The sequence below is a fragment of the Cupressus sempervirens genome, chromosome 1 (assembly GCF_028749045.1).
Source record: "Cupressus sempervirens isolate cs-2001-9-10 chromosome 1, ASM2874904v1, whole genome shotgun sequence".
NCBI classification, from domain to species: domain Eukaryota; kingdom Viridiplantae; phylum Streptophyta; class Pinopsida; order Cupressales; family Cupressaceae; genus Cupressus; species Cupressus sempervirens.
In genome coordinates this window covers 453,369,919-453,442,007 of record NC_143118.1, presented here as the reverse complement: position 1 = coordinate 453,442,007, position 72,089 = coordinate 453,369,919, and the positions used below count along the sequence as shown (strand labels likewise).

Here is a 72,089-nt window from a genome sequence, read left to right as displayed (position 1 = left end):
AAGAATTTGATACAACAATAGTAGAACTGATGGAGAAAAATAGAGCTCAAGTAGAAAAGATAAGACCTCTTAAGATAGAGCATGAATCACAGGCCATGATGCTATGTGAAATCAGTGAACAAAAGAAAAGAGCAATTGAGGATAGAGTTATGATGGAAGATGACAAAAGAAATCTTGCAAACAGACTTGAAGAAAAGTGTACTGAATTAACAAGGACCTCAAACATGCAGATGGAAACACTTGCCCAAATGATGAACCTTCATCATGAACTCAATATGAAAGATATTGAGATCTCTACTTTGAGGATGCAGAATGAACAACTGCAGAATGAATTGAATAGAGAAAAAGAAATAGTAGGGAATCTCAACAAGTCAAGTGAAGCCATCAAGTACTTTGAACAGTTGATGAAATCTCCAAGATCAGCCCATGATACATCAGAACTTGGATACAAAAACACTAAAGTTGGTGAATCATCAAAGAGTACTGAGCAAAGAAGTGACAAGGATAAAGATTCTAAACCCACTTGTCATTACTATAATAAAAAGGGGCATACTGCTAATGTTTGTAGGAGTAGAAGGATCAATCAACCTAACACACCCAAAAGCAAGGGTTACTGTCACAAGTGCAACATGCAAGGACATATGACAGAAGATTGCAGGTCCAAAGTCACAAGGACACAAAGATTTGATGGACATTGCCATAATTGCAAGAAGTATGGACATAGAGTCTTTGAATGTAGATCAAAGCCTATGTGGACACCAAATCAGCATGTAAGAAGGGACAACTATGAACACCATTACAATTGGGACTACAATACAAGGAAAAGTTGTCACTATTGTCAAGAGTATGGACATATACCCCAGAATTGCATAAGGACACATTTCAAGGGGAACTATAAAAGATGGTTGAACCAAACTACTTGCTTCAGTTGCTTGAAAACTAGACATGTCAGCAGGAATTGTCCAACAAAAGCCAAGGCACCAAAGACTAAAGTAAATAAGGGCAAAGAAAAGATTGATGTGGAACACATCAGAGCAAACATGAAGAAGACATGACAGAAAAAGGATGGATCATGTACATCCAATGAAAGGGTCACTTCACCCATAAGGTCAAGTGATCATTTATAATCTAACTAATCACAAGATAAGCCTATAGGGCTGATACATATAAGGAAATATCATATATCAGCCCTAAACCATGAAGAAGCACTGCAAAGTATAAATCTGCATGAGATAAGATATTAAGACTAAACTTGAATAATGATGTCGAGTTGTCTTTGGATGCCGAGTGAAACTGCTTTGGATGTCGAGTTAAGAAGTCAAGAGGAGGCCGAGTTATTAACAAAGTAAGTAGATGTCAAGTAAGTATAGCTATCGAGTGGATGTCGAGTTGAAAAACCTTTGGAAGCTGAGTGATAGGTGTAGGTACAAAAATGCATTAAATGCAAGGTTTTTGTGTCACTTAAAGGTGAAAATTGATTCATTTTTGAGCCATTCAAACGAAGAGCGATTACCAGGAGCACGACTAGGCAATTTTCAAGCTTTCAACTAGTGTTTTGCAGTGATTCAGCATCTAATCAAGCGATCTAAGCATTTATCCAGGTATTTCCTTCAAGTGCCAAGTTTTATAGTTTGTGAAGTTTGCTTTAATCGTTAAACCCTAGTTCAGTTATAAATGGCATCTAGTTCAAAGATGACCCAAGGGAAAATGAGCCATGAGATTCAAATTTTCAGCAATGAGGTTAAGCAACCTAAGTTTAGACCTATACCAGAAGTTGCATATAAAAGCGATCCCGCTGGTGCCCTATCCGTCATCCCTAAAAAAGTTGTTATGGTTCAAGATGTGTGAAAGTGTTATAACTGTAAAATAGGAGCCATAGGAGACTTGGAAATCTTCAATGTCTTTGACAAACTTTGTGATAATGGTATCTTGAAAGATGAGTTTTCTATCATAGAGAAGAAGGGTTTAACCAAATCCCTAGTTTTTCCAATCGTATTCAAAACTGAGTGGATACGCATTATACTTAGCAGAATCCATGATGGAGCATTCTAGTTAGAACAAGGACCAGTCAAGATTACCAAGAAAATGGTTCATAGGGTTATAGGATTTCCAACCCTAGATCAGCCCAAGACATTGAGAAGTGAAAAGAAGGAAACAATAGAGAAGAACATAGGAGCAAAGTGGAACAATAGAGGCATGACCATAGACACCATAACTGATCCCCTTCTAGACTTTTTTGTAAGGATCATATCACATAAGTTTTATCAATCCTGGAGGTTGAATAGTGTACCCTGCATAGCAATGGATGTGGCATATAAGCTTGTAAAGAAAGACCACACCTATGACCTTGCAAAGCTCATGTTGCAACAGATCAATGAAAATCTTGGAGCTATTAGAAAGTCCAAGGGAGCACAGTGTAAATTTGGTTCAGTGTTGGTTTGTATGTTCTTTTATGTGATGAAGGAATTCCCTTCACGTGGAAAAGTCAATTGGAGTCAGAATAAAACTATTGTTGATCAAATAAATGATTTCATTGCACAAATGAGAGATAGCTTTGATGATCAAATGACTATCTATTTTGATGATTTCAAAAATGCAATGAAGAAAAGAATGAGGATACTAGTTTCACTAGTAGAAAAGCATGTAAATGACATATGCTTTCTTATTAACATTGATTATACTTACATTCAAGCAGTCCTTCCAAGAGCAAGATGGATTAGACCATTGGGATATGAGCTTGATGTTGACCAAGCTTCTGTAGCCATCACAACATTACTTGCCGAGGAAATGGACAAATCTGCAAAGGCATTTGGAACATTTGACACTATCAAATCAAGAGTTGTTACAGAACTCAAGACAGCCTCAATAGTAAAGAAGAAGGACAAGCTGGTGAGGAAGATAAAGAAGAAATTTGGTGTTAAAGAAACAAGTGTAGCAGGTGAAGCAGAGGAGATTAGTGAAGGAGAAGAAGAAGATGATGAAGAGAAAGATGACAATGAGACAGAACAAGGGCCATTTGAATTGTCACAAGGCCACGGTGAAGACAAAGATGAGAGTACCGAGGAAGAAGAAACCGAGGAAGAAGAAACCAAGGAAGCACCCATCAAAGGTAGAGTCATCAAAAGGAAGGGAAAGACACGTCCTGCTTCGCAGCCTTCACCAAAGAAAGTTGTCATGCAAACACCCAAGAAGCCAACAACCAACGCTACAACAAGGGCCTCTACACAAAAGGCCAAAGAGGAAGTGAAAAAGAAAAAGAAGTTAGTCAAGAAGGCACAAGAAGAGCTGAGGAAAAGGAAAAGATATGTGGCTCAACCTGATACTGATGAAGAAGATCAAACTGAAAAGGTAAGTCATCTTCCTAAGTCTTTAGTTGATATATTATGTGAGAAGATTAGGAATGGAGACTTAAGTGAAATAAAAGGGATTGATTTCAATAAGTTCAGTAGAGAGGAACAATATAGCATTGAAGAATCAGTCTATGCATTAATGGCACAGTTCAAGTATACATCTCTTGAACTAGATGGACAATTGCCAAAGGAATTGTCTAAAATTATAGAAGACAGGTGGCATTTCTATCTAATGATGGAGAAAGAGATGAGGGAATCAACCCTAGCAAACATACTACCTAATTTGACAAAGGAACATGAAACTCAAGCAGTCAAATAGCATAATAAAATTTTTACACCTAAATATATGGCATTCTCCATCTTACAAAACAAAATTGAAGAACTTGTACAAAGAACTACAAGAGCATGGAAGAATTTATATAAGAAGATCGAAGATGTCCTTGAAGAGGAGTACAAAGAAGAAGCTACTACTAAACCTGAGGAAAGAAGGAAGAGGAGAGAAGAGAAGACAGAAGAAGAGAAAAAGGTTGAAGAAGAGGAAAACAAGAAAGAAAGAGAGGAGGAAGGAAAAGATGAAAACAAAGGTACTGATGAGCAGCAAAGTGTGCAAGACACACAACTTTCACCTCCTAGTCCTCCTCACTCTACTACCACACCTGTAGAAACCATAAAGATTAAGGATGTTGTTGACACCTCATGTCAAAACATCAATCCATTAACTGCAGAGGATCTTACTAAGATCCTTGACCAAACAACTCTACAAGCACAATTATGTACAAGTCCCATATTGGTCAATGTGGATGATCTCCAAAAGTCAGTAGACAAACTCAAAGAAGCCAAGGTGTCACCACAAGAACCACCTCAAATCATTCAAACTACTGGGCTTACATTTCTACCACCTCCATCACCACCAAGAATAGCCATTCAAGCTCATCAGGAGCCAAGTGCAACAATAAAGGAAGTCATAGGTATAACAATACAGACATCAAGTACACCTCCAGCAGCAGTGACACAAGAAGAGGATAAGGAAGAAACACAGGATAAGGAGGAGTCTGCAATACAAAATTTAGTTGAATTTCCAAAAATAGGAACTCCTACCAAACCTATTCAGAAGTCGAGTACTGAACCTTACATGTCAGTACACCAAGCTCAAGTTCTACTAGAGTAGCCAAGACCATTCATTATGGCATTCCTGAGCTTGATGAAGAAATTAAAATACCCTATTATGATTCAAGCACTCTAAATTATGAAAAGATGAATGAAATATAGAGTGCATTGGATAAGAGAAGGAGGCAATAGGCAATGAGAAAAGACTACAAATACAAGCAGGAAATGAATGAGATCAAAGATATATTCATGGATGCCTTCAGCCTACAACCTCAAGATGCAAACAGGCCAATTCTTGAGCAACTATTTGATATAGTTGACCAAGTGAATAATGAAGACCATGATACTAATGTAAAACTAATGGAATGGTTAGAAAAGAAGTTTATAGGTAAGGTCAACCAGAAGATAGCTAATAACATAATTTTGGGATAGGTTGCCCTAGCTAAGAAATTGGATAATGTAAAGATTGTATTAGGGAACATCTTTTCCCTTTATAGAAAATTGTGTGATTTTTCTAGGTTCGCACAAGAAATAAATCCAAAAATTTTGAACCTTAAGAGTAAATTAAAGCTCTCCATCATACAACTACCCTCAGATCCTGCACAGAGTGAAAAGCAATTTGCTCAAACACTTCACACTCAGAGGGAATTAGTTGCATTATCAGCAGAAGAGGCCACTATTAAAGTAAAGCTAATGCAAATACAAGCCTCTATCACTCCTCACTTGGAAGTATTACACAAGGAGCAAATGTATGCAGAAATAGTCCTAAAGAAGGATCCAAATATTTCTACACATGAAGGACTTATTGATCTAGCAGCAGAGCTTGCAATCCAACAAAAATCATTGGATATTGCCTTGAATAATTGGGATGTAGCTCTCAAAATACTCCTTGAGGTAAATAAGACATTTTTGGCCAAGCATGGCATTACCATTTAGGACCCTTTGACATCAGTGTCAAAAAGGGGGAGATAATATTCTAAGGGGGAGATCATATTGGAGAGATATATTAAAGAGAACATTAGGCACAATGGCACAAGACATCAGAATTCATGACATGACAAGGCATAATCAACTTAGGGGGAATCATAAGGTATAATATCTTTTTTGACATTTTGTAAGTGAAGAATGTACATATAAGGTTTAGATCATGAATGATCAATTAACTATTTTTTTTTTTACTCATGTGAAAGGGGGAGATTGTTGATCCAATAAATAAGATTGACAAATGAGTGTCAACACACTTAACCATTTTCACCATACATGTCAGGTACACAATGGGAGCCGAGCCAAAATTTCTTTATGTGCCAAGTCAAAAATAGTGCGGAGCAAACTATGGTTGATGCTAAGCAGAACATATTTCAGTATATGTTGAGATATATAGAATTCAACATGTGCCGAGTAGATCAGAAGAAAGTGTGTGCTCAGCATTGTGAAGTTAATAGGAGCCGAGTGATTGAGGAATCAGTAGGAGCCGAGTAATGCAGGAATTCTATAGGAGCCAAGTAACATAGGAAACACAGTGGATGTCAAGCAATCCAGAATAGATGGTGCCAAGCATCAGTATTACTTTATGAGCTGAGCAACGCAGGATTAGCATAAGAGTTTGTGCCAATAAAAACCAAGATGTAAAATGATTATGCATGACTCATGATAGGATAAGGAGATAAGATCGAATCCTTTCATTTAGCTATGTGATCCTCATGCAGCCAATTAGAAAATTGGAATTGCATGCAACCAATGGGTGAATTTCTAGGGTTTGAGCGGGAACATTTTATCCAAGGATGCATAATGATCCACTTATCTTTATAAGGAAGTTCTGATGCCATTGAAAGTGATTTGAAGAGAAGAAGAAATAGCAAAGCCTTTTATTAAGGTTATTGCAGAGCTTTGGTGTTAAAAAGATTAAGTGGAAAGGACAGCAATTAGACATTCAGTTGATCAGAACAAAGCAAGGGATATGAACGAATATCAGATCTCAAGAGATCAAGATTAGGGAAAGTAGATCAAGCACCTATATTCAGCAATCAAAGATTGTAAGCTATCAGGTTTATTATACCTAATACTCTTTAGCCATTGTATTAGAAAGGAAACCCTATGTTGATAGGTTAGCTTAACAGCTATCTTGTAGATCCTTAAAAAAGGTGATTAAATCCTTTGACAAGGTAACACTTCATGTAAAGTGTTTGTAAATCCTTTAACCAGGTCACTATTGACACAGTGTAAAGCTTTTAACAGGGTAGGTCTTTAACAGAGCCAACCATCAGAAGTGGTTGAAATTAATTGCTGCAGTAATTTCGTGGGTATCATCCCCACCCCAGTTTTACCTTCTTATTCTTGGAGGGTTTCTGGGTCACCAAAATCTTAAGTGTTATGTGGTGATGCATGATTGTTTAATTTTTATATGCATGCATGTAAATTTTAGTTATATGTTATTGAGGGTATAAAAAGTGGATAAAAGGCCAATACTTCTAATTCCCCCCCCCCCCCCCCCCCCCTTTCAGAAGATCTCTTCCCATTAAGACATTCTAATAGATGGTTGCCATAACTATCTGAACCTCTTGGGAAGCATATAAAACCATGAAATACACTCATTCTAGGGGTTGGAGGTTGTAAGAAAGAAGTTTTGATATTGAAAGCTACAAATTTTGCCCAGTTTTGATAATTTTTACATGTTTTAGTTGGCTTATTTACAATAATGATTGAAGTTTGAGTTTTTGTTTCGGATTAGTGTAGCTAATGTTTGTATAGTCCTTTTTTTTTAGGTTTATTGATTGTGGAAGTTCATTTAGTGAGGTTTTTAAAATCTTTTGTGACCAGGTTGTGTGTTGGTCAAGTTTTGAACATTTTTGCAAGAATGGCTCCCCCGTGAGTTCCTATCATGAGTTCTTCATGGTTTTAAGGTAAATGGGAGTGGAGCTAGTGTACACAATGTACATATTTTTTGGGGCCTTGGAGATTTTATCAAGCAATTTAAATTTGATGCCCTAGGCGAGTCTTGAGCACCCAACTAGGAAAAATCAATGTCTACAAGTGGCTAAAGGTGGTTTGAATGTGATAGATACTTTAAACCAGGAAAGGTATAATGGAGAGGGGTGAGTGAGGTTCCTATATGCTAGAGGAGATAGTTTCAAAACATGTCTTTTTAAGGAAGTGATGAGACCCTAGTTAGCCCTATCATTCATATTGTAAAACCCTTGATTTTAGGCTTAAATGTTGCTTTCAGGTGTATGAATAGCTTGGAGAGTTGAGACCCGCATAATCTTTTAAGTTTTCCAAAAGAGAATTTGGATCCATGATTGGTTTGCCACCATGTTCAAAGAAATATGAAATTAAAATCCAAAAACCCAATTAGGAGGGCTAATTCAATGAGGCCTATCTAGAGCAATTGTGACAGTTTTGCAAGAATCAGTAAGAAGACTTGTTGGAGGTGAATCCAAGATTTTGGATGGTGTTTAAAACCTCATAAGGGAACCTATCACTCCTTACAGTGGCATGAATGTTCAAGGAGGATCCAAAACTAGAGTTGACAAGTCAACTTGTAAAGGTAATTGGTAAAGGAAGAGACAACCAACATTGGTGTAACTAGGTAGTGAGTAGTTAGGGGATAGGATAGGGATCCTCTAGAGGTTAGGGTGCTGGAGAGAACCCTAATAGGCTAAGAGAAAGCCTGAGCTAGTGTTAGGGAAGAGTAGTGCTAAGAAAGCAAACTACCTAACATTACATCAATTTGTTGTGAATGTCCTCATGTGTAATGATAAAGAAGAAAGCATTCCCTTTATAAAACTACTAATGTCTCTTCTCTCCTTGACATTCTTAACAGTCTTCTCTAGTATGAATTGAATTTAAACTATTCTACAAAACACCCATTTGTTGGATTTTTAAAATTCATCCTTATTTTCTGACAAATTACAAGAGAATATGATTGTGCTATTATTATTTTTTCTAAAAATTCTGCAAATATGTCCAAACAATATTGCTTACTCCTTTCATTATTTAAATAGTGGTTTTTAATCATTCTGGTTCTAAATTTATTTATTAGAGTCCACATTAAAGTTGCTAGATCCTTGTTCTTAGTACCGTGACATCTTTTCCTATCACGTTTATAATGCTAATTGTCTTTGTATTACTTCATAATTTGGTTTAAGTGGAAGGTGTTTTACCATTCTATATATTTTGCAAATATGTCATCTTAGATTTGATTTCTAATAATTCTTATGACAAATCATATGAGTATAAATAAAACTCATCGCAATAAGATCTATTAGATCTCCACATTCCATGTAAATGAGAATTATAATTACTAGATTTGATTGTGTGAAGGTTTTTTTATCATCAACATTTTGGATCATACTACATGATCCATCATTAGGATAGAAGAATTTATTCTTGCTCTCTTGCATCCTAATGATGGATCATGTAGTATGATTTGAAACGTTGATAATAATAAAAACTTCACACAATCAAATCCAGAAATTATAATTCTCACTCATCACAATATTCTTGCACTTGTCTATGTAGCATTTCTTTTTATTTAAAGATAAATATCTATGAGGTAGTACATATGTGTTACAATTGAATAAAGTTGTTGATGATCTCAAATTTGGTTTTGGTTTAGTACCATTTCAATCACTTATTAGACACATTACTACCACGGCTCCACCCTTTTTTCTCTCCTTTGTATTTTTTCTATTGCAGTTATATAGTAGTATTGTGCTCTTATTTCATGATTTTTATGAAAAAGAACAAAGTTGGAGGATTTATTTACTTTTTGTTTAGGAACAATAACTAGCTACCTTCTCAAATTAATTGCCCGCATATATGTTGACCCCTTCCTTTTTGTTTTATTTTCTAGCATTATACTAAAGCAACTTGGCACTTTGCTAATATGAAATCTACAATTGATTCATAAAACCCGCAACTTGATATTGGGAAGATGACATTTTACAATTAATTCTCTTCTTGTTTAATTCTAGAACCCACCATTTATGTGCTATAATGTGGCATTGAAATTTTTGAGTTGTGTAGTAATTTGTTGTTCTCTTTCTCCTATAGTGCCTATGTAGTATTCATTGTCATTTTGTCTTTTCTTGCAACACAGTTCTCTCCTATAATCAAAGTCTTGTCACTTTAGCTGAGTATATGCTTATCTATCATATATCATTATGATTATTGTGTAGCATTACTTCCATATAGTTAAATTCACATATAGTTATTACATTGCAACATACATTCTCTTTAAGACATATTTTTTACCATTGTACCATACTTGACTGCTACTACATTCCTTAAAGACCACTTGCATCTTTCAAGACCAAGATATCCATACTAGTATCTTCCTATTATTCAATTGATTGAACAATGAATAGATGAACACTTATCAATTATTCAACTTTATTTAAATTGAAACTATATGTACCCTTATGATGGCAATCAACATTACCTCTTTCATATCTCATTGCTCATATATATTATAGACACCTAAATCTGATCACATAGTAACATAATCATATTTAGTCATCTTCTAGAGTATTTTTTTAAATTGATAAAAGGTTAAAGTCATTAATTTATATATTAATTAATAAAAAATCTCTTACAACATCCTTCATTCAAACAGGCACTGGTAGGAAAGAACAGAGAAGAAAACCTCTAGTCTTGCCCAGGACCGAAGTCCTATATTATTACAAAAACAAAAGGGGCATACCCTAGTTTACAAAATCTCAAATTTAAAAATAATTAATATTTTTTAGTTATATTTCACATATTACAACCTTCCCCTTTTGGTATTACAAAGTGGAGAATTCAAAGGAGGGATCAAGAAGCAAATCGACCAACTTGCACCTAAGAAATTTGTCAATGTCATGTTGTTATTGAACCACTCCTTTACAGTATAAATAGATTAGATCTAATGATTTAGCTCACTGGTCAAATAGTGATATCCTCTCCTTCCACACCCTTTTTTTCCAGGAGATCTACTTTGTTATTTCCTTCTCTATAAATATGTTGAATTTAGTGTCTTCTAGTAAATCTAACAATTTTAATACCTATTCTAGTTTTGAATGAAGAACCCAACTAGGAGTTTCCCTTTTCCTTAAAGCATTAAGAACAATTCAGGAGTCTCCCTCTATAATAAGTTTCTTGATCCCTAAATTTAAGCTTAGTTGAAGCCCTTCTTGGAGGGCTTCTAACTCTGCTAAATTGTTAGTGATGATACCCATCGGTTTGGCCCTTTTAATGACCCATTTACCAGAGTCTAAATTGATTATGCATCCTATTCCAACTTTTTTGGGGTTTCCCCTAGAAGCTCCATCAAAATTTAATTTATACTAGCCTTTTGGAGGAGGCTCCAATTTGCACTCTATTCTTGCTCTAGGGTTCTGATTCTTATAAATTCATGGGGGATTACTTAGTTTGTTAAAAGAATTATTCATTTCACCATCCCAATTAGTAAAAGTTCCTTCCTTTATCTCTATTCTTCACAAATAATTATTCATGACTTCAATAATACTTGCTTCAATTTTGTTGAGAAGAGAAGATGAATCAAGTTCTTGATCACATAATATTCATCTATTCCTTTCTTTCTAAATCTCCCACATAAGGATAGAAAGGGAAATATTCCAAAGTTTACCATATGTCTAAAAAGATCTACCTTTAGGCCAACCTAACAGTAAACTTTATAGATTCCTAGGAAGAGGAGATGTCCAATTCAATTTTTTTTACAGCCAATGCCAACATCCTTTTGTATATAGACACTAGAATAACATATGCTTTGTGTTCTCATTTTCTCATTTACATAGATAGCACCTGGAAGGGCCTTCAATTCATATCTTTCTAAGTTTGTATATTGTTAGAATCCTTTTTTGAATTGCTTCCCAGAGAAATATTCCTTCTTTTGGTAGGCATAATGGATCCCAATATAATTTGGTAGGCATATTTATAGCTTCCCATCTTTGAGAGTGAATTATTAGGCTATATCTAGATTTAACACTATATCTACCATCTTTAGAGGCTCCCCCATATGAGTTTGTCTCTCCTTTCTTTATGATTTACCTTTCTAAGTTTAAGAATTTGGTTTAACATCTCTTTACCTTCTGGATCTCATCCTAAATTCTAATGATTTCCATTCCCAAATCTTTGTTCCATATTATTCCCTAATTTGTTTGTAGTTGCTTACATTGTTACCCCATAAACTTATTAGTGTATTTTTAACATTTACTGGGATGTTTAAGCTATCTATTGATGGAAGACCATTCCATGAATCTTCCCAAAATAGTGCTTCCTCTCCTAATCCAATATCCCAAGTAACATATCTACTAATTAGTGATTGACACTTGACTATAAAATTCCAACTTTTAGATCCTTTAGTAATTTTGTGCATCCTAAAGATGGATGTGGGATCCTCTTCATTAAGGTACTTCTTATATAATATTTTAGCCCACTTTTTCTCCCACTCTTGATAGATACGCCATACCAATATTTCTCCTAATGCTTCATTTTGCCAGTTGAGGTTTTGAATCCCTAGTCCCCCCAACTCTTTTGGTTTATATATATTTTCCTATTTAATTAGGGCCATTTTCTTTTTTTCGTCTATATCATTCCAGAAGAAGCTTCTCAACTTTTCTTCTAGATTTTTATTAACTTTTTTAGATAAAGGAAGACAAGACATTTGATAAGTAGGAATCGCTGATAGAATGGCTTTAATTTTTGTTGCTTTACCAGCCTTAGTTAACCACTTACCTTTTCAACATCCTATTTTCCTATCAATTCTTTCTAAAATATTATTCTGCCCTTTATTATTACTAGATCCTTTCTCTAATTCTATTCCTAAATATTTACATGAAAATGTTCCTTTTTTTATATCCCATAATGTTGCATTGCTGATATTATATATCAAGTTTAGTGTTTAAAAAGAATATCTCAGACTTTTTTGCATTCACTTTTTGACCTGATGCCTCTATATATTGGTGGATATATCTTTTTAAAATTTTGAGCTTCTACCATAGAGCTCTCTCTAGGTAATATTGTGTCATCAATAAACTATTGGTGAGTGGCATTTGGGATCTCTCTACAATGGTTATACCTTTAATGTTCCCTTCTAGCTGAGCTTTTTAACTAATCTCCCAAACACTTCTACCATAATGATAAATATAAATGGTAATATTTGGTCTTCTTGTCTAATACCCCTAGATGTATTGAAAAAACCTTCTGGGGTTCCATTTATGAGAAGTGATATTTTAGGAATTGATATGCAATTAAAGATAGATGGGAGAAACCAAAGGCTTCTAATGCTTTGCATAAGAATCGCTAGTCTACCATATCATATGCTTTTTATGTCCAATTTCATGAACACACTAGCCTCTTTGTTCTTAGTGGTTGAATGAATAGTTTCTTGAATGATGATAATTCCATCTAGAATAGATCTATCTAGAACAAATCCAGTTTGTTTCTCCAAGATAAGTTTGGGAAGGAATAATTTGAGACGATTAGCTAAAAATTTTGAGTAAATTTTATATATGGTGTTGCATAATGCTATAGGTCTATAATCCCCTAGTACTTCAATAGACGCTATTTTAGGGATAAGTGTTAAAAATTTATGATTGATTTCTACAAATAACAATCCATTGTTTCTTGTTGCTTCTATTGCTTTCCATAAGTTTGTTCCTATTATATCCCATTACTTTTAATAAAAGAAAGTTTGAAAACCATCATGCCCTAGTGGTTTGTCAGGATTCATCCTAAATAGTGTTGTTTTGACCTCCTTTGGAGTTATAGGTCTGTTAAGTATTTTGTTATCTTCCACAGTGACTAACTTTAGTATGCTTTCTAAAATATTATCTTCTAGAATATTATTGATTAAATATTAATTATTAAATTAATTTATGTTATCTTCTAATTAATTAATTAAATTTATTTATTTATAGTTTGAGTAATAATCAAATGACAACCAAAATATATTAACATAAAGAGAATTTCTATGCAACTATGTGATAGGAAGAGCAAACATTTGTAGAGCAATTTCATTCCTATGATATAAAGAAGGTAGGAAAAAATTTGTGGCAAATCCAACATTAGTTTTGGGGGAAAAAATTAATTTCTATTGTGATGCAGGCAAAAGGGATGAATAACTAGGGCCAAAGGCTCAAGTAGCTATCCAAACCACCATGCAAGAGTAAACACAACAGAAGCAAACACAAGTGGACAGCAACCAAGGAGGAGAAGAGGGAAAATACTTCTATTGATTCATCAAAATATCTTCATACATGCCCAGCTGTGAGGCCTTCTAGGTTACGGACAATTACAATACATTCACATTCAAAGATCTAATAGCAAATTTGCACTTTCAGTTCTGCTCCCTCAAAGCTTTTCTTCTTCTAAAAACTTCTTCTCTACTAAAAACTTACCTAGCTCTAAGCCTAAACTCTCTATTTATACTTGCCAAAACGGCTTATAGAACATTCTAGAACATTACATAAGAGGAGGGCCAACCCAACAATGGTCTGGACTCATCCCAAGAAAAGATCTTAAATTAAATGTCACAAATGAAATAATTTTTGCAAGTCGGCTCACAGAAATCACGTCCAAATACTGGCACTCAGCATACGTCTGACAGATCACATAAGTAATTATGATAAGTATTTCATTCAAGAAGGTATGTTGTTCAAAGGCATTTAGTTGTGTATTCCTAGAAGTCCTATGAGGTTGAATTTGATTAAGAAAAATCATAGTGGTGGATTAGCTGGACATTTTGGAATTGATAAGACATTGATTTTGCTGAAAGAGAAATATTATTGGCCACAAATGTATAAGGATTTTTAGAAATTTGTAAAGAGCTATGGAGTTTGTCAAGTTGCAAAGGGAGTAAGTCAAAATACTGGTTTGTATACACCTATTACTGTTCTTGAGAAACCTTAGACTGATATTAGTATGGATTTTGTTCTTGGATTTCCTAAAACGGTGAAGGGGTATGATTCCATATTTGTTGTAGTGGATAGATTTTCTAAGATGGCTCTTTTTATACCATGTAAGAAGACATCAGATGCTGAGCATGTTGCTGAACTTTTCTTTAAAGAGATTGTGAGATTGCATGGATTACCAAGAAGCATTATTTCAGATAGAGACAGTAAGTTTGTTGGTTATTTTTGGAAGACTTTGTGGAATAAGATGGGTACTGAATTGAAGTTTAGTTCTACATTCCATCCACAAACAGATGGACAGACAGAGGTTGTGAATAGAAGCTTGGGTAATTTGTTGAGACGTTTAGTTGGGAATAAGCCAAGTAATTGGGAGATGGTATTGGCACAAGTTGAATTTGCATATAACAATTCTGTGAATAGGAGTACAGGGAAGACACCTTTTGAGATTGTTACTAGAATGCATCCTAGAGGTATATCAGATTTGAGAGATGTTTTTGGTGAAGAAAAGAAAAGCGCTGTAGGAGAAGAATTTTCTGACTTTATGGAGTCCTTGCATAAAGAAGTGAAGTTGAGGTTGGAACAAAGCAATTAGAAGTATAAGGAGAATGCTGATCAGTCTAGAAGACACCATGAATTTCAAGTTGGCGATGAGGTGATGGTTCATCTAAAGAAAGGAAGATTCCCTGTTGGAACATATAGCAAGCTGAAGATGAAGAAATTTGGACCTTGTAAGATTGTGAAGAAGTTTGACAATGGTAATGCTTATGAAGTTGAGTTACCTGAAGACATGGATATATCTCCTATATTTAACATTTCTGATTTGTATAAGTATCATGAGTCAGAGGATGAAGTTGTTATACCAGATGATTATCCTAAGAAACAGATTGAGGAAGTTGAACAGATATTGGATCAGAGAGTTGGCAAGAGTACAAGAGGAAAAGATTACTATGAATATTTGGTGAAGTGGAAGAACAGACCTATTGAAGATGCTACATGGATTTCTCAATTTGAGTTGGATTCAGCTCAGGTTGGGACATCTCAATGATTCAGGAGAATCATTTCTTCCAACCCCGATTGTCTGATACAGGAGCATCCTGGGTTGCCTTGTTATCCTGGTTTGGATAGCTAGGTGAGCCTTTGGCCCTAGTTATTCATCCCTTTTTCCTGTATCAATTGGCATCAGAGCTTGAGGTTCATCCTTGTGGAAATTGGATCTTGTAGAACCCTAATTTGGATTTGGTTGTAGGGTGGCAGATCTGTGGATTTGACCTATAACTTGCAGAGGGTTACGATCTTGCAGGAACCTGATTTGTAAAGATGGTTCATGGTTGAGAAAATAATGTTGATAATGCTATATTGGATCAGTTGAGACAAATCGCAGCCAGATTAGATTGTGTGGAGATAGCCCAGACGAGAGGAGCACATCTTGATGATGTAAGTGATGATGAAGCAGTAGCACCAAACCATAATCCAGAACCTGAAGAAGACCAAGATGAAACAAGATTGTTGAGAGTATTGTCTAGAGCGAATTCAAAGCTTGCTGTAGAAGTTGTTCCTTATGATGAAAAATTGGATACCAATGCTATGTTATATTGGATCTCTAATATGGAGAAGTTCTTTGAGTATGAAAACACTCCTGATAATAGAAAGGTGAAGATTTCAGTCACTAGGTTGAAAGGTCATGCATCATTATGGTGGGAACACTTACAAACTGATAGACAAAGGAGAGGAAAGGAGAAGATCAGAATTTGGCCAAAGATGGTGAATAAGGTAAAGAACAAATTCCTTCCTGCTGATTACCAAGTTAGCTTGTTGAGAAAGATGCAAAATTTGAAGCAAAAAGACATGACTGTGAAAGAGTATACTGAGGAATTCTATAGACTGGATATCAGATCTGGACATGTGGATGATGATGTTGATAAAATTGCAAGGTACATTAATGGATTGAGATTTGGAATACAAGACGAAATAAGTTTTGTGAAGCTGGAAAGTGTAGAAGAAGCATATCAATATGCCTTGAAAGCTGAGGAGATCTTGACAAAGAAGCATGAACAAAGACAAAGAGGTAGAGGTGGTAGATTCCAGAGAGGCAGAGGTAGATCTTATGGAGAAAGTGGTAGATCTGAAAGTTCTGTGCAGGATAAAAGCAGATCTGAATGGAAGAATGATGACAAAGGCAAGACTGAATGGAAAAGTGGTAATTCTTACCGAGGAGGCACTAATTCTTATTGAGGAAGAGGTAATTCTTATTCTAGAGGTGGATTTCATGGTAATTGTTTTAGATGTGGCAAAGGAGGGCATAGATCCTTTGAATGTAGATCTTTTGAAGGTGGGCAGAATAATAGAAATGATGTGATTCAAGAAGATGATGAGGGTTCACCAAGTGGACCTGAGGCTGGAGAAAATTTGATGGTGAGAAGAACCTTATGTAATAAGGGAGGTAATGAGGAACCTGTTCTAAGGAGAAGTCTTTTCAAGACAAGATGTAAGATGGCTGGAAAATGTTGTAAAGTGATCATTGATAGTGGAAGTTCTACAAATATGGCATCAAAAGAGCTAGTTACAAAGTTGCAGTTGGAGAGGCTCAAACATCCCAAACCTTATCATGTTTCATGGATCAAAGATGAGCATAAGATATTGGTAAGTGAGCAATGCCTTGTGAAATTCAAAATTGGATATTATGTTGATGAAGTTTTGTGTGATATTATGCCCATGGATTGTTGTCATATTTTGTTGGGTAGACCTTGGCAATATGATAGATATGTTCTACATGATGGAAGATTGAATCAATGTACTCTTTGGGTAAATGGGAAGAAACAAACATTGTTGCCTTTGATTGAAGTTCCAGATGAGGTTAATTGTACTGCTATAAAATTTTGCATGGTTAATGGAAAACAATATGAAAAAGAAGTGAAAAAGAATCAAGTTTGTTTTGCTATAATTCCAAGAAAACTGAGTTTTGTCAATGCAGACCGAGTGCCAGAAAACAATGTTAACCGAGTGCCAATCAGTGGTGACCAAATGACAGATGGCAGTATTGACCAAGTGCCAGGAGAAATTGCAGAGTTGTTGAATGAGTATAAAGTCATTATTGCTGAAGATATTCCTAATGATTTACCTCCAGTAAGAAGTATAAGTCATTTTATGGACCTGATCCCTAGAGCTACTTTGCCAAACAAAGCACCATATAAATTGACACCTGCAGAGAATGAAGAACTTGATAGACAAGTGCATGAACTATTGCAGAAAGGTTTGATCAGAGAAAGCTTGAGTCCATGTGTTGTACCTGCTGTATTAGCACCTAAAAAGAATGGTGAATGGAGAATGTGTACTAATTCCAGAGCCATTAACAAGATAACAGTGAAATATAGGTTTCCTATGCTAAGAATGGATGACATAATGGATTGTTTGAGTGGAGCAAAGTATTTTACCAAGATTGATTTGAAGAGTGGCTATCATCATATCCGAATCAGAGAAGGTGATGAATGGAAGACTGCTTTCAAGACAAAAGATGGTTTGTATGAATGGTTGATTATGCCTTTTGGTTTGACTAATGCACCTAGTACTTTCATGAGATTGATGAATGAAGTTCTGAAAAGATTTTTGGGTAAATTTGTGATTGTTTATTTGGATGATATTCTGATATTCAGCAAGACTAAGGAAGAACATCTTGAGCATATTAGGCAAGTATTGCAGAGGTTGAAAGAGGAAAAGTTGATGATTAATCTGAAAAAGTGTTCTTTTATGCAAGAGGAGATTGTGTATTTGGGATTTGTGATTTCAGTTGATGGTTTGAAGATGGATCCTGAAAAGGTTAAAGCAATTTTGGAATGGCCTACACCTAAGAATGTAAGTGAGGTAAGATGATTTCAAGGTTTGGCTAGTTTTTATAAAAAGTTTATAAAGAATTTCAGTGCTATTTGTAATGCTATGACTGAAACAATGAGGGGAGATAAAAAGGAATTCAAGTGGATGCATGGAGCTGATAAGAGTTTTGAGACTTTGAAACAAAAGGTTGTTGAATTACCTATATTGGCTTTACCTAATTTCAACAAAGTATTTCAAATTGAATGTGATGCAAGTGGTAATGCAATAGGAGCTGTATTAAGTCAAGAAGGTAAGCCTATTGTTTTCTTTAGTGAAAAGTTGAATGATGCTAAAAGGAAATATTTTGTGTATGATCAAGAATTCTATGCCATTGTTCAAGCATTGAAGAAATGGAGACATTATTTGATGCCTAAGGAGTTTGTGTTGTATACTGATCATAAAGCTTTACAATACTTGGGAAGTCAACATAAATTGAATCAAAGACATATGAAGTGGGTTGAGTATTTGCAGAGTTTTACATTTGTGATCAAGCATAAGAGTGGAGTTACTAACAAAGTTGTTGATGCATTGAGTAGAAGACGTTCTTTGTTGACTGAAATGAAGGTTGAAGTTCTTGGTTTTGATGAGATGAAAGAATTATATGATGTTGATCCTGATTTTTCTGAGGCGTGGAGAGAGTGCAGAGCACCAAATATGACAGATCACATAAGTAAGTATGATGAGTATTTCATTCAAGAAGGTATGTTGTTCAAAGGCATTCAGTTGTGTATTCCTAGAAGTCCTATGAGGTTGAATTTGATTAAGGAAAAGCATAGTGGTGGATTAGCTGGACATTTTGGAATTGATAAGACATTGAGTTTGCTGAAAGAGAAATAATATTGGCCACAAATGTATAAGGATATTCAGAAATTTGTAAAGAGCTGTGGAGTTTGTCAAGTTGCAAAGGGAGTGAGTCAAAATATTGGTTTGTATACACCTATTACTGTTCCTGAGAACCTTGGACTGATATCAATATGGATTTTGTTCTTGGATTGCCTAAAACGGTGAAGGGGTATGATTCCATATTTGTTGTAGTGGATAGATTTTCTAAGATGGCTCATTTTATACCATGTAAGAAGACATCAGATGCTGAGCATGTTGCTGAACTTTTCTTTAAAGAGATTGTGAGATTGCATGGATTACCAAAAAGCATTATTTCAGATAGAGACAGTAAGTTTGTTGGTTATTTTTGGAAGACTTCGTGGAACAAGATGGGTATTGAATTGAAGTTTAGTTCTACATTCCATCCACAAATAGATGGACAGACAGAGGTTGTGAATAGAAGCTTGGGTAATTTGCTGAGATGTTTAGTTGGAAATAAGTCAAGTAATTGGGAGATGGTATTGGCACAAGCTGAATTTGCATATAACAATCGTGTGAATAGGAGTACAGGGAAGACACTTTCTGAGATTGTTACTGGAATGCATCCTAGAGGTATATCAGATTTGAGAGATGTTGTTGGTGAAGAAAAGAAAAGAAAAGAAAAGCACTGCAGGAGAAGAACTTGCTGACTTTATGGAGTCCTTGCATAAAGAAGTGAAGTTGAGGTTGGAACAAAGCAATCAGAAGTATAAGGAGAATGCTGATCAGTCTAGAAGACACCATGAATTTCAAGTTGGTGATGAGGTGATGGTTCATCTAAAGAAAGGAAGATTCCCCGTTGGAACATATAGCAAGCTGAAGATGAAGAAATTTGGACCTTGTAAGATCATGAAGAAGTTTGACAGTGGTAATGCTTACGAAGTTGAGTTACCTGATGACATGGATATATCTCCTATATTTAACATTGTTAATTTGTATAAGTATCATGAGTCAGAGGATGAAGTTGTTATACCAGATGATTATCCTAAGAAACAGATTGAGGAAGTTGAACAGATATTGGATTAGAGAGTTGGCAAGAGTACAAGAGGAAAAGATTACTATGAATATTTGGTGAAGTGGAAGAACAAACCTATTGAAGATGCTTCATGGATTTCTCAATTTGAGTTGGATTCATCTCAGGTTGGGACATCTCAATGATTCAGAAGAATCATTTCTTCCAACCCCGTTTGTCTGATGCAGGAGCATCTTGGGTTGCCTTGTTATCCTGCTCAATTTTTGTTCTTTTTGCAGTTAGTGTCGAGCTCATGTCGCACTCTTCAGGTGTCGAGTTCCTATCGCACTCTTCAGGTGTTGAGCTCCTGTCGCACCCTTCAGGTGTCGAGTTCCTGTCGCACTCTTCAGGTGCCGAGTTACTATAGCATTCCTTCAGGTGCCGAGTTACTATAGCATTCCTTCAGGTGTCGAGTTACCCAGTGTATGCCGAGTGGTAATATTTGGACGTGACTTCTATAAGCCAACTTGTGGGAATTATTTCATTTGCGACATTTAATTTAAGATCTTTTCTTGGGATGAGTCTAGACCGTTATTGGGTCGGCCCTCCTCTTATGTAATGTTTTAGAATGTTCTATAAGCTGTTTTGGCAAGTATAAATAGAGAGTTTAGGCCTAGAGCTAGGTAAGTTTTTAGTAGTGAAGAAGTTTTTAGAAGAAGAAAAGCTTTGAGGGAGCAGAACTAAAAGTGCAAATTTGTTGTTAGATCTTTGAATGTGAATGTATTGTAATTGGCTGTAACCCAGAAGGCCTCACAGCTGGGCATGTGTGAAGATATTTTGATGAATCAATAGAAGTATTTCCCTCTTCTCCTCCTTTGGTTGCTGTCCATTTGTGTTTGCTTCCATTGTGTTTACTCTTGCAGGGTGGTTTGGATAGCTGGGTGAGCCTTTGGCCCTAGTTATTCATCCCTTTGCCTATGTCATATTGGCTATAAAAAAATTCGATTTTAGGAAAAGTTTAATTTTAGATGCGATTTTTCTCTGACCATTACAAAATTTTATAAAATCGAGGCAATTTTGTCCCTTCTAATAGAAAAAATATATATCATATAAGGCAAAAAAAATTGTTAATTGCAAAAAAAATAATATCGTATTAGGTGATTTCTCCCATTTATTGGAAAAAAATTTGTATTAGGCAATTTTTCCTATTTATTGTAAAAATATATATATTTGGTTGGACGATTTTTCCCATCTAGTGAAAAAACATATATAATGTGTTGGTGAATGCGCTAGAAAATGAAATGATCACTCAATTAATCAACGACTAGAAATTAATCATATTTTTCAAATCAATTGTTCAATTATCAAAAGATTGCGTTCAGTATTAAATCAAAGAGTGATAAGAAAGTGAGGTTTACAGAGGATGACACGTATGTGAAATGTCCTATTGCATTTATGCAAGAGTGGGATTTGGTTGAAAAATATTATTTAAATTATAGACATCCTGTTCAGTGGTTGTCATTATCAAAAACATAGTTGGTTGCCAAAAATGGGATTGCTTGTGTGCTAAATTTTTAGTCAATTTAGATGTCTTTATCCTTTATATATGTGTGTTCATCATATATGATGTGTTTGTGTGTGTGTATGTATCTATATGTAGATATATATATACATATATATATACATACATATATATATATATACATATACATATATACATACATATATATATACATACATATATATATATATATATATATGTATGTATGTATGTATGTATGTATGTACACACACACACACACACACACACACACACACACACACACACACACACACACACACATATATATATATATATATATATATATATATATATATGTATGTATGTATGTATGTATGTATTATGTGTATATACATACATACATACATATATGAATAAAGTTTATATTCTATATTTGATGAAGTGACATGTCTCTTCATAACTTATTCTCATTATATATATATATATATATATATATATATATATATATAATATTAATATTAGGATCGTTTACAAATTGGGTGCACCTTAAGAGCAACAATTACAACTTATTTAAGCTCCTTATGAGCAATCACACTAGAAACAACAATTGGAAGACCAAGAGTCACAACTTAGAATCCACTTTTTACAATGAGACAAATACAACCTATTGGCTCCTAAATTAACAGTTTCTAAATAACTCAGTGATAGGAACATATACATCTAGGGGAAACTAATTCCCATCTGCAACATACATATTCAAAAACTAGGGCCAACTATGAGGCTATACTCCTTCAAGCTCTGTAAGACCTAAGCGAGTGAACCTCAAATTCTTTCATATGGTACTAGTTTCAAAGCATACAACTGAATCTAGACAAAGTAGATAAAAACTCTTATTTCTCCTATACTCATACAATGACAAAGATATGTAGTATAAAATTGTAAAACTTATGAATTCCATAAGCTAGGTGAGGGCATCCTTTCAACTCTTAAATGAAAAGGGAAATGGATAATTGATTTAAGTTTGATTTTAGCACATACCAAATATGTAGCAACAAGAACATGTTGATCATGTAGCTGATCAATGTCTTATCTATTGAGCAGTTCCATAAATTACAAACATACATCCATGATATCAGTGGCATATTCCATACAATAGGATATCAAATCTAGCCTATCACTTTGTAAATCAGACATAATTGTTCATAAAGACCTCATACCCATGATACATCCTTCTCATGTAACCAACAACCCTTTTAAATATATTAAGCATTTACTTAGCTCAACAAAACACATAAGACATGCAACCTTAAGGGGTTGTAAACGAGTTTAGGTTCTTTGTTTCTAAACCACAAAATATTGCAGATAACAAACATAGGAGACAAGAATCAGAATGAAACTAAGAAGTTTGTTGTTCATTGTATTCATTTATTTGAATCTATACATTCAAGATGCATGTAAATAACTCATAAAACCACTGAATAGACCATAACTTTCTATATTAACTTTATTACTATTGTTCATACAAGAGAGAATGTTGAAGAATGGTGGAAACCTAGTTGAGCTTGCTCAAAGAACTTGGGAACCTACCCTAGAGAAAGAAAGAAGAGAGAAAGATATAGGAAAGGAAAAAAATCATGGATCTGATCTAGAAGTGACACATATCCACTTGAATCTCTATCACCTGCTGCTACAAAGCCTCACTCTTCTCTCTACAACTGAAATCTGAAAGGAATCTCATCATTAAGCTTCAACAAACTCAAAATATCTCCTCCAACTGATGAGAAATGTTATTTTGATAAAAACATCAAAGATGCATCCAAAATGTTGATAAAACCTTCACTAAATTGATTTAGAGGTTTAAAAAATCACCAACTATGGCACATGCTTACTAACTTTGGTGCACACCCAAATCACCGTTTTACGAAAAACTGAGTCTAAATTGCCCTACTAGAATATAGTTGAAAAATAGGTACCTCAAAAGGTATTAAAAAAGAAATTTAAAAAAAAAAAAAAAAAAAAAAAAAAAAAAAAAAAAAAAACCCTGAATATCTCACATAGACTACTTCCTATGCAAAAATAAATAGAAAATATGGAAATCTCATTTCGAGACCTTTCCATTGATATATGATAGTCATATGTTTGCTTAGCAGAAATGCCTAGAATGTCCATTTGAAGATCAAGTTCCTGGCATGATTCTCAAGGCTGCCTTTTACTAAAATTTATCTTTCCCCTAAGATTAAAACTTTATGTTATAACCCTATGTTTATATAAAAGACCTTGCATGTACTTCTAGAGGAAAATATTTTAAAAATTAAAACTTATGCACTTTATATTTTTCTCTCATCTTTGAATTCAGGTCAAACTACTTTGACTACCTGTGGCACGTGTCAGCACGTGATTGGTTTGCCCTATGCTCTATCACCACCACCTAGATGCCATGTGGCACCCTCTGATTGGGTCTCTAAATCCTCTGATTGGGTCTCTAAATTGCTACTTGGCACCTGACACACTACCATGTGGAAACCTCCTATTGGACCTCCAAGCATAGTCATCTTGGCACATCATCGCTTGCTAGGCACCCGCCACATCACTACCACATGGCATCGCCTGATTGGTTGCTCCTGCTCAATGCCACGTCATTGCCTCATGGCACCTTGTGGCTTCCCCACATTTGTTAACTTCCTTGCATCTTCATATTGCGAGGAAGTGTCAGCCATTAGATCTACCACATGGCGCAATTTGGTGAAGTGTTCCTATTCTCTGCCACGTCACTATCGATTGCCACATGTCAGCACAATGCAGGGTTAGATCTACCACATGGCACAATTTGGTCACTGTCGATTGCCACATGTCAGCACAATGCGGGGTCAAATTTACCACATGGCACAATTTGGTGAAGTGCTCCTGTTCTCTACCACATAACTGTCAATGGCACATGTTAGCTTGCTAGGCACCCGCCACATCACTACCACATGGCGTCGCCTGATTGGTTGCTCCTGCTCAATGCCACGTCATTGCCTCATGGCACCTTGTGGCTTCCCCACATTTGTTAACTTCCTTGCATCTTCATATTGCGAGGAAGTGTCAGCCATTAGATCTACCACATGGCGCAATTTGGTGAAGTGTTCCTATTCTCTGCCACGTCACTATCGATTGCCACATGTCAGCACAATGCAGGGTTAGATCTACCACATGGCACAATTTGGTCACTGTCGATTGCCACATGTCAGCACAATGCAGGGTCAAATTTACCACATGGCACAATTTGGTGAAGTGCTCCTATTCTCTACCACATAACTGTCAATTGCCACATGTTAGCATGATGCTTCCCCGCATTCGTTAACGACCTTGCATCTTCATTTTGTGGGGAAGCGCAAACGTTGATTACAACACGTGTCAACATCCTATACGTTGATTTTGAAATTGCCACATCACTGCTCCTTGATTTTTGCATCACATGCCATGCTGCTACTGCTCCACCTAGGTGCCACATGTCCACTTCTAGTTGGTCGAATTGGTCCAGTAAAACCAACTGGTCCAGTAATCAGTGCCACATCATCATGCACGTTGTTCAAAATTTAACTCCATATACCCTCCAACTGGCTTAGGTCGGCGCATGATTTTGTGGCTTCCAAAAGACCACAAGTCTTTAAGACACTTAGTGAGATTTGGTCCTTAAACACAGAAAATATCCCCCACTTTGTGAATGTGGGAATAAGTCCCTGAGTTATCCTTCATGCAAAATCCCCTTCTCTCAACTGATGATGATATTGATGAAGCCTCTGCCTCTGCGACTACTGGCAGTGATTGTAAATTATCTCATTCCCCACTAATATTGCTAGTTGGACCAATTCTTTCCAGCATCCTTCTTCATGATTAGGCGTCCTACCTACACTAGTCTAGGCACATGCATCTTGATGGGATGCTCCTTTCACCCAATAATCACCTGCGTGCATTGGATCCTATGCTTAACTCAGTCTAATGTTTCTACAGACTTTGATGTCTCTACTCAGTGCAAATCTCTAAGACGCCATCTTTGGATTGAGATCATCTGCAACTACCTCAATCACTCCCCTCAAAGCTCCAACGCGGACCAAGGGCGAGAAATCCACTGCGTCTTGTATACGTGAACTGGGCACGATTCAATGGTGACATTCCATAGGAGTGAACTTGAAATATGTTACTCCTTCAAAACGCTGGGTGGTATGTCTGTTGGTCTAGAAAATCACAGCAACTATATTCACATGCCACCTTTAAATTACATGTGGGATCTTTCTTGCCCATGCACGCACAAAGGGAAATCATCTTCAAATTGGCAATTAAAATTTTCTCAGGTCTCCACCTTTATAAGCAATCTCGATAGGAAGAAGAAGATGATCCTCTTTATTCTTCACTTCTGGATTTCTCCTTCTCCCTCACATTCTCTAAAACTATCTTTTCGATCATCAGAAGTAGTAGCCACCAATAATATGATATTAGAGAAAGAAGACAGTTGGGAGAGACGAAGATGAAGACACACGAAGATCCAAAAGGACAAATATTGTGAGTATGATAGCATATCAGATGATAATATATTTCTAACAAATACATGAGACAAGGAGGTGAAGATCAATGTGCAGAAATTGACAATGAAGAACAATTAAAACTCTAGTGCTTTGAAGAAAAGATACTGAGTCTAAGTATTAATATTCTTGTTTGACGCAACTAATAACTGCTTCTTGGCAACTCTCAGATGGTGCAAATGATAGTGTAATGAGGCAAACAGTTAATGGAGACCTTCCATCAATTACTACAGTTGAGAGTGTTATTGTGTATACATATCGGATGAAGGAAGTTTTACATGAAAACTAATTAAACGCATACTGGAACGGTGCTTTAACGCAGATATAGAAGCCATCCATTGATATAGTGCTTCACTGGTGTCTTACGAAGGTCTTCACATAACCCAAATGCTCAAGCTACAAGTTTTGTTAAGATTTGGCCCAAGCACCCTGTGCTATGTTTGCCTTAGAGAGAGGTCCTTTAGAGCTTCGCTATCAAATTGCTTTCCAGATCCAAGTATCTACACGTGGGACAATCTATATTAGCTTTGACTCATCTCCCCTTACAAGCAGATTGTTTAAGAGGAAGCAAACACTTAAGTTGTTCGGGATCTACTCTTGTTGGAGGTATACTTGGGGTATCTGAAGTTATCCTTAAAACTTATCCATATCTCCACCCTTAAAACCTCTTTGGTATGTTCAATTCTATCTTTTATTTCCACCCTCCGAACTCTAGTCTGCCTGATGGAATCGGCAGACCCATCCAAAGTGGGTCTACCTAAAAAAAAAAAAATTCAAACTGAAACCCCTGATATCTCAAACTGTTCCAATGAACTTACCTTACTGACTGAAATCAATTTGCATCATTAATTCAACCTGCAAAGCTCATTTTTAAACTTTCCTATAATCTGCCAATTTTGTACCAAGGGGTCCTTTGACTGGCCTTAAAAATTGACCGAAACAAATAACTGGGCTCTGAAAACTAACATGTTGATTTTTTGTGTTGCATTCTTGTACCCTGTTAGATTTTGTCTCATGACGACTTCAGGTCAAAAGATATTAATCGTCAAAGTTGCTTTCTCTGAACTGCCTACAAAGAAACATGTCAGAAAATAATAAAATGTGTTTGGTCTTGGCTTTGAAAACAGGTTAAACAGGCACTTGGAGGTATGAAAATTGGGGCATTAGTTCACTGTCATTAGAAGAGTATGAATTTGTGATTTAGGCTCATGATAAATAACTAAGCACAATTGGTGAGCATTCAAAGTAAGGTACTTGGATTTGCAGGATTGGGAACATTAGCAGAACTATGATTTTTAAAAATGGAAAGGACTTGGGAAAGTCTGCAAACAAATTTATCAAGATTTGAAAATTGACACACATAAAATATTTTCAAAGTAGAACACAATGGCACAATCAATTTGGTCTCATCTATTACAGATTCAAAGTTATGACATCTCAAACAAGGCTACTGACTAATTTGCACTTTTAGATTACCAATAAAACTTTAGAAATTGCAGATTGAATCGCATTTGAAAAGTAATTAAACAGATTCATCATAAGCTCAAATCTAAAACATAGCAAGTGTTTGGTCCCTAGAATGCAATGCAATAAGAATTTTCTCATTTCAGTCAATGGGGTCAAAGTTATAACTAGTCAAACAGGGCTTCTTGAAATTCTGAGAAATATGCATCAGCGTGACAACAGTAAACAAGCAACTTTGAGGGATTCAAAACCTAGTCAAAACATATTGAGACGACTTGAAATCTGAAACATAGGTTCTTTGATATGTCTACTAAACACTCCCAAAGCAGCAAGTTGTGAAACTTTACCGGGTGCAAGATATTAAATTGCAAATTAGGTTTCCTGTCGTTGTTTGACACTCGAACAAAAATGCAGATCTGAACATTGCTCAAAATGAAACTTCACGGGATGACTCATAATGACAATTTATCATCATGGGATGAATGCATATACTAAATGCAAGGTGTTAGAAACATAAAACACCTCATAGGCCTCAAAAGGATAGACGGGTACACATGCATTAAAAAGTACTTATAAGGCTCAATTTTTTAGAATGGTACTCAAAATCAAGGCTTCGATTTTGAGTCCCAACACAACCAATAGAAGATCAAGCGTCACAACTTAGAATTTTACAAAGGTGTCCCTCTTGGGATTTGAACCAAGGCGTCCACAATGAGAAATCATTGCTTCAACCAAGTTAAACCCTTTGAACATTCTCATTATATATATATATATATATATATATATATATATATATATATATATATATAAGATTGTTGCTATTTGGAAAACACATATTAGACATCATGGTAGTGCTTAGTACATTTGCAGTAGATCCTCAAAAAATTTAACATAGTATCAGAGCCTAGTTAATACTTTGGTGTCACTAGGGTAGTTTACCATCCACATAGAATGTAATTGTCCATGAATCAAATGATGGTATCCATGTAGGATAGAGTTTGGAAACATAGTTGTCTAGATTTAAACAATTAACATAAAAACTTTTCTTGCCTGATTCAAAATGAACAATAATATACAGACCTTAGGCTTTATTTTCTTTCTTTCTAGCAATGATAATTCATTATTTGTTTGTCCTATATTTTTTTTAAATGTTGTAAAGAAAATGATTAACTGATCCAAAGAACTTGACACACTAAAAATTTAAAAATCTATTAAAAACTCAAGAAAAATTGCATAGTTAAACTAATAAATGGAGCTATGAGAATTTGTGAACATTAATGCACCTATAAATCCCAAGTGTTTGAGAATACACAAGGACAATCGATAGAGTGCACAAGAAAGATTAGGAAACACTCAACCACATCATAGAAAATATATCAGTCAATCCCTTCACACAACAAATTCCATTGTTCCACTTTGACTGAAAAGTTTATTTTTATAAATAAATGTTAAACAAAATCTATTAAATGAAGAATATAATAGAAAATAGAAATTAGAGATTAAATTAGAAATAAAAGCGATTGTTCTTTGGAGTACAAAATAGAAATTTCTAAAGGAAATATTTATTGTCAAAAAATATAAAATCTGAGTACGGTTGACAATTTTCTAGTGGGGAATTGTAAAACCTGGGAACAAAGCTCCCACATATAAGCCTAGCTCTCACATATAAGCCTATCGACTTATTAAAAGCAACAAAACAACGTTGATGTCCCTTATAACAACCCTAGCCCATTAAATACTAAAACCAAAATGACTATTTACAACAAAGTCTAGAACATACCATTAACAACACTCTAGTAGCACAACTAGTAGCCTACATCAAGAGTGGGAAGATAACTCACCCAAGTGGGGAGGAGATGGGAGACAATAGGGCAACTTTTCCTTTGTCAATGGATAACTGTTCACTTTTAGTAAGGCCCCCACCACTAGGTGGAGGGGGTGGAATTATCTTTGCAAGACAATCAACACTAGGAACAAAGTGTTGGCAATTGTGTACCTTATCAGCCAAAGGCTAGAATGATTCATAAGAAGACGTCAAGGGAAGGTCCATGTGACCAAAGGGGACCATACTAGCAACACGTGGTGGAGTCAAGTCCACTAGGTCTGAGGATGCTAAAACAATGGGAGCATCACCCTGGGGGAGTCATCATCAACCTGTGAAAAGTCATCGAGGGAGTAATCAAAGGCTAGGATTGTCAAATGACCACATTTGTACCCTTCCACAAAATTGCAACACCTTTATGAAAAAAGAGAGAACAATTTGTAGCCAGATGACTAGTAGAGAACCACCACTAACATTGAAAAGGGAGGCCATCATAATGCACTAATTGAGTCCATGATTTGTCCCCATCCATGAGAACCACATCCCTTAGAAGAGGTGTGGAGGTGTCAACGTCACCAACATGCGAGTGAAGGTAGAGAGGTCCATAAATGTCATAGCCTTATCCACCTTTAAGAAACTTCTAATAGAGTTTCCAATGGCCTCAAAGTAAAAATCCCCCCCAAAAATGAAGAGGAAGATTGGAGAGATGAACCCACAGTAAATGTGCATTGAGCAATTCAATAAGAGTATCAAAAGAGATTGTCTAGGTTTCAACCAAGAGAAAGTGATTCCCCTAACATCACACCTTGCTCAAGTCCTTATCATGATCTTGATCTTATAAGAAGAAACCCACTTTACACAAAAAAAAAAAAAAAAAAATTGTATGTTACCATAGACTACAGAATTTCCAAGAATCTAACACCCAACAATGCAAATCTAGAAGTGAAGGCCAAAAACTGGCAAATTTACATGCCAACCCACATAATTGGAAGAAATTCACATTATTCACCACATCTAGATCACAGACCACCACAAGGGATGTCTTGGCATAAGTAAGAGGTCGAGACCTACTTTGAAGGAATAACAATAATAGATTTGGAAACACGAGCAAAACTCCATCCACCAACAATAGATACTCTAGGAGGGGACCCCATAGGAATAACAATAATAGATTTGGAAACACGAGCAAAACTCCATCCACAAACAATAGATGCTCTAGGAGGGATCCCCCACAAATACTGCCATTGCAAACTTAGTACCATGTCTCTGAGAAGAGTGCCCAGTGAGCACTACTCCAACATAAACACTTCCACCAGTAATAGGAATAACAAGCCTCAAATCCCCTACAACTACATGTGGAAAAGATGAGGTAGAGGGAGCATGCAATTCCATCGCAACAATAAAAAACATCAGCAAGAAGAACATCTTTTGTAGACATAGCAAAAGGAAGATCACCTGAACCACCTTCAGGCCATGTAGAGGGAGAAGTAATCGTCCTAACAAGCAAAGAGGTCTTTGAACTCAAACTTTCAATATTAGCAAGAATACCCATAAGGGCAACAATAGAAGCTGACTTGAGAAATATTATAACCAAATAAAAGTTACCCTTCTAGAAAATTTAATTGTTACATTTTATTTGAAAATGAATTTTTTTTGGAGAAAATGTGTATATCTAGTTTAAATTTGCTAAATTAAATTTAAATTATTTAATAATAATAATCTTGTGTGTTTAATTTGTTCTCTTCTTCTGAATTTTTGATATTTCGAACTCATTTACTTTTCAACTTTACAACTTTGATCAATATCATTTCCAAATACAAAAGCCACAATTTATTGCATAACATAGTCAACATCTTAGTTTGAATATGTTTTAACATCCTCTAAAACCCAAGGTAATTATGGCAACTTAAGATGTGTATCTCACTATGCCCTTGTGTTGTTTTCTTGTTCTACAATGTCTCATCCAAAGTATATTCTTATGCACCACTAAAAAACCTCCATGTTCATGTGTACCTATCAATCAGCCAAGAATGATCGTGTTCATATGAGTGTTGACGAAAAACCGTTAATAAATATAACATCCAATTAGATATTTAGCAGTCAAAATTCAATACTTCCAGTAGATATTGTCCTCATTTAGTCTCTTTGATTACCCCTTACTCATGACTTCATGTGGAAACATTTATGGAATATCTTGAATTTAAACCAGAGCATGATGTTGAAACACCTGTGGCAAGACACAACTTAATTTTAATTTACAATAGAAGGATAAGATAAGATAAGATAAGATAATAATATTAATGTCCAACAGAAGACCAGAAAGAGGTCTATGGGACTGAAAGATTACAGCAAAGAAGGACAGAAACCAGCAGGAGCACGCAAAGGTGTCCGAAGAGAAGGGGAAAAATCTAAACAAGAAGCACAAAATATTGTCATGAAAAGTGATTCAAGAGAATGATAATCATCAAATCTCTTGTTTGTTATTGTGAGAAAAACATTTATCCACCTAAATTAAAAAGTTGTAATCCTATTTCAGATGTTGAAAAGGAAATTCTTACTCTGCAGGAAAACAAGAAATACAATATGCTACGATTTTGTCTCAATGACAACATTTGTATAAATCCATTTCAAATAAGTGAAAGGCTAGTTCTTACCAATTAGGAAAAATGAAAAGACATGTTACCTGGAAAGCAACCCATAAAATCATTTTTCTTCAACATTATGAGACCCCATGCTAACCAACACGATGTAAAAAAATTCAAGGTTTACTTGCCTAGTCTAAGCGATATCTTTTTGTTTCATGACTATAGCAACAAAAATCTACCAGTACAGCAATGAAAATATTTATTCATCAAATTACATTTCTAAATCTTATTGAAAAGATTCATTCATCAGATAACATTAAAGAACAAATCTGATATTCAGATTTGAAAGCTAAAAGGAAAATGGAGTATACTTTGCACCTTTGCAACCAACTTGAGGGCCATTCTCTTATTTCTCTAGTCTTCAATCAATTTTTCAAATACCCTGCCAACAGTAAACTGTGAACATCTAAGATAGCATTTGAAAACGACAAATTACAAAGTAGGGAAGAATGGTTCTATATCAAATGAAAATGTGTATATACTAATCTAAACCATAAGCATTTGAACCAAAGTAACAAGAATCGAAATCGACAAGGCCCAATCGAATCGTGAATCGGCCATGAATCGGAATTGAATCGGATGAATTGGCAAATTTAAGAAACCCTTGAAATTTAGTGAGTCACTTATTTCATAAACCCTTTATCACTGATTCGATTCACCGATTCACAAAAAATTGTTTGGCTTGATTTGAACTGCCAAATCTCGTGAATCGCATGAATCACCGTGATTCTCGGAACTATGATTTGAACAAAGAAAAGCTTTATTTTATTTTATTCTAAGCTAAAACAAAGACATTTGATTCAAAAACAGTACATCCCATAAAGCCAAATGTAAACCGAAGGACAAATTTATAACTGAATTAGATCTCTACATTTGGGATCAATTTTTGCACCAGACAATTATCTTCCATGAGAAATGTACTCGGTCACATAGTGTTTCTGATTAAAAATGGAATATAATGGATGGAAATTAAAATGGTCAGATAATACACAATGTGGAAGTATAGATTAGGAATGTATATTATTTTATGCCACTACGTGCTCAATGTGGAAGCACACATGGGCAACTTTAAATGTGTGGAAAGTGCCAAATGTCCAACCTTCAAAATACACTCTATTCCTCTTAAAACTGGCATGCTATCATTTTTACAGTTTTATCTTTTCTCAAATTTCTGAGACAAAAAATAGAAAATACCAACCGGAAAAAATGGAGTCCCCAATGGGAAAAAAATAATTTATATTTTTCGTGTGCATTTAATTCTGAAATTCCTTCAGCACTATAGTTTAGGGCATGATTTTTCTATCTTGTGCGACTCCCAAGGAGGAAACTAATTCTAAAGGAGTACTCGAAAACAATAGTCTTCTACCTTAACAGCAGGAACTAAAAACTCCATGTACATTGCATTTTTCTTTGTTCTTTTTAGAAAATTACTTGATAGTCTAATATCATTTCATTATTCAACATTATAGGTTTGATAACATTGTGTATACATGCAAAAACTATAAATAAAGAGTATATATACACATGGCCAATAGCTCATTTTAAAATAGTTTTAAGATCCTTTGAAAGCTGAACGCATCTCATAATGCCCTTGTGCTATTATCCTTTCTTTAAATGTCTCCTCCAAAGTTTGTATACACTAATTAGCAGCAAAACTAGGGTGCTGACCCTTACAAGACCATTGCTTAAAGACACACAAACACAACACACTAATGACCAATAAACATAAAAAATAATCTACTACAGAGCTAATAAAGTAGATAAACCTAGGTCATCTTCCAGCAGCTTATAATTATGAAAGTTACCGTCACACTACAAAGGGATCCTATTCAAAATCCAAACTGTCATGCCGTAAAAATAAACAGAAAAAACCCAAAGGGGTCCTAATCAAAATCCAAAATGCCATGTAAAAATATATAGAGAAGCCCCAAAGGAATCCTAATCAAAATTCAAAAAGCCATGCAGTAAAAATATGCCTTATTGAAAAAATTAATATACCAAATTGTTTAAAACAAATCCTGACCATAGTTTCATGTATCATACAATTTTATAGCATACCGTTTTCCACAAATTCCCTTTCAGAATTCAACGTCAACCAGCCTTCTGGAAGAAAACAAAGAAGAATAAAAGGATGACAAATTTGAAGCAACTATTTCATCCCGAGTCCAATTGTTTCAATCAAATCTTGACCATAGTTATTTCATGGATCATACAATTTTATAGCATACCATCTTCCACAATTTCTCTTTCGGAATTCAATGTCAGGTAGCCTGAAAAAATTGAGAAGGAAAAAATGGATTACAAAATTCAAGCAAATATTCAATCACCGCGTTAAACCAAAAATTTGTTAAGGCAATTGACAGAGTAACTTTTATTGAGATAAAAACTTGCCAGTCCTTATTCGCAGGACTTCTTGTGACAGCGACGAACAAAATAAATGACAGATCATAAAATACAAAGAAGAAAGACAGTTGCCACTATACTTTTAAACTTTTAACAATATAATAGGAATCTCCTCAGAATTATGTATTGTTGACATTTCCTCAGATGTTTCACATGACAATTTCTGGCTTAAGGATGTTAGATTTGATTTCCTTGTGGGGAAGCACTACACCTCCATTGCTATACACTTCATCAGAAATATGCACATCTTCCCCTAACACAGTCATGTTTTCCACTCTAGCCCATTTCCCAACGGTTGAATGCCACCCAATGATGCTGTGTGAGACACATGCATGTTTTTTTATTCTAACCGCCCTCATTATTGTGCAATGAGACAACCTCACTCCTGCCTCAATCACACAACCTGGTCCAATTGCAACGTCTGGCCCAATCAAACATCCTTCACCAACCTGAGCACTCTCATCTATAAGAACATTTCCAATAATGTGAACACCATGTGACAATTGGTCACGAAATTTTCTTCTGAGAGATTCCAAGTAAAGTGTCAGACCTGTAACATAATCCTTGGGTTGCCCTATATCCATCCAGAAACCAGGCAAAACCATGGCATAAAGCTGGCCATCACTTGCAATACTAGGGAATACTTCTTTTTCAATAGAAGTCGGTTTCAGCTCAATCCTATCCAGTACAGTGGGATTTAGAAGGTAAATCCCAGCATTAATTTTATTTCCAACAAAGATCTTGGGCTTCTCCACAAATCTCTCTACTTGACCAGTTTCTTCATCTAGCAAAACAACACCATACTTTGAAGGCTCGTCAACCTAGGACAGAGAAAAACACATTATCCATCATGTCAGACTTTTAATGCAAAAACCTCTTACTCACATAGACCCTTTTCATCACTATGTCAGATAGAATCACAAACAAGAACTGGTATCCATAATTGTGCCAGAAACATAATAAAACCTCCTACATAGTGCTTGACGAGCATCCAAAGTAGTTTTAAAAAAAAGCATCCAGAATACATGCCACACAATTACATGAGATTCACTTGCATCTTACAAACAAAGCATGAAGATTAATTATCAATACTTCCTAAAATACTTGATAATATTATCCATTATTTGTATGAAATACCTTGGTGACCATAATTGTGGCCTCCCCTCCATGGTTCCTGTGAAATTCAACCATCTGCTGCAGTGGAAATTCACAGATGACATCACTGTTCAGTACAAAGAAGGGTTCGCCAGACTCATCTATCAACTTGTCTCTGGCAAGGGCCAGAGGTCCTGCAGTGCCCATTGGCTCAAACTCTTGAGAGCATGATATCTTAATGCAAAGCTTGGCTTCAAACTCCTTCAGAAAATTCAGCATTATCTGCAATGTGGTCGTTCAAAAGCCATCTTGAGATGTTTTCCCTCTTATAGACAAACAAGATTTGTACATTTATCTAGCAAAAACTAGAACCACAAATATCCTCAGAGAGTACACAAGACCCCAAAATTAAAAAATTTTAAATGGTAAAAAAATATAAATATAAGTAAAACTAAAAATACAGAATAAAACTTGCAATTAAAATCTCTAGCTTGCAAAATATTTTGTCATTAAATGTGCCAAACAAGCTGTGTGCTACTGACAAAGTGGACCCACCCGTCTGGCATGCTTCCCTACTAAAAAAGTTATATAATCCCAAACAACAAATAAAGAAAACACCTGGCCAAAGAAAATGTTGATCTATGATAAATGGTCCATTCCCATGCACAAAAATGGTAGGTCGCTTAAAGTGAACGAGGGTGAAAATTATAAAATAAAAATTATGAGAAATCATCCGGCCAAATCTAAACAAAATACCATTATTAAAAATATTATGTGATGTACGTCGGGGGTGCATAATCCAGATCAAGTCCTATCACAATAAGGCAATCTGTAATTCATTGGATTATATTTAATCATCCTATATTTGCTGGTCTTTAAAAAGGCATTCAAGCTGACAAAATTCCAAAACATACAATATCAAAAAATGGGGAAAAAAATCCAATTACATGGTCATTTCAAAACTAAATCAACAAGATTTTACAATCCTGTGTAAAACATGAACCTTGGTTATGATCTAAGTCACAAGGTTCAAATTCGAATTCAAGTTCATTGATCATAATATTCGAATGAAAATCAAAAAGGGTAAAAATTCGGAAAAAAAAAATCGACATTAAATTTAAGTTATGTATATATGTATTTTTAAATATTAGTAATATATCCACAAAATTGTCAAAAAAGTTTAACATTGCTAAATAATTTAACTAAATGACACAAATATCAATTTAAAATAAAATACTATTATATTTAATAACTATTTTATATTAAATATCGTAAAATTCGGATGAAATTCAAAAAGGGTAAAAATTTGCTAAAATTCAAATCTTACGGATGAAATTTGACGAACCTTGTGACTTAGGTTATGATTGAAAAGAATAACAAAAGCCATATGTAAAAATAAGTCATGCCACAAGGGGCTGAGGTTAGCTTTACTACTTGTGATCTCTAGAGAAGGTTGTCTCTTATCTATCTTAATGCTAGGCATACTACATTCACAAATAGAAGAAACAGAAAGAATTAAGGGAATTAAGGATTTAAAGTGAAGCATAACAATGTACCAGTTACAAGAATGACAAACTTTGCAAATCTAAAACACAGATAACTGTTGTGAAGTTTTCACAGCATTGCCCCATTGCAAATTGGGGGGGGCCCTCTTTTTGCTTTAGCAGGAGTAGCGGTCTTAGGTTTAGAGTTGAGTTTGGCAGTCCTTTTTGTCAAGGAGAGAAGTTTGATAAGGTCAGAGATCATGAAGTCAGTTGAGTCTTTGAGCTAGAAAGCAAAGTCTTCGTCAGGGGAGTAGACATAAGGTCTCTGGATTGCGGACAAGGCATGAGAGTGGGAAAGGGATATACAAGTATGGACAGAAACATTTGAATCAGAGATTAAGCCAAGTGAAAATGGAGACAAAACTACTTCCCAAGCCTAGGTTCGAGTAATAACCCCAAGCTTGGAGAAGGTTTGAAAAGGGGATAAGAATGGCCAAGTTCAGACAAAGAGGTGCCAAAGGAAATTCCCAGGGAACGGGCAGAATGCCCTCCCTTTCGAATTCATTATTCCAATTCCCCCAAAATTCCACCCTCTTTCTTGAGTCACAATCCTAGCTCTCCCTTACACTCCACCTAGGTATGAAGGCTTTTAAAAGGCAGGATCTCAACTTTGTATGGAGCATGGCAAACAAATCCTTAGGAGAGGGATGAAAATCATATTAAGGTTTGAAGGAAAAATGCACATTTTAGAAATGAGACATCAAGGAAATTGGATTCCAAACACCAAATGCATAGTGCATATCAAACCAAGTGTTAAAATCACCTTCAAAATCAGACTAAAATGTTAGTGTGAATTGGAAGAATGTAAGTTGGGGCGAGTTGATACTAAGTTGAAAAAGATAAATACCAAGGAAAGGATGATGAATCAAGACAAGAACGATGATATCAACCCAAGACATAGGTAGATCAATTATGCATGAAATGATTGAGTTTTGAAGTCCAAATTGGGCAATTGTGATAGGCAATGGGATAATAATCCTAAGAGGAAGGTGGAATCCACCTTCCCCTTGGGATTCTTAATCCTAACATGCACTAGATTGCCACCCTACATTGAATTTGAATTCCATGACAGCATGGGGAAGTAGAGGTCAAATCCACCCAAGAACGATGAAACATGGGAACATCCACATGTTGTCATATGTAATGACAGTGAACATCCACATGCTTGGTTCGTTCATGGAAGACTGGATTTCGTGCTAACTTGATAACGCCTTTGTTATCAACAAATAGAGTAGTCGGTCCTACTGGTGACATCTGCATATCCCCAAGCATCCAATTAAGCCAAACAGCTTCACATCCTGCCTTAACAGTCCCTCTGTATTTGGCCTCTGTAGAGGAGAGAGAAACTGCTTGCCACTTCTTACTGGTCCATGTGACTACACCTGATCCCAAACTGAACACATGTCCAGAAGTTGACTTTTTATCATCAACAGAGCCTGCCCAATCTGAATCTGTGAACCCACTGAGTTTGCGATTAGAACTTCAAGAGTACAGAAGTCCATAATCTGAAGTGCCCTTCATATAATGAAGAACACGCTTTGTTGCAATCCAATGATCAGCCTTAGAAGCTATCATAAAGTGTGAAATATAGCCGACTACAAAGCTGATATCAGGCCTAGTAGTAGAGAGGTAGATGAGGCTTCCTACTAGTTGCCTGTATGTAGTATCATCAACGAAAGGAGAATCAGACTTTACAGATAACTTGAGACATTTCTCTCATGGTGTAGATGTAGGCTTGCAATCCTGCATACGGAATTTGTCTAACAAGGCCCTGGCATATTTGGACTAGGAGATGAATACCAGAAGACTGTTACCAAACTTTTAACACCTAAGCAATAATGCATGAGCCCAAGGTCAATTATATCAAAAGACTGGCATAAATTCTGTTTGATTCCTTAAATCAAAGATGTCGAACTGTCGGTGATGATCAAATCATCCACATAAATAACCAAAAGGATGATGTCACTATGAGTAGTCTTGATGTACAAATTTGAGTTTGGAGAACTCCTCTTGAAGCCTTGATCACTGAGATACTTAACAATTTTTATGTACCATGACCGAGGGGCCTGCTTCAAGCCATAGAGAAATTTTACCAATCGGAGAACCTGATGGTCTTTACCAGCAACCTTGAAACTAGGAGGCTACGTCATGTAGACCTCTTCATGGAGATCACCATTGAGGAAAGCACTCTTGATGTCCATCTAATGGACCTTCCAACCAAATTGTGTTGCCATGGCTAAGACTAATTTGATGGTGCTTATCTTTGTAGTAGGAGCAAAGATCTCCTCATAATCAATGCCTTGACGCTAAGAAAAGCCTTTCGCCACTAATGAGCTTTGTACTTGTCCAAAGTACCATCCAATTTGTATTTGATTTTGTAAACCCATTTGCAGCCAATGGGTTTCTTCCCTAGTGGAAGATCAAAAAGGACCCAGGTGTTGTTCTTCAGCAGGCTCTGGTGTTCAGATTGCATGGCTTGTTCCCACTTGCGAATTCCTTTAGCCTTGGAATATGTTTGAGGTTCAAACACACTGTGAATGTTGGCCATGCGAGAAAAGTTAACAAACTCTGTAGATTATCTCTTTTTCCAAGCAATTCTCCCATCAATGAGCTCATTGTCACAAAGATCAGCAAGTGTCTTAGCCCACCACTTAGGCTGGAGAGGAGAACGATCAACATTAGTATCAAGAGATGCGTGATCAGCAGGTTCCTCATCAAAAGAATCTCGATCAAACTTAGGTGAAGCATCTACAAATTGAGGTGATCCTGCAGGAGAAGCCGGAGGTGACTGTACAGGGATCACTAGAATAATTGGAGCTGCAGGAGCTACTAGAGCCCTCCCATCAGATGGACCTAATGGAAGCCGAACTCCCAAATCATGAGCCATTATAGACTGGTCTGTTGGATCGGGAACAGGAGAAACAGGCATGAATGGTCCTTGCTACTCATCAAAGACTACATCTCGACTGTAAATGGGACAAGATGTCTAAACATCAATCAGGCAATAGGCTTTGTGAAGACTGTTGTATCCAACAAGCATGAGTTTCTGACTCTTGGCATCCAACTTGGTGAGTGACACATCAAAGATCCAAACAAAAGCAAGGAAGCCAAAAACCTTCAGATGACTGACTCTGGGCTTCTGACCTGACCAAGCCTCTTCCTAAGTTTTACCTTTGACCGCCACTGTGGGTGATCGGTTCAATAGATAAACTGCAGTGTTAATTGCTTCGGCCCAAAACTTCTTCAGAACATGTCTGTGTTCGAGCATGGATCAATCCATCTCAGTGATTGTCCTGTTTCGATGTTCAACTACATTGTTCTGTTGTGGTGTGTAGGGTGTGGTTAACTGATGTTTGATGCCATGTGTATCGAAGAAACTAGAGAAAAGATTAGAACAAAATTCCCCCCCATTGTCTGATCTAAGAGTAATAATAGATTTCCCAGACTCTTTTTCAACTAAAGGTTTAAACTTCTGAAATATACGAAAAGTATCTGATTTCTTTATAAGGAAATACAACCCACATTTTTCTACTGAAATCATCAATAGACAACAAAAAAATACCTGGACCCAGGAACAGAAGGAGTGGCCATAGGGCCATGGATATTGGCATGAACAAGCTTAAGTACCTAAGAAGCTCGCCATGAATCGCCACTGGTGAAAGGTGTGCGATGATGCTTCCCAATCTGGCATGCATCACAAACTCCAAGCTATTGAGTTTGAATCTCTGGCAATCCAAAAACAAGCTCATCCCGAGCAAGCTGTGAGAGATAATGCACATTTAAGTGCCCATATCATTGATGCCAAAGTGTGCTGACAAAAGACCATTGAGCAGCCATAGCTAAGTCTTGAAAATCACCATAATCAATGAGTCTAAAAAGACCATGATCCTCAAGACCCACTGCAATAGTAGACTTAGTCGCCTGATCAGTGATGGTGCACTGATGTGAACTAAAGGTGACTGCCAAGTGTGGAGAATGTCTCAACAACTGACTGAGTGAGAGTAGATTTAGTTCCATCCCTGGAACGTAGTACACATCAAGGAATATGAGATTCCTCCCAGCAGACTGAATCTGAATGTTGCCTTTGTCGACTATCGTGCACTCTTCTCCACAACCAAAAATAACAGAGTCTGAATAAGGCTGGTAGTCAATGAACCAGTCTGTGTGGTGAGTGAAATGACGAGAGGCACCTGAATCAATGTACCAGGCAGATGACTTCACATGATCAACAGGTATTTTAGCCTTGAAGGCGTAAAAGGCAAATTTCGCCTACTCAATGTGCTCTGCACTGTTCGCTTTGGGCTGCGGACTTAATTGCTTAGATTGTGCAAGTAAGCATTTCCGACATTCAACCTTCATGTGTCCAAACTTGTGGCAGTAGTTGCATTGAATGTTCTTCTTTCCAGAACCATCTGATGTTGGAGCAGAAGAATTCTACTGAGATGGCTATTGAAACTTGCCTTTATCCTTCTAAAAGGATTTCGAAGCAAAGGCTTTTCCTGTGGAGGTGGAATTGGAGCTGCTACCGAACTGATGTTTCCACCGATCTTGCTGAAGCAGCGAGGTGCAGAGATCAGTGAAGTTCAAATCAACACTAGAAGATGTGATGTTGAGAGTCTCGATAAAATGCTCATAGGACTTTGGTAAACTTCAAAGAGTGATAACCACAATATCCTCTTCTCCATCTTACGACGGATGGCAAGTAACTGATCACAAATTTTTTGAATCTGATTCAGGTGTGCCTGGAGCAAGGTGCGCTCATCCATGACAATAGAAAATAGAGTGTTTTTCAAAAAGAACTTTGCTTTTGTCAGAAGTCTCATGAAGACCTTTGAGATTTATCCAGATCTCGACAGCTATCTTGCCGAATGGAATCTGCGAAAGTTGATCATTTGCCATGGATAATTTGAGAAACATCACTGCCTCTCGATTATTCAGATCCCATGTATCTTGATCAGGACCAAGAGAAGTTGGACGCTTTGTAACACCCAGAACAAGTTGATCAGTGTTCCAATATTCAATAATTGCAATGATCCACTATTTCCAAGTGCCATAATTTCAACCATTGCATTTGGAGTTGTGCTCAAGTAGAATGTTTGTCAGAGATGCCATGGCATGTTTTTCAATGAAAATCTGTGAAGAAATGTTCTTCGAGGCAAAAAAATGGAAGATCCAAAAAAATCAGAGTGACCTAGAAGAGAGCTCGAAAAACCCAAAAGGAATATGGTGTCGTTTTCTGGATCTTTTGGATCGAAAATCGAGGCACGAAAAACAAGGCACCCAAAAAAAATGAACCCAGTTGAGCTCTTTAAAAACCCACCAAGAATTTGTAATCATAAATTTTTTCAAGGTCAAAAATTAGGGTTTCAAAAAAAACGCAATCGACAGCCATGAAAGCTCAGATTTGTAGAAAAATGGCAGTGCTATAAAAAAAAGCCCAAAATGGACGATGTTGGTGCTGGAAGAGGCGTTTTTTGCAGGGGCAACACAAAACGAACAGATTCTTCACCCTACCATTGCAGAAATGCAAAATCACGAGCCCCCTTATATCAGCAAAAAACAGCACCAAAGTTCAGCACACACAAGAATAGACACCAGTTTGGCACATATAAACAGTCACGATTTGAGATTTTCAGACAAATTCGACGATTTATTTCGTTGAAAAACCCTAGCTGAGTGTAATACTAGTTCAATTTTTTATGATTGTAATTCTCCAAAAAATAAACGGAAACCCTAGCCGAGTTCATGTGAAAAAATCTCACAAATAATTTCAAAAAAATTTACCAAATAATTTCAAAAGAAACTATAATTTTTTGAAAAAAATTGAAGTATTGGCTCTGATACCATATTACGGAAGTAATGGTAAAATATTTGCTTGTTATTAACAGAAACCGAAAGGTCATTATATACAAAAGAACAAAACGATGTTTCCTTAGGAAACGATCGTAAAGAATAGAAACATTCTATTCTAACAGAAAAAGCAAAAAACTAAAGCTAACTAGATATTTACAATAGATAACCATTAACTAACAATAGACAATTATCTATTATCATAATACCCTCCCTTAATGGTTAATCTATCTAAAACACTGAGTTGTCATCTGAATTTGACAAACTTATTAGGACCAAGAGGCTTGGTGAGAATGTCTACAGTCTGATCTGTGGTAGGAACATACTGCAAATCTATAGTCTCGTCTTCAACCAGCTGTCGTATGTAATGACAATGAAAATCCACATGTTTGGTTCGTTCGTGGAAGATTGGATTTCGTGTTAACTTGATAACACCTTCGTTATCAACAAACAGTGTAGTTGGTCCTGCTGGTGACATCTGCATATCTCCAAGCATCCAACGAAGCCAAACAGCTTCACATCCTGCCTTAACAGTCCCTCTGTAGAGGAGAGAGAAACTGCCTATTGCTTCTTACTGGTCCAGGGAACTGCACTGGATCACAAATTGAACACATATCCAGAAGTTGACTTTTTATCATCAACAGAGTTTGCCCAATCTGAATCTGTGAACCCACTGAGTTTGGGATTAGAGCTTCGAGAGTACAGAAGTTCATAATCTTAAGTGCCCTTCACATAACGAAGCACACGCTTTGCTGCCATCCAATGATCAGCCTTAGGAGCTTTCATAAAGTGTGAAATATAGTTGACTACGAAGCTGATATTAGGCCTAGTAGAAGAGAGGTAGATGAGGTTGCCTACTAGTTGCCTATATGTAGTATAATCAGACTTAGCAAATAACCTGAGACCTTTCTCCATAGGTGTAGGTACAAGCTTGCAGTCCTGCATACAAAATTTTTCTAACAAGGTCCTGGCATATTTGGACTGAGAGATGAATATACCAGAGGACCGTTGTCAAACTTCAACACCTAGGCAATAATGCATAAGCCCGAGGTAATGCATAAGCCCGAGGTCTATCATATCAAAAGACCAGCATAAATTTTCTTTGATTCATTGGATCAAAGATGTCGAACTGTTAGTGATGATCAAATCATCCACATAAATAACCAGAAGGATGATGTCACTATCAATAGTCTTGATGTGCAAATTTGATCTGAAGAACTCCTCTTGAAGCCTTGACCATTGAGGTACTTATCAATTTTTATGTACCATGCCCGAGGGGCCTACTTCAAGCCATAGAGGGCTTTTACCAGTCTGAGAACCTGATGGTCTTTACCAGCAACCTTGAAACCAGGAGGTTGCATCATGTAGACCTCTTCATGGAGATCACCATTCAGAAAAGCACTCTTGATGTCCATCTGATGGTACTTATCAATTTTTACGTACCATGCCTGAGGGGCCTACTTCAAGCCATAGAGGACTTTTACCAATTTGAGAACCTGATGGTCTTTACCAACAACCTTGAAACCAGGAGGTTGCGTCATGTAGACCTCTTTATGGAGATCACCATTCAAGAAAGCACTCTTGATGTCCATCTGATGGACCTTCTAGCCAAATTGTGTTGCCATGGCTAGGAATAATTTGATGGTGCTCATCTTTGCAGTAGGAGCAAGGGTCTCCTCATAATCAATGTCCTAACGCTGAGAAAAGCCCTTCGCCACAAAAAAAGCTTTGTACTTGTCCAAAGTACCATCCGATTTGTATTTGATTTTATAAACCCATTTGCAGCCAATGAGTTTCTTCCTTGGTTGAAGATCAAAAAGGACCTAGGTGTTGTTCTTCAGCAGGCTTTGGTGTTCAGATGTCATGGCCTGTTCCTATTCTGGAATTTCCTTTAGCCTTGAAATATGTTTGAGGTTCAAAAACACTATAAATGTTGGCCATGAGAGCAAAGTTAACACTCTGTAGTTTTTCTCTTTTTCCTAGCAGTTCTCCCATCTATGAGCTCATCATCATGAAGATCAGCAAGTGTCTTAGCCCACCACTTAGGCCGGATAGGAGAATGACCAACATTTGTATCAAGAGATGCTTAGTGATCAAGGTCCTCATCAGAAGAATCGGGATCAAACTCAGGTGAAGCATCTACAAATCGAGGTGATCCTGCAGGAGAAGCCGAAGGTGTCTGTATAGGTATCACTGGTATAACTAGAGCTGTAGGAGCTAATGGAGCCCTCCCATTAGGTGGACCTAATGGAAGCCGAACTCCCAAATCATGAGCCTTCATAGGCTCGTCTACTAGATTAGGAACAGGATAAATAGGCATGAATGGTCCTCACTGCTCATCAAAGACTGCACCTCGACTGCAGATGAGACGAGATGTCTCAACATCAATCAGGCAGTAGGCTTTGTGAATATTGTTGTATCTAGCAAGCATGAGTTTCTAACTCTTGGCATCCAACATGGTGCGTGACGCATCAGGATCCAAACAAAAGCAAAGGAGCCAAATACCTTCAAGTGACTGATTATGGGTTTCCGACCTAACCAAGCCTCTTCTGGAGTTTTACCTTTGACCACCACTGTGGGTGACCAGTTGAATAGATAAACTGCAATGTTAACTACTTCTGCCCAAAACTTCTTCGAAATATGTCTGTGTTCAAGCATGGATCGAGCCATCTCGGTGATTGTCATGTTCTGATGTTTAACTACACTATTTTGTTGTGGCCTGTGGGGTGTGGTTAACTGGCGTTTGATGCCATGTGTATCCAAGAAGCTGGAGAAAACATTAGAACAAAATTCACCTCCATCGTCTAATCAAAGATTAATAATAGATTTCCAAGACTCTTTTTCAACTAAAGGTTTAAACTTTTGAAATACAAGAAATGCATCTGATTTCTTTTTAAGGAAATACAGCCACATTTTTCTACTAAAATCATCACCAAACAACTAAAAAATACCTCGACCCAAGAATAGGAGTGGCCATAGGGCCGCAGATATTGACATGAACAAGCTAAAGTACTTGAGAAGCTCTCCATGAATCGCCACTGGTGAAAAGTGTGCGATGTTGCTTGCCAACCTAGCATGTATCACAAACTCCAAGTTGTTGAGTCTGAATCTCTGGCAATCCAAGAACAAGCTCATCCCGAGCAAGCTGTGAGAAATAATGCACATTTAAGTGCCCATATCGCTGATGCCAAAGTGTGTTGACAAAAGACCACCGAGCAGCCATAGCTATGTCCCAAAAATCACCAGAATCAGTAAGTTTGAAAAGACCATGATCCTCAAGAACCACTACAATAGTAGACTGAGTCAACCGATTAGTGATGGTGCACTGATGTGAACTGAAGGTGACATTCAAATGTGGAGAATGTCTCAGCAACTAACTGACTGAGAGTAGATTTAGTTCCATCCCTAGAATGTAGTACATATCAAGGAATATGAGATTCCTCCTAGCAGACTGAATCTAAATGTTGCCTTAGTCAACAACCATGTACTCTTCTCCGCCACCAAAAATAACAGTTTGAATAAGGCTAGTAGTCAATAAACTAGTCTCGACAGTGAGTGAAATGATAAGAGGCACCTGAATCAATGTACCAGGCAGACGACTTCACATGATCATCGAGTCTTTTGGCCATGAAGGCGTAAAAGGCATATTCCACCTACTCAATGTGCTCTGCATTGTTCGCTTTGGGCTGCATACCTGATTGCTTAGACTGTGCAACTAAGCATTTTCGACATTCAACCTTCATGTGTCCAAACTTGTGGTAGTAGTTGCATTGAATGGTCTTCTTTCAGGAACCATCTAATGCTGGAGCAGAAGACTTCTGCTTAGATGGTTACTGAAACTTGCCTTTATCCTTCTAAAAGGATTTCGCAGCAAAGACTTGCTCTGTGGAGGTGGAACTGGAGCTGCTACCGAACTGTTGTTTCCACTAATCTTGCTAAAGCAGCAGGGTGCAGAGATCAGTGAACTTCAAATCAACACTAGTAGACGTGATGTTGAGAGTCTCGATAAAATGCTCATAGGACTTTGGTAAACTCCGAAGAGTGATAACCACAATATCCTCTTCCTCCATCTTGTGATCAATGGCAAGTACCCAATCACAAATTTCTTGAAGCCTATTCAGATGTTCCTGGAGCGAGGTTCACTCATCCATGACAATAGAAAACAGAGTGTTCTTCAAAAAGAAATCTCTGCTTTTGTCAAAAGTCTCATGAAGACCTTTGAGATGTGTCCAGATCTCGACAGCTATCTTGCCAAATGGAATCTAAGAAAGCTGATCATCAGCCACGGATAGTTTGAGAAGCATCACTGCGTCCCAATTATTTAGATCTCACGTATCCTGATCAGAACTAGTAGCAGTCGGACGTTTCGTAACACCCACTACAAGTTGATCGGTGTTCCGATATTCAAAAATTGCCATGATACGCTGCTTCGAAGTGCCATAATTTTGACCATTGAATTTGGAGTTATGCTCGAGTAGAATGTTTGTCAGAGATGCCATAGCACGTTTTTCAATGAAAACAATGAAAATTTGTGAAGGCACATTCTTTGAGGCAAAAAATGGAAGACCTAGAAAAATCAGAGAGTGACCTAAAAGAGAGCTTGAAAAACCCAGAAGGAATATGGTGTCGTTTTTTGGATCCGTTGGCTCGAAAATTGAGCCCAAAAAACAAGGCACCTAGAAAAAACGGACAACCAGTTGAGCTCTCGAAAAACCCACCAATAGTTTGTAATCAAATTTTTTTTAAAAGGTCAAAAATTAGGGTTTCGAAAAAAACACAATCAGCAACCATGAAAGCTTGGATTTGCAGAAAAATGGCAGAACGTTGTAAAAAATGCCCAAAAATGGACAATGTTGGCGTTGGAAGAGGCATTGTTTGCAAGGACAGCATAGAACGAACAGATTCTTCACCCTAAAATTGCAGAAATACAGAATCACGAGCTGCCTTATATCAGCAAAAAACGACACCAAAGTTTGGCACGCACAACAACAAACACCATTTCAGCACATATGAACAGTCACGATTTGAAGATTTTCAAACAAATTCGATGATTTATTTCACTAAAAAACCCTAGCTGAGTGTAATACTGGTTCGATTCTTTATGATTGTAATTCTTCAAAAACGAACGGAAACCTTGGCCGGGTTTATGTGAAAAAACCTCAGAAATAATTTCAAAAAAATTTAACAAACAATTTCAAAATAAATTATTATTTTTTGAAAATATTTGAAGCATTGGCTCTAATACCACCATATTACGAAAGTAATTGGTAAAATACTTGCTTGTTATTAACAGAGACCGAAAGGTCATTATATACAAAAGGATAAAACAATGTTTCCTTAGGAAATGATCATAAAGAATAGGAACATTCGATACTAACAAAGAAAGCTGAAAAAAGGAAGCAAACTAAAGCTAACTAGATATTTACAATACATAACCATTAACTAATAATAGACAATTATCTATTATCGTAATAACATGGGAATTGAAGATGAGTTGCAAACATATAGTCCGACCCTAAGTCATAAGGATCGAATTCGAGTTTGACAACAATGAAATTCGGACAAAGTTCGACAAGAATAAAAGCTTTGGAAAAAACTCGACAACAAATTTGCCTTAAATTAATATTTTAAAAAAAAACAAAAAGTAATATATCTAATAATTTATCAAATTAGTTTAATAATTATTTTCCAAAGAGAAAAGATGTTAAAATTATTATAATTTACAATTTTTTTGTAAAAAAATAATATTTGATTTTTTTATTAACATCTTAGCAAGTTTTTATTTTAAAACACAAATTTTAAAATTTCATTTTAATTTTTTTTATAGAATTAACAATAATGTAAAGCAAAATCATTTCAAAGTTTTTCATCGAATATCAAAACTGAACAAAAGAACTTTTTTTAAAAAAACTTAAATAGTGAAAACATAATTGACCAAGATCATGCCCTAATTATTTGTCATATTTTTTGGGTTACTTCGGACTCGCTTGGCTGACTTTGCACAGATAGCAATAATAGTCAAAACAACCCTATGTTTGTGCCCATGCATTGTACCTGTGGATCAAATAGTTTCCCTAGCCAAACATTGCATTTTCATTTATAGTTGTATTTGAGTAAAAGTGCCCGACGAAAATATTTTTTTATGGAAGATCAACACATTTTTTGAATGCGAATTTGTCAGCAAATTTGATCAAATTTTTTCTAACCCTTGAATATTCAACCAATTTCAAACTTCATGTTTGATGTTCACTGAGTGCTCTCAATTAGGTTTGACCAAAGCCAAGAATGAGGAATGAGGATACTTTCAAGCCTAAATTGGACAGAATCAAATGTGAAAGGCAAAGGAGTAGTTTGAAGGAGGGGGTAGAATTTGCCCGCTACTTGGGATTCTCAATCCCAATATGCATGAGAAATCCACCCTCTACCAAAGCAAAGGCTTTTGTTTTCAAACTTCGAAACACCATAAAACAGACTAAGACCAACCAAAGAGTGAAGGATGAGATGTCAGATCAGATCATAAAGATTGGTAAAGATGAAAGTCTAAAAGCATAATCCTAAGAGGGGGTCAAAGTCTGACCGCCTCTTGGGATTCCTAATCTCATGGGGGGTAAGATTCCGCCCCAAGATGATGGTGAAGTCCCAACTCGCAAAAGAATTTTAACAAGGAATTGATAGTATTTGAAACATATAATAGACCCCAAGTCTCTTGAGAAGGATGAAACGGAGGCATGAGGCAAGTAGCAACGGAAATCTTGATGAATAAGGGCAAAATCATAATGCAGATCAAGGCAAAATCAGATTAAAATGCATCCCTAAACACATTGATTTTGATCAGCTAGCAAAGAAAAAAGGTAAAGGTGATCCAACTCCAATTGATGATATTGAATGAATCCCCTAATTAAAATTCAAATCCTCAGACACCCTCAATCTCCACCCAGAACTTAATCAAGATTGTTGGTGGGATGGAAGTTTGATCACATGGCAATTTCATTGTCTAAAAACTTGCCTTTCACCCTTAATTGAAGTCCACCTGCATGAAACAATACAAAGATTAAGTTTAAATGTATTGTATTGGCTAGTGAAGGGGCAGGTCAGTCTAAATAAAGGCATGCCTCTTCATCAAGAAAGTGGAGATAAACGATTTTCACCACAATTACAAGCAGATCAATCTCTTCCCAAAGGCAGCAACTTCACTCCAAGGGCAGAAATTTCTCTTTGGCAGCAATTTAAGGCTTAGGAAATTATTTTGGAGAAAGGTTTTAAGTGAGAACATCGCTGATTTTTTCAAAAATCAGAGATATAAGGTGCTGAAGGGGAAGAAATCTGAGTACGGATTTCAGGATAGAGATGCATTTCGCCTCTGTATTTTAATGGGAATTCTTGGTTATGTTGACCTGGTAGATGAGAAGGTTTATTGAAAATGCACAAGACCAAGTCTGAGGGCTTCAAATGAGGAGGTTCAAAGTCAGATTATCAAATTGCAAATCCCAAGTTCAAGCTCAGATTTATCAAAGTAGAATTTAAAGAACAAATTTGACACAAGAAAAATCGATATCCACAAGTGAAAGAAAATTATCACCAACTTCAATTTCCTCCTAAAATCCAAGTTCACTGTGAAAGATCCAAGTGCATGAAAACTTCATGACTTCAAGAAAATGAAGGTCAAGCCATCGATAGAGATATCAAGTTTGCAAGTGCAATCAAGTTCAAATCATGACAATGAGAAAATTTCTAAGAACAAAGATGGAGAGAATTTGAGAAGATGAAGCAATTTGGGAATATGCCAACACAAGTGAAGACTTAATAATGTTGAGTATCAATAGATTTTCTCATCACCAAAGAATTGGTCGAGTCTATGAGATAAGGATGTTGAGGTGGCGCCTACATGTCCTCAACCAGCCAAGAAATTCCAATCACGTGTCCAAGCACAATCAATCATATTATGCCAAGTGTAGAATTTTCTCATTTGCTCTCACAAGCATTGTAATTTTCTTATTGGTCATTAAGGTGGTGCATTCTTGTAGTTGGATGATAGTGTGGCAACCCTAATTAGGGCTTGTAGCAGGTGAATCTTGGCCCTCGATCTTGAATCGCTCTTGGCCCTTCATTGTAATTGAACAACTACAAAAGGCCAAGGCCTGCTCATTTGTAAGAGGTTAGATTTTAGATTCATTAGAGAGGAGATTAGATTAAGTGTAGAGCAGGAGAGGAAACTTGTTCAAATTGTTGTTATAATGCAATTTTGTTGATTAGAAATGTTGAAGTAGTTGATATCCATGGAATGAATGATGCAAGTCCCTTGGTGATAACCAGCATATCCCATCATAAAATGGGTGAAAGTCCACAATAAGAGTTGTCTCATTTGATTACACAACCTATCTACATTGTTTAGCATATAAGCATCCTTATTCAAGAGAGAGTTGGATCATCCCAAGATATTAAGTATTCGATTATGTATGTTGTAGTGGAACAAAACTCACATCGGCAAGAACTAGGGACCAAAATCTACAAAGAAATGTCAAGAATGTTATCAATCTTCTTCATAGAGCCCCACAAAATGTAAGATCCTTATATTTGTTATTTACCATAAAATGAAGGACAATCCATGGACATATATGTAGCATGAGATCCAATGGATGAGATTTTACAAGCATGCTATCCAGCATTATTGCACATGGTTGCTTTTGGGTACATAAAGGAAGGGCAGTCCATGTCATCATTCCTTTTATGATTTTTCCTTGACTTGGTAAATCACAAAAGAGGCACTATATTTGAGCTTAAAAATGACTCAATCCACGCAATGAAAAACTTAGGCCAACTCCAATACTTGAGGGACCTCCTAAAAACATACTTTTTTCTAATCTATTTTATGCTAGCCCACACTAACATTCACAAGGAAAAGGAATAGGAGGTGAGATGTCATGTCCCCTTTGTCTAATAGTCAATGTTATAATCAAAATCATCTCTTTTCTATTTTCCGCATCTCGTCTAGGTTAATTTTCTCTGTGTATTCTTCCTCTTCTATTCCCACGTGTATTTATAAGGTCCTTGAAGTCTTCAAGTTTGAAAGCATACTCAGTCTTCACAGTGTTTGTCAGTTACAGGAATTTCAAAGTTCCCCGTCTCGACATGCCTTTCCTCCAAACTTTTCTTTTCATGTATGCTTGTCAAAGTGTCAAACTTATCCATCAAAGCATACCTCACATTCCCTGCCTTCATTCCCTTCCCATGGCAAGCTATCACAAAGTTCCATTTTGTCATCCCTTTCCTCCTAACACTGCCCTTTTCCCTTGCCTTGTCCTTATTGCCATCCATCTTGCCTAAACTACAGTCTTCAACTAGTGTTAAGAGAGGAGTCATTATGTATCTCTACCTCACATACTCTACACTCTTTCCTCCTAACCCCTCTTTTTCCTTGCATTTTCAAAGTTTCAGACTTATCCTTATCGTCATCCAATTTACCTAAACTTCATCCTTCAACTAGCAGTAAATGTCATTAAGTATTGATCAAAAAACTCGAAAATGACCACCCTCTTTCACCACTCACCTCACCTACTCCCTACATGACTAGAAGTTTATACAAGCATGGGTGTTGAGCATCTAGATATGTGTACAAAAACCCACACATTTGCAGGAAGTTGAAAGGAAAAAACCTTTGGATCAGACATGTTAGAGGATGATACCCTTTTGGCCTAAAGGGTCAATCTCACTCAAAGGTTATGTTTGTACTTTCATGGTGGTGGAAACCAATGATGTCACATTTGCATGACATTGTAGTTGTAAGCAATGGTGTTTCAGTTTGTTATAGCTATTGTAGCAAACTATTGTAGCATTTTACAATCTTGTTTGATACAATAAATGATCTACAATCTGGGTTATCATTAAACATCTATCTTTAGTTTGTTGTTGCAATTATGCAACCATGAGTTGTATTACTACTACTAGTGCAATTTTTGTACTTTAGCCTATTAATGATGTTGTATTAGTGTATACCAATGTACCCTGGGCCATTCAATGTATAGAACAAAATCTCTACAATTGATTTTACACTACCAGAGAACTTGATCAAATATTTAGTTAATGTTTGGTGAAATGTGACAAAGAAAATAAATTTTACAAGTAAATGTAAAAGAATTCTGCATTATTGCCAAACATGGTTACAACAAATTATTTTGAACTCTATTTGTTGGGTTCTTGGAATTAATGAGTAAATCATGTACGAACTAGGGCTTGCAAGATTGGGTAGCTATTTAAATATGCAATCTTCACTAACAAACACAACCTTTAATATTAGGGGGTAATAATAAATATTATTGCATAAAGGTGAGTTGAAAGCTGAAAGGAATTTTTTGGGTTATTTTGAGAGTTTTGATAAAATATTTATATCAGAATTTTGTTTGCCCTAATTTAGCTGCCTAGGATTTTACAATGATTATCCTGCTAGCCTGTGAATTTTAGGATCATTCTTCAAGATTCTAATGTATGGTGGAACAAATTCTTTAGGATCCCATAGTGACAAGAATAAAGGCGATGATGAAGCAAAGAAAAATGGTTGAATTTGTTGATAGAATCCCCAGACCCACTTTCCTTTGTAAGGAAAAGAAAGATTTATAAAAGCAGGTTTAAAGGTAACTTTATCATTTAAAAAATATCTAGAATTCTCTTTCTCAAACTGCCCAAAGAGGATAAGAACAGAAGGTACCACCAAAGAGAGGAAGCAACACAAAGAGATCAAGAATCTAGAGAAAAATCAGTAGCCATAGAATGTGCAACCAAATACAATTATGATTGGAACATCTTGAGATGAGGGAGTCAAAGGTGGTTAAGGAGCAGACCAGTGAGCATGAAAAAGGAAAATGTTAATGAAGGGAGAATAATTGAAATAAAAGCCTCAACAAGGCATAAAACAAACTACATGTTTCGACTCTTGGAACAAATTTCATTATAGGGTACCTCCCACTCCTAAGAAGAATAAGATCTCTCATGTTGCAAGGAAGGAATATGATACCAAAAATGAGCTCAAAAGAAAGAAAAGTTGCTTCTCATGCAAAGAATCTTGGGAACCAAACCAGAGATGTTGAAGCAAAGAAGAAATGAAATGAGAGGAAGCATTGGAGGAATTTGATAAATAGCCTGAAAACAGATGAAGGGACCTAAGGTTGTGATGAATGTACTCAGGCATAATCTACTTGAGGAAGAAATGATAAGTAACATGGATAATTTCTGGAAATGTAATTATATTGCCTTTGTTATAGATATGTTCCAAATGCAGATCCCAATCTCTTATAAATATAAGAGTAGGAGACATGTCTCTTTGATTAATCATTATTAGTTAATATATATTATAATATTATATATATATATATCAACATTGCATCTTAAGATTAAATCAGGCCGACTCTAGCTATAATCTTAACACTCCCTCTTAGCTAGGGAGGATTTGTTATGCAACACAATATGCTCTCAAGCATATGGAGATGTATCATCTCAATGTGATATTCCTGGAATGGCATATTTATGGATATCAGCATAAATCCATCAACACACACATATATATTAACATATATTACAAAGGGAATTTGCTTCAATTCACTATGAGGCTAAATTTCTCAACACTCCCTCTTTAACAAAGAGAGAATTAAAGCAATTATAATACAAGATTTAAACACCACCTTAAGTGTGGTCTATGATAGATTAAAGTTATGGTGTCCGAAAAGATCTGGCCAAAGAACCATAATAGATTAATTTTCATGGTGTCCCACAAAATCTAGCCCGAAGAACTATGATGAGTTGATTATCAAAGTGTCTAGCAAAATCCAGCCCAAAGAACCATGATAAGTTGGTTATCAAGGTGTCCAACAAAACTTGGCCTGAAGAACCATGATAACACTTGCTCCAACACATTTTGGTGTTAGGAGATAGATCAACTATTGATAAAGTCATCACCTTACAATAGTTATCTTATGTTCGTTATCATGACTTCCAACACTCTGGGACAACAACTTAATGAACTCTGTCATGATAATAGGTCTACCATTTATAAGATCTTCACCTTACAATGGTTACCTTCTATTTATATATGTCAATAAAAGATCGTCGCCTTTCATTACATATCATATGTGAAATAGTAACCACCATGAACCAGGTCAGAGGGTTGTACAAAGGCTTTCACCTCAATTCTATTTCATAGAGAAGAATACATTACAATAAATTTTACTTAGAACTTCTCCTCATAGAGAAGATATCATTTACAAAGGATTGCACCTCAAAATTCTTCCTTCATACATCGATCTTGGAAAGTCAAGTCCTTTAGTTACTTACTCAAAAGCTCTCTTCACCCAAGGATGCCTGTCGAACTCACTCTGAATCTGATATCAATCTTTTGATTTTCTAATGATAAGTCAATACTTCCTCATGATGCACTCAAGTGTGGGCCCATCAAAATCATGCAGTCACACTCATGTATTTCTAGACTCCTTCTGAGTATCAATCTTCTAAGCTCCTGCGTTGCCTTCAAAGAAGTGTCATACTCCCTCTTAATGTAGAAGAGTCTCATAATCTCAATCATCAAAGATGTTTTCTTCAAGAGCCTCATTTTATCCATCTCGACCATCAGGGTCTTTGGAGCTACTATCATTAGGTTGAGTCTACACAATATCTGGTAGCATGTGTAAAGTACCAACTTTCTTTTCCTGTAAGAACATTCTCAAACATAAAGGAAAAGATCAAGGCAAATAATCTTTATGGTATGTATAGAAATTACAAATAAGAGAGATAAAATGTAAAAAATAAGAATACTTATCTGCACATGAAGATTCAGAATTGTCTTCTTAGATTATTTGAGAATGGAACATCTCCCCTCTAAGAGTGGGAATGGAACATTGACTATTATTCCCCGCACAATGTGAACTATGGAAAACTTCATATTCTTCTTGTTTGCAAAGAATCATCCTTGGGGTCAAGAAAAAGAACAAGAGCATAATAATAAAGAAAGTGTCTAATGATCATCATGAGATGCACCGCGCAACCCTTAATGAATGCCTTCAATTAAGAAGTTGTTGCTCCCACCAAACTGAATTGATCTCAGAAGGAATACATCCTCCAATGTTCCAATATAAGTAATTTTGTCTATCATCATTTCATTTTTGGTCTCTACAATCCTAAGATGTTATCTCTAATTTGCTAATATGCATTTGTGTTTTGTATTTGATATAAAATGTTTCCAATAGGCATGCCTATTCCTACTTCCATCTCTTCTCATAGAATCACATCCCTTTATAATATAATATTGGCTATTTAAACAATATATCTTATATTATGATGAGTTAGCTTTAAGAGACTTCATTGATATCCCAAAGTAATCAATCTTCTCAATTATAAATAGAAGCATGAGAGTATTCTTCATAGACATCTTCCTTAGTATTCCTTATGCCAATCTTCACTGTGAGTTTGTGTTGACCCTTTCCTTAGTCGTGTTCCCTTTATTAATTATTACTGATCCCACACTCATAACATTCTGTCCATGACTAAAAGAATGTACAATAGCCTTCCAGTCTACAATTGCACCAATATTGTGTGCTATCATCTTAAGACTGCTCAGATGATTTTCTAAAGAACATTCACATCTTGTGTTTTCAATCATCCTTCTTTATAGTGGACGACACTCGAGAGCATGAAGGAAGAAATAAATAAATAAAGAGGGGTTGCACATATTAAATAAAAGCTCTGAAAGTCTCCTTCCTTGTATTGCCCTTGGGACATCCTTGTCCATCATTTTTCTTTCATAAGGCATTGTTATTAGTTTATCATAACTCCTTACTGGCTTTAAGAGTGTTATTGATTCTCACTTATCACCTCTTTTCTAAGAATTGACTCCTCATTATCTTTTCCTGATTCTAACTCCTCGTGTGAGTCTGTTGGTTGAGTTCATGAAGGACATTGATTGGTTTGTATTCCTAAAATCATGCCCAATCTTAATATCCATCGAAGCCCATGATATTGGTTGCGCTTCCTCCTCATTTATGTTTTATATGAAGAGACTTCCCTCTTCCTTAATAGCCACTTGCCGTTTGCATGGGTCCCTCTTGGCGAAAATGATGTAGCTACTGCTCAAAGATGAGATCTCATCTAATGTTGAATTGTACGATGGTGTCTCCACACAGTGTTCAATGTCTCACCCACTTAGCACTTTATTTGCTTCTCATGGTGACATTTCTGGCAGGCATGAGGGTGATAATAGAAATCCTTATCTGAGTGTCTTCCTTTCTCCAATGTCATCCACTCCTTCCTATCTAATCGGCAGTAAGCTATAATGATTTGCTTCGACAATGTCGTATGTCTCCTTTCTTTTAACATGATGTCCACCTTTTCATCCATGAGGTTTTATTGATTTGTATCTATGTTGTCCACGTGAATAGCTAGCACCTTGATCACAGAAAATTTTCATCGAATGTGTTTGCAACCGACGGTATTGGGCAAGTTTTACGGAGCTGATGTATATTTGATCTTTGTGATTACATATTAATGTTAATCCTCTCCATAAAGATTTTATTTGTTTGTATATGGCCATCCTTGTCTCGATCAACATTTACTTAATTTTGCATAAAATCTATCAGTCTCTTTCTAATTTTGACTTTTAGTCATTCTTACCAACTATGATTTATGGTTAAACCTGTGCAGGGCTTGCTGATATTTCGTGGATGATATTGACCATACAACTCCAATGAAGTGTCTATGGAAGACTCACTGCCCTTTCACCAACTTTCCAATTCAGACGTGACTCTTGTCAAACGTACTGCCATTAGTTGCAGCTCCTCAATATCAGAAAAGTTGGTGAATATTATTTAGCAACTCTCATATCCCGCCATTTGGTTTCAATGATCTTAGGAACATTTGATGCCATCATTGGATTGGCATACAGCAATATTCTGACAGCCTTATCGTGGCCATTGCTTCAACAGATCTGACAATTTAGTCCACATGTAACCATACTCATATTAATCAATGCTAAGAAAAGACTTCTCACAAAGATGCTGCATACACTAGATATAGAATCATATTATAAATCCTCAATATTTCTCCTATGTTATATAAAAAGTGAGTCGCATATATTCGAGTTGATGTCATATCTCATTGATGCCATATTCAAAGTGGCCCTAACAAGTGCTTGCACAATCAGACAGTTTGACACAAGACTTGCAAGTCCCATTTCCGTACTCCAAATTCTATAGCAGACCACCACCACAAAAAAAATAATCGATCAGCGATAGCAGAAACAGTCTGTTCCGGGTGATAGATGAAGTCAATAGTCTCCAAAGACACTCATTTTTTTACATAAATAGATGTCTCCCTAATGGAGATTGATAAGCCACATTGAAGGTAGGTTTGATTACAGTTGTTAGTTGGCACATATATATTAACATATATTACATATGGAATTTGCTTCAATTCACTATGAGGCTAAATTTCTCAACAAGAAAAAGAAAAGAAAGTGAACATAGAGATTCAATAAAGTTACACAAGAGCAAAGAGAATCCAGATCAATGTTGTATGTAAAGATTCCTTAATAAATATTTGTGTTTTCTAATGATCTCTCACCTAAAGAAAATATTTGCAGTAATGAAGTTAATGAAAATTTAGCAGTGCAAGAAATTGCTCATCATAAAAATGCTCTAGGTATGGAAAAAGTATTAAGAAAACCAATTGCAGTGAAGGATAAATAGCTCCTTTTACTTAGAAAGAGAATTGGCTATGCACAAAGGAGTGGGTTCTTGGTACTTGGGACCTCCCCACGATTCACCTTCGCAAAAGATGCAACACTCTAATATCACATGGGTTGTCAGCAATAACAATCAGGAATACATATTCTTTGCCCAAGATCTGTTATGAGTATATAATAGGAAACTAGAAGATCATGGCAGTGGCTGATCTTATTCAGTTTGATCAAGCCAATTTTTCTTCTCCTTGGAGGCCTTTATTCAATTAAAGAGAATACCTATACATTTGCTAATACAAGTGCACCCAAATGGCAGTTGCAACTTGAAACATAGTCATAATGCGAGTAGTTTTGAAGTATCTTGATGATTTGACTTCAGTGAGCCTGATAGATTTAGTATACCCTGCACCTAGATAAGCCAGCACACAATGTGGCCATGGATGAGCACAAAGTAAGTAATTCAACATTCACTATGGGAGTTGAAATGTGTATGGGTGCACATTGGTTTCATTCCATGGGTAATTGCCAAAAAATTCAACAATTCAGATCTGGAGGAAGAAATTGGATGTTTAGAGGGCCCTCTAATAGACTATGGGAGCATACATAAAAAATAACTTCTTACTTTAAATTCAGTGTCTCTATTTTGATATTCAAGTGTCTCCAAATCAGCGCAGCACAGTATAATATGCTCCCAGGATCATCATCCGATAGAGTAAGCTGCCATCAGATTTTTGTTGGACGGCAGAATGCACTACTTTCAAATGCCTAGTTGGTCACATTGTGTTCTTTGTCATACCATTCAATGTGATTAATACTCAAGCACCTTCAAGGCAGATCAGATATTCAATGTTTAGATGAGAAAATTTGTTTATTTATAATTTTATGAAATCTTGATATATGAAGATCTGAGGAAGGACCTAGATCTCATCACTGGGATTCTGGAGCAACAGGCTCTATTTGTTTTTAAAAAATGAGTTTGATTACACAAATGTTTTATGCTTAACCCATGCTATTATTACTCCAAGCATGCAAATGAATCAGGACAGAATTCATTTTTTTCTAGTTTAAGCTTCTCTGCTTCCCTACCTCTATTGAGCAGATCATGAGCTTATGCGACCATGATAAAAGGGCTATTATGAGATTTTCAAGTACAGAGAATGCAAAATGAGAAGCTATTGCAAGGATGAAGAGAATGCAAGAAGTATTTTTATCAACATAAGAAGGTAATCAGCTCATGCCACATACTTATTATTTCCCTTTTCAAATTTAGTGCATCTATGTATGGTAGGATGTACTGCTTCAGGAGAAGGTATGGAGGCCATGCTGATGCACAGATGGTGCTCCATGAAAGTTGAGGGTACATGAGATCAAAAAATTCAGATTTTCTATTTATGGTAGGGAAATTGTGTATTTGGTAATTGATTGTTTGTAGTAGGTTTTTAAGTCTCATGTTTACTAATGTAAATGATATTTGCAAACAAAGGTGTTACAGTGCTTCAGAGTTAAATACAAAATTGCAAAGATCATACCAGAGGACAAACTTATATACTGTCACAAATTCTTTATTATCTGAAAATACCCTGGCAAGGAGAATTTGAGTGTTTGGGTATCCTTGATCAGCTTCATAAGCAAGACGGGTTTTTGATGATTGATTGTTTGTAGCAGGTTTTTAAGTCTCATAAGTTTACTAATGTAAATGATATTTGCAAACAAAGATGTTGAAGTGCTTCGGAATTAAATACAAAATTGCAAAGATCTTACGAGAGGACAAACTTATATACTGTCACAAATTCTTTATTTTCTGAAAATACCCTGGCAAGGAGAATTTGAGTATTTGGATATCCTTGATCAGCTTCGTAAGCAAGACAGGTTTGGAAATCCAAATTCCCCTCCACTAAGATGAACATTGATAAGATATTTAAGGGATTTGTATAGTTGGATGTCACCAACTATACATGATAAGGATAAAGGTTGTCTACAACAAACATAGGCCATAAGCTAATATTACTTCTGTTCCCAACAACAAATCTACTGTTCTCAATCTTTCTCGCTACATCCATGACTTCTTTGCAGTCACTGAAAGGTTTTTGACAAATGGTGGAGGAGATATCAGACCATTACCATTTCTAATGCAGTACCAGCCAGTGAAAGGTGGCTCCTAGCCCTTACTTCCTTGCTTTCAAGTTAAGGAGCTCAATTTGAGACCAAGCTGCTCTGTTCCATAAATTGAGATGTGACATTGAGATAAAATACAGAAGGTCGCACATGGTAAAATACAGCCTATGTAAGCAAGTGGTGAATGAGTGGATGAAATAAATATAAGGCACACTTATAATTAAGGGCACATATAGAGTTTGATCAAATTGAATTAGAAGAGGGCTCAAATTTCAAATTATTTATTTAAGAAATACATAATGAAGTCCTATAATGCATTATTAAATGAAATACACTCTAATGAGCACTAGGAGAGCATGAAATTGGAATCCATAGCAAAGGTGTACAATTTACAGTGCTACACTTTGGTAGACAAGGTAATTTTTATGATAACAGTCTAGGAGAGATGAGCATAATTTTGAGCCTGCCACAATCACAGTTCAAGGAAACGAAAAATAGGGTTTTAAAGCATCTTTTATCTTCAGCTAAGTTGCCAATTCGAGTTTGGGGACAGGTTCAAGTACGAGAATCCGGTTCTTGGATTTATGATTTCTTTTTCCCCATTATGATTCGTATGGGTTCATGTGAGTGTGTGTATATATATAGACAAAAACAAAATAAGAGAAATATACATAATAGTGAAACTAAAGCATTTCATAGCATGAATCTATGATGCTTGATCAATGATCAATGCCAAATGTCCAAGATAAACATTAAAAATTTAAGTACTAGATTATTAGTCTATGTTCACCATTCTAAAGAAAATCATAACATTGAATTACTGAAATCAAAATATAGTTCATTAAAGTTTGAAACACGATTCAATGTTCATGAATCATGAAAGAATTCATCAATCATCAAATGGATTATCAAAATAATCCAGATCAGTGGGATATTCAGCAGTCACAAATATGCATAATTGTAAAACTAAATCAATTGACAGTATGAATCTAAGATGCTTGAAAATTGATCGATGCCAAAGGTCAAAGATAAACATTAAAAATTAATCATTGGTCTATGTTCCCAATTCTAAAGAAAATCATCACGTTGAATTACTGAATTATAAAATGAAAATTTAAAATATAGTTCATTAAAGTTCAAAACATGATTCTATATTCATGAATCATGAAAGTGTTTATCAATCATCAAAATGATTATTGAAAAATCTGGATCAGTGAGGTCTTCAGCGGCTGCAAGTGGTAGAACATCATCATCATTGGAACCCAAACCAGTTCTACTAGCAAAATGGAGTGAGCAAAATGAGAGAGAAAATGTGAAACGAAACGTGTCTGGACTCTAGAGGCTCCATATCATATAAGAGTCATTTTAGGGTTTGAGGCAAAAATTAATAATAAAGAAAACAATTTTAATAAAGTTTGGCCCTACCTTTTTATGTTGTGGCCCATGGGTCCCTGGGAATCCACATGGATTCATGCAAGATTCCTCTGGGTCCTGGTGGATCCGTGCTTGACTATGGGTCTGTCCAGATCCACGGATCCAGACTGACCTACAAGGTCAAACATGGACACTGCCCAAATCCACCACAAACTGGTTTGCGAATCATAACCAGATTTGGACCCAGACCTGATCCGAGGGTCTAGGGTACAAATCCAGTAATGTAGATAAAAGGAAACTGCTACACGATACAAAGGCAATATATATTGCAACTATGTTGCAAAAAAAGCATGACTAAGACTGCTGCTCATTTTATGTCAGACCTTGGATTTGTTATCATCATGAGTCCTAGCTACTACATTACATCATTTGCAACCAAACACATGGTATCAAATATGAGATTGAGAAAAGGATGCCATCCAATCATCCAGAATTAAGAAAAAATTGTTTTGGACACACCCACACTGCTAAGGAAGTTATAAACACCACAAGAAGATCTCAAGCAGGGTTCAAATGAATACCAGAGTAATGCAGCATAAATGTAGTGAAGTAAGTCCAAATGTAGATATGTGAGTAAGGAATCTTCAAAAATGTGGAGATGAACATATATGCTAGCCTTCAGTCTTGTGGGAGTTTGTGGATATTTTCATTCATCATGTCAAAAAAAGAGGCATAAGGAGGTTGATTTTCTTTGTGATTTGTATCAGTAGTGCAGTGCCTAGCTATGAAGGTCACCTAATAGGTGAAGATGTCCTTAGGATGCCTAGCTACAGCAGTTACAGGTTCTACACCGAGTCTCGGATGTCAAGAAAATGGAGACCGTATTTGTGTGCCCAAAGGAAGGGCTGGGCTACTTCCATTGGAAGCTGTATGTGTGACTATTTGTCACACTCAAAAGGTCCATGGTCAGGTGGCAAAAACCCTTGATGATACTCATATCCAAGTTATGACAAAAGCTACTTTTGGCCCATGATGGACAAAAGCTATGGAAGGAATAATGGAAAAGGGAGGGATAGCATGTACAGTTTCTTTTCTTGTCAGTTAATTCTGTTCTAACTTATTTCAATGTCAATATTCTTTAATGTTTTACTCTCTTGGAAAATCAAAAGAATTCATTAAGTTCAGTTTCATGTGAAATGTAACTAATAACTTCTTCTGGATAGTTAATGGTAACTTACTTTTCTTGTTCATAGGAAAATGGAACTTATTTATTCCAATTTCATTGCCATTTACTTATCTTGCAATAAATTTTTTGTTTTCATGATTTATTATATTAGTAGGGTGTGTTGTTACATTTATGAATTTGGAGATATTCATTGTTGAGTTTGAGTATCTAGAAACATCCATTTTTCATGCATTGCAACTAATTTCTATATTTGTTTTATCATTTAATTTTAAATAAATTTTTCATTTAAGGTCTAAAAGGGTGCAGAAAGGAGACTATTATCTTCACAACAAGCAATTGACAAAAGAGAAATATAACCAGATAAAATATTTAATTCAATACTACAAGAACAAAAGAGAAACTTGATTGTTACATTTTGTTACTCAATTCTTATATTTCTCAATATGTTTTTGTAGATTTATGGTGGAAGAACTATGATGCTGTCACACCTGATCTTAAAATAATAGCCATCTGTGTTTTGTCCTAGTGGGTGTGAACACAATTGGAGTTTATTCGAGAACATTCACACAGAGAAGAGAAATAGGTTGACCCAGCAGACCCTCAATGATAGATTCTTCATTCAGTACAACCTTCACCTTCGAACTAGAAAGGTGGATGTCATTTCACATGAGGCCATTGATTGATCTGTATGGTGATTGGACCATCAATGAACAAAATGATGGTGATGATGTCCTCCTTACTAAAGGTCTTGCAAAATTAGAGAGAGCAGAAGCAGCAATGGATGAAATGGAGGAGGGCAAAGATGATGACTTTAGTTCTGAAGAAGAGTCAACTCATCATTTAGATACCACAGCACCTACTAGTTCAAGGCCTAAAAAAATTGAGTTACATTAGGAGAGGAAAGAGGAAGGTGTAGACTTAAGTTGGCTGTTTTTCTGGTTTGGACATATCATTATATGTAATTTTGTAAACACTTATAAACTTATGCTGCTGTTATACATTTTAAAGTTCAAAACTATGAAGATGATTGATGAAATTCCAGATATTGAGTGTTTGAAAATCATATGAGATGTGCAATGTTCCAATTATAGCTCCTTATGTTCTCTAAATCATTAATTTTTTAAATATTTTTATTTGTAAAACAACAGTTATCTTCTTTGCCAAGACCTTGCTGTGGGTTAAGTCCACCGAGTCAGAGTTCTGAAACTATGGGTCAGATATTGGCACCCAAACAAATATGGTCTAAGTCTTGGTCAAATGTAAACCCCTCAAGAAAGAAGATCTCCAAATGGGGCACACAAAGGATATATATTGGTTTAATATAACCCCCTCCATAAAGAAGAAACTCCACTGTCTAAGATACCCAAGTGCATTACCTTCCCAAAAATTAAAATGCGTCCAAGTGAAAATGGAGCACTTCAAACTCCAAGGCTGATTTGGAATAGTGAAAGATGCCTTTTACAAGTAACTCCTTATCTATGATGTATCATTGTTGATCTTATATGTAGTGATGATTGTCATAAGTAACACCCACCATTAAAAAGGTGTCATAAACATGTAACCAAACAGAAAACGAACATCAGAATCTTATTTCCCACCAAGAGGGATGCCCAAATTAATAAAAAATTAATTTTGCAAATTTGCAAATTTGAAATTTATAGGTTTCTCCCACACCTAAGAACCTAAGGGTGGCACACAAACAAAAATTGAATCAGAAATCATCTTTGATGATGCTGATTGGTCAAAACCCACGTCACTCCTGCATCAAAAACTCTGGTAAGTAATTCAAAACACACAAGAACACAACCCACAGATGATGCAAAACCATAAACTCGTCTCATCCAAACAGTGAGAAATCAGACCAGGGACTCCAATATAAGCATCAGACGTTGCAGACTTTATACTCAATCACAACAAGAAAATCACAAGCAGGAAGGGAGCTCTTGCATCTGAGGATTGGGAGGAATACTGGAGGCTCCAATACATGTCTCACATGCCCATGGGATTTGTTTGGCATCAGTTAGGGAACTGATACCAAATTCTGCAGGGAAATACCAAGAACATGGCCAATCTTCTTCGTAGAGTATCCCCACCCTCCTCCAAGTGAGTAGGATCCCCATATTTGTGGTTCACCCCAAAAGAAAAAGGCAATCCACAACCACTCCTTTAGCAAGAGATTCAATGAAAAATATCTTAACAGCATGCTGTTCACCATTATTACACCTCTAATTTTGCATACATTAAGGAAATTCCTTGACTTAAAGAATCACATGAGACATTTTGTTTAAATATGCAGGCATCACATTACTTTACTTGTCTCACCCTCCTCATTGAGTGTGTAAGGAGGGAAGTGTTACAATTCATTAAAAAAGGTGCTACAAGTTAAATACTGTTCAAGCTCGAAGTCTGCAAAATTTTATAAATAATTTTTTTGAAGATTTAGTGAAACATTCACAACATTGATTACCAGGCCCCTTATAAGTTGCATTGGTCATTTTGGATTCCAAAGGGTTTCAGCAAATTTCACTTCATAAACTTTTTTTCTGATATTTGAAAAGAGAACCGCATCAAGAATGTAAGTTTACTCAAAGATGTCATAAAGAAATAAAAGATCAGAACAATCAGACAGAGGCGAATTCTACTGTATATTACAGAAAAAAGCAGAAGATCCCCATGACCACTTCCACGCTAAGATATTTTTAAGATGAAACTAGCGAGCTCCTAATTTCAAAGCTCAGCTCATTCCCAAGGGTTTTGAAATGGTTAAAAACTGAGGAATAAGTTTTATATATTTGTAAATAAAACACTTTTGCACAAAGAGAGATGAGATTTCTTTTGGATTATGCGACAGAAATGTGAGAAAACAATTGGAATGGTTAGATACCTCGGGCTGATAATTGATTGCCAATATAACCTCATCGACTCCAATAAGTTTGAGAGCCTCGATCTGCATAAATCAGTAATAGAAAGACACATAAATAAACATAAATTTCCATTTAGAAAAAGGTTAATGGAGATGCAAGGATCGAATCTAAACAGCTAAATACCTGATGCAGAATCATGGGCTTGTTGGCAAAATCAACAAGGGGTTTGGGCACACTCAGTGTGAGCGGCCTCAAACGGGTTCCAAACCCACCAACCAATATAAGGGCCTTCATAATCTCCTGGATAAATTTTAACACAGAGAAATCTTAGAGCTTGTAAGAAAATCAAGATACATTATTTCTTGTTCAAATTATTCGACTGTCACAAAAGAATAAATACGATTTGCTTTCCTCTATGAAACCGCGTATGCTGGCGGAAGCTCAGAACACTGTTTTAAAGAATTTTTATTATACATCACTGCGTAAAGCCCAGGTAGAAAAGGTCAATGACGTGGAATTTTAGGAGAAATTGTTTTGTGTCTTGTTTTACCTAGTTGGAGATTTCCTATTGGTTAGACCACGTACTAGCTTTGTCTATGGGTTATGATTTTGATTTGTTCATTGGATTTACATGTATATTAACATCAACTAAAGTTTGACAGGTTCCTTATTTGAAATGGTGAATTTGAAGATTTATATTGACTGGCACTAGCAATTGCATTGGAAGAAGGTGCAAGGGTGATAAGAGTAGATACTAAAATATGATATTATTGTATAAATTTCTAAAATTTTAATTAATTCTAATATATTAGAAAATATTGTATATATAATATAAATGAACATATTATACAACAAACTAATTATATATTATCATTAACTGATAAATGGTATTAATATTATCTATATTATCAATTGTGAAAAAAATATTTTATTTGTAATGCAATGATAAATAACTATTGATTAAATATACTAAAATAAAAAAGTACTTATCCAATCCATCATGCATCATAAAATATGCATAGAGTTACATTATTTAAAAGGAAAATATTTAAATTATAATTAAAATTCGTCAAATTATGTTTATTTTTTATTTTTTCAATACTACAACTTAAGTAATTTTGTAATTAGACATTATCTACAAAGTATAAGTCATGTTTGTTGCACACATAATGAACTGCAATTTTAACTAATTCAATAATGAATAAAACTAGCACTCGCAATGCTTTTGTGCATAGTAAGAGATGGGATTTTTTTAATGTAAAATGAATATTAAATATAAAAAATAATAACCTAAAGTTCAAACAATTTCACATATTTATAATGGGTCAAAAAAAATAAAGTCCAATTCTTAAAATTTATTTGATTTAATTTACTTATAAATTATTAATTAAAAAATAGTGTGAAACTATGATAAAATGAAAATATATCTAAATTTAATAATTATAATTAGAATATATTAATTTATTTGAATGTCATTGTAATAAAAATAAGACATAAAAAAGGTGTGCCATCTTCCTTGCAGATTTTTCATCAATGCATGAAACAACCTGATAACCCAATTCTCTCAAAGCAAGAATTTTTACGATTATTTTTAATAATCTGAATAAAAAATATGTACCTATATTCCTAATTGTTACGAGTTCTTGAAATATTTATATTTTGTCTAAACGGATCTTGCCTACAAAATTACTTGCACTTTTGTTGCAATTCCTCAAATAATTGTGTCATTCCCTTCCTTGATTTGCGGCTTCATGCTAAAATTTCCTTTTGATTTTTTTCTCTATTGGACATCAATGTCAGACTGGCATGCATTTATAAACAATAATATGTAAATACAACTAAAGATCTATTAGACACAATGATGGATGAAATCAAATAATTGGTAATACCCTTAAGGAAAAATAAAATTAAAAATCTCATATTTAACAATATGACTAAAAATGAAGGCACCTATTAATAAAATCCTTTGTTCAACAAGGAAAAACTAACCATTTCTGTCTAATTGCATAACCCTGTCATTGCTTAACTACCACTAGGTGTTGCCTCATCATCTTTATCCTCTAGATCTATTTAGCATTATTAACATTAGTTAACTCTACCAAATCTATCAATTGCTTGAAGATAACTGTGATGGTTCATATTCCCCAATTGTTTCATCTTTCGTATCTTCTCCATCCCTTAAAAATTATCCTCATGGATTGACTTGAATTGACAAACTTGGGCCCTCTAATGTTTATTTTGGAACTTGAAATTGCAAACTTGATTGAACTTGATTACATTTGTGAGCTTGATGATATTATCTTCATGTGGTTAAATTCCCTCTTGAACTCGATCTTCAATTTGACTTTGATCTCAATCTCAAATTTCCTTTGATGATCTTGATGTTGAACCTCTTCTTCTCATATGAAGGTTTTTGTAGTGCCTACCCCTAGATTGCATTTCTGTTATCATTGTCAAATTCTTTTAGGTTGATTTTATGCATTGATTAGTTTAGAGATATTGGATTTACAATATTATGATATTATTTCATGTTTTGGATTACATATATACTTGTTGATTTCATTTCACATGACGTTAATGATGTCTTAATGATTCCTAATTAGTAAATGTGGTTTCTTTTGTAACAATGTTAGCGTGATGTCTTTAATGATGATTATGTTGCATTGATAGAGATGCATTATTATATGTACGCATTTGATATTAGACTTGTGATTTTTACGACACTTACCCCATACTTGCATGTGTATGGTGTGCATGCTTATTTTATCTTTCTGTCTGAAGTGTTTGATGTGGTTAAGGGAGGGAGTCGTAGTCACCTGCTAGTCGAGATCTACACGATGAACCACTCCCTGCCATTGTCTGTTTAGTTTAGATATATTATATACATGTACATGCTCGTCTTTTATGCAGGATGCAGGTACCGAGCATCGACTTCCCTGAATTGCCAAGATGAGCGTGCCCTATTACAAATACTCAAATGGTGAGAATGGGAAGATAATGATTAGGTCCAATCCTAGCCATAAGCCTATAATACTTGTCCTGCAAGGAGGACTCGTAACAGACTGTCTACTTTTTTTAAACCCGTGAGTATTTTTGTGCGTATGTTGTTTTGTGAGTCTTTGGTGAATTTTCTATTAATTAAGTCTAATTAAAAGATTAAATTAATAACTTAATTTAATAGAAGATTATTATGACATTTTAATATTTAATTTTATTTAATTAATTGAGAAATTAATTAAATATAAAGAATTGAATTGGAAGATAAAAGCTATAAGATTAAATTTAGAACGTGATAATATTAATTTAATTTAATAATAATATATTTAGAGTTCATTTTTAAATAAAATGCTAAATATTATTGTTATTTAAGTTAATAAATATTTATCAAATTAAACGTTCAAAAATAAATTAAGAAGTGAAAAGATATCAAATTATGAAAAAGATCTAAGTTCGCATGAATGAGTTTAAAATATAAGAAATTAATTAAAAGATAAAATATGTGCACATGATTAAGATATTTTAATATAGTGCGCATGAGATTTTAAAAGTTAATAAATTAATTTAAAGTGAAGTAAAGTGGAAAGTTAAATAAAGTATTTAATGATTCACTTAACGTGCATGAAAGGAATAATAAAAGAATATCTTAATTAAAAAGGAAATTAATGGTGCATGAATGAATTAATTAAATAAAATAATTATAATTTTAGAGTTGTGGGGACAGAAACTCTAAAAGGTAATTAGATTCTATATTAGAAGTTTTTAGGGTCATTATTAAAAAACACAGGTTTGAGGGAACACACTTTTGGAAGGGGAACAAAGAAATCTTTGGAAGCTTTGAAGGGTTTGGATTAGCAAGGGTTTCACCAAATTGTTAGCATCAGATCAAGGTAGGGTTTGTGAACCATTGTAGAAATATTTTCGGATCTCTGTCTTCTTCGTGCTTGTTGAAAATTGATTTCTCAAATTCCATTGTATGAATCTTGCCACCCTTCGTTCTACATCTTTTGCTTTTTTATTCCATCTGTGAATCCAGATTGAAAAACTATTTAAATAACCTCGTTCAGCAATTGAAAGAAATTGGAAATAAATCGGGATGTGGGCTTTTGAATTAAATTGGGTTTTAGAAATTTAAATTTAGAAAGGGGTTTGTTGGTGGAAATGAAAATCTTATATTGAAAATTCAAAGGGTTCGATTTATTTATTTATCTTCTTATCAGGCTAATATCGTAAACGTTCTTAAAATATATATATAGGAATTATTTAATAAAGTTTATATAATCATAAATTTTATTAAATAAATCAAACTCTTTATATATAAAAAAATAAAAATAAAAAAAATGTCTTACAAAACTTTTTAATAAAAATAAATTAAAAATATATATATAAAATATTATGTGTGTGTGTGTGGGGGGGGGGGTTTGACCACCCCACCACCTTCCTATCTGTCGTGCGTGCGCAGGCTGACTGCTGCATGCGGCAGCAGTTAGTACTGTTGCCGGCGGCAGCAGACAAGCCTGCAGTCACGCAAGCAGCCGCACGGCTTTGCCACTATGGCCGGCGGCTTTCAAAAGCCTTCCAGCGATTTTTAAATCGCTCAAACCAATCTTTTTGTATTTTAATATATATTTTAAAGTTTAAGTAATATTCTTTAATTAATATTTATTATTTAAGAAATATTATATGTTATGTTTTAGTTTATAAAATAATAATGAATTATTATTATTAATTTAAATTATGTTTTAAATGAAATTATTATCATTATTATGTTTTAATAAATTATTAATTAATCAACAAATTTAAATTATGATAATATTTAATTTAAGTCTTAATTTAATCAGTCACGAAATTAGAATTAATGTGAATGTCTTATATTTTAATTAATTAATTATAATTTAATTAGAATTAATTAATAATGGAATTTGTCCAATTAAGTTTTAGATTTATTTAATTATTATAATATTGATTATAATAAAGAAAAAGAGAGTCATAGATTATATCTTTGAGAGAAACAGCAAGTATTAATTTAATAATTTAAATAAATTATTCTTGGATTGTTTTTAGGAAATTGACTTAAAACAGTAAGGGTAAATTTAGAGTTAGAGTGGCTTAACTTGTAAGGGTGAATTCTGAAACATTTTACTTGAAAACGTATGTTGAACTGAAACTATAACCTTACATTTAACTCAACTATATGCTTTCAAATCAAATCAACTGTGACACTATGATGTTTTCTATGTATCGTCTATCCTTTGTGAATTTTCGAGTTGATTAGATGTTGACCAGTCTAGGATGTACACTAGAGGCTTTGTGAGTTTTCTTTGATACCATTTATGTGGCTAGATGTTACGATGTGTTATGTGATTCAAATTGGAAATTATATTTATGAGGGTTACTTTATGGAGCATTTATGTGTACTTGGATGGGAGAACCATCTTGTTATTAGGTTGCCTGTTAAGGAACTGAGTTTGATCTTTATGGGTGTTGTGGTATGTGACACAACTGTGTTTTTATGTGCTTAGGAGAGGTTGTCTAGGTACGTGACTTGGGAGTGGCTTGCATAGGGGTCCGGGACCCAAAGTGGTCAGTGCCAGGGTAACCTAATGCAAGTTATGTAATAAGTGATAATCTAGTAATTAAAACTTTTGGGGGGAAAACACACTAAAAAGATAAGTTAGAGATTTTGATCTACCCATGCCTTGAGTGCTTGTATAGACTAAGGTTGGGAATGAGATGAGTGCCTCGTCTTCTTGAGAGGGCTTTCTAGTTTCCATATGTGTGATGTTGAGGGTCTGGGGTTCAGAGTAACCAGTCCAGGGTAACTCAACGCTTGAGGGTCTGGGGTCTATTAAGAGATCAGTCTAGGGTAACTCAAGCAGCCAT

The 72,089-nt window shown here is 35.5% G+C and overlaps 1 protein-coding gene across 1 annotated transcript; it reads right to left on the bottom strand.

Moving 5' to 3' along the window:
• Window positions 1-34,406: 34,406 nt before the first annotated feature.
• LOC149578261 (mannose-1-phosphate guanylyltransferase 1-like) lies at window positions 34,407-66,577 on the bottom strand. The gene is made up of 4 exons (XM_089827989.1): window positions 66,393-66,577; window positions 66,230-66,292; window positions 35,604-35,843; window positions 34,407-35,287 (listed from the first exon to the last, which is right to left on the bottom strand). Exons 1-4 carry the CDS (start codon window positions 66,501-66,503, stop codon window positions 34,616-34,618), a joined length of 1,086 nt encoding a protein of 361 aa, XP_089684115.1. The 5' UTR covers window positions 66,504-66,577; the 3' UTR covers window positions 34,407-34,615.
• Window positions 66,578-72,089: the final 5,512 nt, after the last annotated feature.

What these genes read in the sequence shown, in the direction of transcription:
- LOC149578261 (XM_089827989.1), bottom strand. Translation starts at nt 66,503, where the DNA reads ATGAAGGCCCTTATATTGGTTGGTGGGTTTGGAACCCGTTTGAGGCCG. An exon ending in AGCCCATGATTCTGCATCAG is followed by an intron (nt 66,293 to 66,392) that starts GTATTTAGCTGT and finishes TGATTTATGCAG; the next exon opens with ATCGAGGCTCTCAAACTTAT. An exon ending in CAATCAATTATCAGCCCGAG is followed by an intron (nt 35,844 to 66,229) that starts GTATCTAACCAT and finishes ACCACATTGCAG; the next exon opens with ATAATGCTGAATTTTCTGAA.